We start from the raw sequence: 72,089 nt of genomic DNA, 5'->3' as shown, positions 1-72,089 counted from the left end.
TTTTGAAAAATGTGTAATGGCATGTACTCACCACTTTCATACAAAACTATTTCACTGCCATAAAATTCCTCTGTGCTCTGCCTATTCATCCTTTCCTCACCACCAGCCCTGGCAACAACTGGTCCTAAGAGAGTCTGCACAGTTTTGTTTTCTCAGAATCATATATTTGCAGTCATGCATATGTAGTCTTTTTGGATTGGCTTCTTTCCTTGGTAATATGCTCTTGAGTTTCCTCTGTGTCTTTGCATATGTCTCAGTAGCTCATTCCTCTGAGCACTGAGTAATATTCCCTTGTTTGGAGGTACCACAGTTTATCCATTCACCTACTGAACGTACTGAATGGATAAAGTGTACAACAGTTTATCCATCCTTGGTTGTTTCCAACTTTTGGATTGTGGATAAAGCTTCAGTAAGCATTTATGTGCAGATTTTTGAGTGGACATACATTATCAATTTGGGGGGTAAATATCAGGGAGTGAAATTGCTGGATCATATCATAAGCACGATGCATTTTTAGTATTATCAGGGCCATGTTATTCTTATCTTATGTTTGTATGTTTTCTACTTTATGCGATGAATTTAAATTCTGAAGTAAGTTAAATCCAGTATTTGATAAAATGAGATTAACAAAGTCAGTTTTCCCTTATTCTGAAAATAAATTTCCAGTATCTGTTTTGTATATTTATATTGATACCTTTTGACTCTCTTATCCTAAATAAGTATATCTATAAAGGAAACTCCTTGGAAGGATTTATTACAAGAGCATATATAATAACTGAAGACAGAAAATAATATTTTAAAAAGCACAGTGATTTAATAAATGATGTGATATGTCAATATATGAAACAGTTAAACATTGAAAACTACCACATTGAACTGCTATTTTAGTAACTGTATAAAACAATCTGGAGTTCAGTATTTTGTACAAAAGACTCTTCTGTTTTCATCTTAATGTTCTAGCATTATGTACTTCCATTGTTGTAAACTATTTCTTTATTAATAACATAATTTTCTGAGTGGTTACTTTGTACCAGGTAATGATACAAATGTTCTAATACATTATCTTATCGAATGCTCACAGCTCTATGAGGTGAGTACATTATTTACATTTTATAGAAAAGAAAACTGAGGTATTATGCATTGAATAACTTGTTCAATGCCATACACTTATTAGGCAGTGGACCTGGGAATTGAACACAGACTGTTTGAATCCATTGCCCTCAATGTTACCATTTACATTATGTATAATCTCATTGCTTTGTAAGTACATTTTAGATGCTAAGTCAAAATTTAAAAAAATAAATATGTGTCTTAATTACAAAAGTATGGAAAATACCTAAAACAAAATAGTCGGTGAAAACCAAAATGGTTCTAAATGCTATATATACTGTACCTATATAACAACATATATGAGTGGGAATTAAAAATGATTTTGTGCAAAAAGAAAAACTGCTCCCTTCAAATTGTGACAAAAAGGGCCTCTTTTGCCCTTTTTCTCAAATTGATCTTTAAGCTGTTTTATCATCTGTTCAGTAAAAAATAACATTGGATCTCTCAGACCCAATTAGCAAGAAATTTCGACAAGAAAACCCATTGATACCTTTGAAATTCTAGAGAGATGCTTTCTGGCTTTCACACAAATAAGGAAAGGTATTCTCATATGTCTTAGGAGCGCATTTTTTCATTTGTATAAATTTTCTATTTTCAGTTTTATAAATTCTTAGAGTAAAATCAACTATTATGCTAGGGTCAAGGGCAGGAATGGGTCTGCTTTGCTCTTTGTGCTAGTCCCATTATTATAGAACCTGGCATACTGGAAAAGTTTAATACATAACTCTAAAGTTAAGTTATTAATTACAGAGAAAGTGATATCCTTTCTCCATGTAATATTCTCCTGACATTGAAGTGAAATATCCAAAGTTGCTTGGCACGTTCATTAGTAGAAGAGCTGACTCTAGAACCCAAGTTGCATGATACTAGCTCTTGCTCAGTGTAGCAGGAAGAGCCTGTGCTCTGGAGTCAACCACACCTTGGCAAACCTCTTCAACCCTCCAAGTATCAAGAAAGACAAATACTCTTCTAATGCACTGAGCAGTGGTAAATTACAGGATGCAGGAATAGTCCCTAGGACAGCATGAGGCAGCCCTGCAATAACTCATCTTTCTCTTCCTGTGCTGCATGACCCTAATTTCATACAACTTCTGTAGAGGTAGAGATTTTCCTGAGTTAAGCATGGAAATGAAAGAATATATTTTTAAGGGAAAGCATGACTATATATGAGAGGAGACACAGGGAATGAGCATTGCACTCACAGTGCAAAAAAAAAAAAAAGGAGACTTTCTAAGTGCAGCCCTTGATATCCAGCAAGAAGTGCTCTGTCCCTTGCAACAAGGCACTCTTCACCAGCCACAGGTTGGACAAATTTCTTTCCCTTACACATGTGCCAACTGCTGTATGCAAGTTTCTTCTCTTGTACGCCTGAAACTAATGCAACATTAGAAATCAAATATACTCCAATAGATATGTTTTTTAAAAAAGAATATTCTAAAAATTAAAAGAAAAAAAGCAGGACCTTCCTCTAGAGAATCTGCAGATAATATAATGCTATCGTTCATGGGAGTTTGAGGCTATTCACTATATAAGTCTGAAGAAGTGCTTTTAAATTATTAAGTACAGAATAAATGTTAAGAAATATACATTACAATGACACTGGCTGTAATTGGAGTCAGCTTTCAAATCTGGAAAGAAAAGTTCGTGATTATTAACTATTACCTTCTTGTAAGTTCTTTTAGAACCTCCAATGTCAGAATCTGTCGTCAGGTCTGTAATAAGATTGCAGGATAATAAAAGTTAAAAATGAAAGACTCAGAGGAGTTGAGGAAATAAATCTTCCTGGCTGTGTGGCACAGATGAAAAACCTGTGCATTAACGTGGGGAGGCTCAAGCTCTCTCCACCCATTCATTTACATTGATTTAAGAAACAGCAATTTTGTCTCAGGCACTCTGCTACTTGCTGGGCACATAATAACCGACAAGGTGGACCTAATCACTGTCTTCAAAGAGTTTGTATGGTTAGAGTTGTTAGGTTACACTAACTTTGTTTCATTGGTCTTCGGTTTCTCCATGTGTCTAATAAAGATTTTCTTTTCTCTGCACATTTCAGAGATGGTATTAGATAGAGATAACAAATATAAAATATGTTTGAAAATACTAAAAATAAAAAGAATCACCATCACATCATATTCACTATCAGCAATGTTGCCTCGGAACAAATGTACTGGAATGGACCTTTGGGACTTGGTAGAATCCTTACTTTGCCAAGAGACCTAGTCCAGGGGCAAATAAATGAGTTTTGATATTCTCTCTCTTCTACTCTTTGTTTTGTATTTTGCTTCGAAAAGGTCATAATTTTCTTCTTTTTCCAAAAATAAAACTCAAAGCAGATCCAGGACTCCAAATAAAGGAGGAAGCATAACATAGCTCCAAACAAACAAAAAACAAGCAAACCACTAATGTTGGATCAAATCACATATATATATATAGAGAGAGAGAGAGAGAGAGAGAGTATATGCGTATGTATATGTTCCTTTTGATTTGGGTTTTAAAAAATTATGACCTTCTAGGGAGGCAAATGTGAAAGAAAAATCTTCAGAAATGTGAAATTGTACTTGTTAATAATAGAACTACAATGCATTATTAAGGAAACATTTGGAATATATCAACCAACTAGCTTACTGGGGAAATGTTTTACAATTTGTACTCCACTAAGTGTCTTTTTAAAATTCTGTGACATCAAGTACGTTATTGGCATATAATTTATCGTTCTTATGTCACAAGCAAAATTTTAGGCCTGGAAGTAAACTGTATTTGACATATTTTCCATTCTATCATGAAGACTAACTCTGTGTTGATATGAAGTCTTGCCAGAAATGCTTAAATTGAAAATAGCTACTTATACATGTAATACATACATATAAATAGCTTACATGGCAACAGAGATAATCTCACATCAGTCTCCAATTAGATTTACATTTCAATTTTAGGAACAAATGGCAGACAGTTGGGAATTGCAATCCACACAAATAGGAATGTGAAGGACACCACATAAAACCATAATTACATGACTGAAGAAATATCTGTTCCCTGCATTTAGGGAAATAATGGGATGTTAAAGGTGATTATCAGTTCAGATCTGAGCCTACAGTCTGTCTCTTTTGTGTTCTCTCATGGAATTTAGGCAAAGGGAAGGGTAGCAGTGGAAGAACTTCTGAGTTGTCAAAACAGTGAAATGGTAGATATTCCAAGACTACATAATTTAAAAGTATTAAACATGAATTTGATCACTGTCTCTGTCTAATTTTCCCACGTTAGCAGTGAATACAATCATTATACCTGAAAGTATTTAAGACAATTATAGCAATGTAAGTTACATTTAACTTAAAAAAAAATCAGCAGACACACATACACATACACCCACACACAAAGTTTACCCACTAAAAGGCATAGTTAAACTTGTGTGTCATACTGTATATACATCTTCGTATTATGATTAGGCCACAATTATAAGAAAATAGACAAATGTTTATTCCAGAAATTTGAATTCTAATTTTGCATTTCTATATGTTGAGAGATAACAAAGTAAAAATTAGCAAGAAATTTCACCACTAAAGTTCATACTCTTGGGTATTGGTATTTCACTCTAAGTGCATCTCAACTAAATGCTGCGAGTGAATTTGTGATTTATTAATAGTTGACAACTGGGCCTTTTGGAATGAAGCATATGAGAGCATTTCATCTGTAATGACATTCGGCTATGAAGTGCATATTATCTGTCAGCTCCTATGCTTAGGGTTTTAAATATATATCTCATTCTTTCTCTGAGACTGTGCCAGTTGATTCTGCCATTTCAGGTTGAAATGGAATCAATAATATAACTTATTATTGAAATTAAAGAAAACTCATTAGATTTATTAGGATAGTGTGTAGACCAAGGGGGAAATCAATATAGCATAGTGCTTTATAGGACAGAACAATATAGCAATATAGCAGAGTGATCAAATCATGCACTTTGAAACCAGGTGGACCTCAATTCAAATGCCATCACTGATTTATATGACCTTGGATGAGTTACTTATTCTCTCCAGCCTCAGTATTCTCCTTGGTGAAACAGATATAAGTACCTAACTAATAGAGATGTAGTGATAGTTAAAGAAACAATGTACAAAAAACACTTAACCTAGAATCTAACACATAAGGGCTAGAAAACAATCTTTATTATTACTGTAATGAAAGAAAATCATTGTAGTTGAAATATATGCTCCCAGTGCTCAGTGTGCTTATTGGAGACTCTTGAAATCTGAAAACATTCTTTATCTGCCATAGTGAAGGGTTCGTATCAGCTATCCACTGGAATAAGGAATCAGTACTCTGGCTGCAGCCAACTGAATGATGGGTAGACTATCTTCTTAAACTTAACAATTTCTTCTGAATGATTTTTAATGCCCTAGTCTATAAAACACATTGTCATTACACATTAGTCCCTTCTATAGAGCCATTGATAGATTTGTGTTTGGTCCTCCAATTCCTACGAAATATAATAGTAAATTCTGTTATTGTCTGAACACAAAAAAGCAGGGATAATTTGGAATGGTTACTGCTTGACTTTGATATTGAAAAGTTTCCAAAAGAGAACTGGATAAAAAGGGAAAATTAAGCAGAAACATATCCATCTCAAACCCTCACCAAAATTTTCAGAAATTGCAGAAAATGTGATATGAAAACAGAATGTCATAAATCTATGGAAAATAAAGTGCATCCTATCTGCAGATGGGAAAAAAGATAGTAATGCCAGAAATTACTAAAAATATGGGATAGCCAGAGGAAGGCAGCTATGAAAGTTATGATTTTGTCAACAGGTGCCTCAAGCTTGGAGGTAAAAATACCCTGGTGGAAGGAGCTCTAGGGCAATTACCTTGGCATTTGATGTTGATAGGCATTATTTCTTACATGCTGGGATGTTTCCTACATGATATTTTGTCCTTTACTTGTGCTAGTAATGAACATTAGAGATGTTTACTCTCAGACTGGAATAGTGAATGCAGGCATTTGGGACAGAGTGGCAGGTCAGTGTTCCCGGAAATGAGAGAAAACAATCAGCAGAATAAAAATGCCCAAACCTAGAAGATCCGGTAATGGTGCAGAGCTATTGGCAGCACATGCATTTTTTTCTCATAGAGTCCATAGAGGTAACATTTGATACGTGAGAAATGCATGCAGAGACTAACAGAGAGTCTCTAATAAAAAGATGAAAGTACTTACAAAAATCATCAGAAATTAACAAAAGAGCAATGAAGAAAAACCAATAAAAAGATGAACTCAGTCACCAAAAAATAAACAATGAATGTGTAATTGGTTTTTATTAAGAAACAGAAAACTTCACAATATATGTCATATCACCAGAGATAAAGGTAAGATATTACATCCCAGACATCAAAATATATTGTTTTGGAAAAATTAATTAAAACTCTTGAAAATGAAAATTATTACTACTAAATAAAAAGAAGAATGGGCACAGCTGAAAAGTCATAAGAAAAGAGACTGACTCAAAGACTTTTCCCAAAAGTAGTATAAAAAGAGATAGAGGTAAAATATGAAAAATACGCAACGACATAAAAAGGTGAACCTATCATTTATTCAGCACATAGGACAAAAGAATGGTATATTTTAGGGTGGTTTAGGGTAGGAGAACATACATATCTTGGTATTTCAGTGGTTCAATGAAGCAGGAGATTATTCTTGCTCGAATATTCTAAAGCATGCGGTACTCTGGTTCGCAATGGGTAGAGTGTTTTCTTTGTATTCATTCTGAAGTCCAGGCTGGCAGTGGCTCTGCCATATGCAGTATCTCTGTAGGCACCACCAGCAGCTCTGGGAAGGAGAGAGCATCCTTGAGGAATGCATGCAGGCGCTATGTATGACTGATGTCCTTCCATTTAAAAAATGGATGCACATCTTTGCCGCTTATGCTCCCCTGGGAAGAATTTACACATATAGCTGCACCTCATGAAATGAATGAAGGCTGGAGAATGAATCTGGGCATCTAGAGTTCTCCACCACAGAGTAGAAGAATCAGTAGAATAATATTGCTCATTACTTAAAGAAAATAAAATGGCTTTAAGCTGAAAATGTCCATCAAGTACAAAACATATTGAATAAAATTAGAAGATGCATATATAAGTGAAATGTCAAAACATATTGAGATACTTCGTGCTAAGAATAATAAAACATTGTCTATGAATTTCTGTAAGAAAATGCTTTGAAGTTAGAATTCTATACCGCTGCAACACTGGATTCATATGGGAGAATAAACTAACAGCATTTTGGTAGGGCCAGAACTTAGAAATGTTATTGCTTATGTACATTTGATGATGAATTAATTATTAACAAATGTAGTGTAGAAAAAGTTTTTTAAAATGAAGATTAAAGTTTTTAAAAAACTGTCAAATTTTAAAAAGAAAAAATATGATATGAACAATAATATGAAATTGTAGATTCATGTAGGATTTGATGAAGATATAACTGACTGAGAGGGCAAGCTTCTCATAGAAGAACTGCACATGAAGGGTATACAGTTAATACTGAAAATGAAATTCTCTCTGTATAAAGTGGGATATAAACTTGTTAGAAGTTAACAAAAGAGTTAAGATAAATTAGGTTATCAGAGGAGAAAGGGTGGTCAAGAAGATAAGAGAACTGCAGTGCATCTACCTTAAACAAGAGGCTAAAAACAAAGTCTTAGGACTCACTATCTTTCAGAATGGGGGTCTTTGAGGTGGGAGATGGACTGATGGAACCGAATCAGAAAGCTCAGCTAAGTCTTGGTGTGCTCCATATAAACCTATTTTTGGGAGAAATAAAGCAATGAAACTCTGTAGTGTTGTGGGTGGGAAGTTGAAGAAATTCTAAGGTACTGATGAAATTTTCCTTTATTTAAAATAAACCAAGGATTTTAAAAAAGCCATGAATGTGATCTCACACAATATCTGGTGTATGATTAACATGAACACTCAATAGACATCAGACATCTCTTTTGTTTTTAGAAAGTGATTCTCTTTTAAATTTATTTTTAAATATTGAATTGAGATAAAATTGACATATAGCATTGTATTAGTTTTAGGTGTATATTATAATGGTTTGATATATGTACGTATTGCAAAATGATTACTATAATACGTTTATATCAATGGTTAACTTCCGAAGAGAGCTTCAAGATGGCAGAAGAGTAAGACGCGGAGATCATCTTCCTCCCCACAGATACATCAGAAATACATCTACACGTGGAACAACTCCTACAGAACACCTGCTGAACGCTGGCAGAAGACCTCCGACCTCCCAAAAGGCAAGAAACTCCCCACGTACCTGTGTACGGCAAAAGAAAAAAGAAAAAACAGAGACAAAAAAATAGGGATGGAACCTGCACCAGTGGGAGGGAGCGGTGAAGGAGGAAAAGTTTCCACACACTAGGAAGCCTCTTCACTGGCGGAGATGGGGGTTGGCGGTGGGGAAGCTTAAGAGCCGTGGAGGAGAGCGCAGCCACAGGGGTGCGGAGGGCAAAGCGGAGAGGTTCCCGCACAGAGGATCGGTGCTGACAAGCACTCACCAGCCCGAGAGGTTTGTCTGCTCACCGCAGGGGCGGGCAGTGTTTGGGAGCTGAGACGCGGGCTTTGGAGGTCAGATCCCAAGGAGAGGACTGGGGTTCGTGGCGTGAACACAGCCTGAAGGGGCTAGTGCGCCACGGCTAGCTGGGAGGGAATCTGGGATAAAGTCTGGAGCTGCCGAGAAGACAAGAGACTTTTTCTTGCCTCTTTGTTTCCTGGTGTGTGAGGAGAGGGGATTAAGAGCGCAGCTTAAAAGAGCTCCAGAGACTGGCGTGAGCCACGGCTAACAGCGCAGAGATGCGCATGAGACGCTAAGGCTGCTGCTGCAGCCACCAAGAAGCCTGTGTGCGAGCACAGGTCACTATCCCCACCTCCCCTCCTGGGAGCCTGTGCAGCCCGCCACTGCCAGGGTCCCGGGATCCAGGGACAACTTCCCCGGGAGAACACACAGCGTGCCTCAGGCTGGTGCAACGTCCTGCCGGCCTCTGCTGCTGCAGGCTCGTCCTGCATCGGTACCCCTCACTCCCCATGGCCTGAGTGAGCCAGAGCCCCAAAATCAGCTGCTCCTTTAACCCCGTCCTGTCTGAATGAAGAACACATGCCCTCAGGTGACCTACACGCAGAGGCGGGCCTAAATCCAAAGCTGAACCCCCAGAGCTGTGCGAACAACACAGAAGAAGGGAAATCTCTCCCAGCAGCCTCAGGAGCAGCGGATTAAAGCTCCACAATCAACTTGATGTACCCTGCATTTGTGGAACACCTGAATAGGCAATGAATCATCCCAAATTGAGGAGGTGGACTTTGGGAGCAAAGATATATATTTTTTTCCCTTTCTCTCTTTTTGTGAGTGTGTATGTGTATGCTTCTGTGTGTGATTTTGTCTGTATAGCTTTGCTTTTACCATTTGTCCTAGGGGTCTGCCTGTCGATTTTCTTTTTTTTCCTTTAAAAATATTTTTTCTTAATAATTATTTTTTAATTTAATAACTTGATTTTATTTTATCTTCTTTCTTTCTTTCTTCTTTCTTTCTTCCTTCGTTCCTTCCTTCCTTTCTTTTTTCTTTCTTTCCTTCTTTCTTTCTTTCTTTCTTTCTTTCTTTCTTTCTTTCTTTCTTTCTTTCTTATCTTTCTTTCTTTCTTTTTCTTTCTATTTTTTCTCCCTTTTATTCTGAACCATGTGGATGAAAGGCTCTTGGTGCTCCAGCCAGGCATCAGGGCTGTGCCTCTGAGGTGGGAGAGCCAAGTTCAGGACACTGGTCCACAAGAGATCTCTCAGCTCCACGTAATATCAAATGGTGAAAATCTCCCAGAGATCTCCATCTCAACGCCAAGACCCAGCTGAACTAAACGACCAGCAAGCTACAGTGCTGGACACCCTATGCCAAACAACGAACAAGACAGGAACACAACCCCATCCATTAGCAGAGAGGCTGCCTAAAATCATAATAAGGCCACAGACACCCCAAGACACAACACCAGACATGGACCTGCCCACCAGAAAGACAAGATCCAGGCTTATCCACCAGAACACAGGCACTAGTCCCCTCCACCAGGAAGCCTACACAACCCACTGAACCAACCTTAGCCACTGGGGACAGAGATCAAAACAATGGGAACTACGAAACTGCAGCCTACAAAAAGGAGACCCCAAACACAGTAAGGTAAGCAAAATGAGAAGACAGAAAAACACATGGCAGATGAAGTAGCAAGGCAAAAACCCACCAGACCTAACAAATGAAGGGGAAATAGGCAGTTTACCTGAAAAAGAATTCAGAATAATGAAAGTAAAGATGATACAAAAGCTTGGAAATAGAATGGAGAAAATACAAGAAACGTTTAACAAGGACCTGGAAGAATTAAAGAGCAAACAAACAGTGATGAACAACACAATAAATGAAATTAAAAATTCTCTAGAAAGGATCAATAGCAGAATAAATGGGGGAGAAGAATGGATAAGTGACATGGAAGATAAAATAGTGGAAATAACTACTGCAGAGCAGAATAAAGAATAAAAAGAATTGAGGACAGTCTCAGAGACCTCTGGGACAACATTACACGCACCAACATTCAAATTATAGGGATCCCAGAAGAAGAAGAGAAAAAGAAAGGGACTGAGAAAATATTTGAAGAGATTATAGTTGAAAACTTCCCTAATATGGGAAAGGAAATAGTAAATCAAGTCCAGGAAGCACAGAGAGTCCCATACAGGGTAAATCCAAGGAGAAACATGCCAAGGCACATATTAATCAAACTATCAAAAATTAAATACAAAGAAAGCATATTAAAAGCAGCAAGGGAAAAACAACAAATAACACACAGGGGAATCCCCATAAGGCTAACAGCTGATCTTTCAGCAGAAACTCTGCAAGCCAGAAGGGAGTGGCAGGACATACTGAAAGTGATGAAGGAGAAAAACCTGCAACCAAGACTACTCTACCCAGCAAGGATCTCATTCAGATTTGATGGAGAAATTAAAACCTTTACAGACAAGCAAAAGCTGAGAGAGTTCAGCACCACCAAACCAGCTTTACAACAAATGCTAAAGGAACTTCTCTAGACAAGCAACACAAGAGAAGGAAAAGACCTACAATAACAAACCCAAAACAATTAAGAAAACAGTAATACAGACATACATATGGATAATTACCTTAAATGTAAATGGATTAAATGCTCCCACCAAAAGACATAGACTGGCTGAATGGATACAAAAACAAGACCCGTATATATGTTGTCTACAAGAGACCCACTTCAGACCTAGGGACACATACAGACTGAAAATGAAGGGATGGAAAAAGATATTCTATGGAAATATAAATGAAAAGAAAGCTGGAGTAGCAATTCTCATATCAGACAAAATAGTCTTCAAAATAAAGACTATTAGAAGAGACAAAGAAGGACACTACATAATGATCAAGGGATCAATCCAGGAAGAAGATATAACAATTTTAAATATTTATGCACCCAACATAGGAGCACTTCAATACATAAGGCAAATACTAACAGCCATAAAAGGGGAAATGGACAGTAACACAGCCATAGTAGGGGACTTTAACACCCCACTTTCAACAATGGACCGATCATCCAAAAGGAAAATAAATACGGAAGCACAAGCTTTAAATGATACATTAAACAAGATGGATTTAATTGATATTTATAGGACATTCCATCCAAAAACAACAGAATACACACTCTTCACAAGTGCTCATGGAACATTCTCCAGGATAGATCATATCTTGTGTCACAAATCAAGCCTTGGTAAATTTAAGAAAATTCAAATCATATCAAGTGTTTTTTCCAACCACAATGCTATGAGACTAGATATCAATTACAGGAAAAAATCTGTAAAAAGTAAACACAAACGCATGGAGGCTAAACAATACACAACTTAATAACCAACAGATCTCTGAGGAAATCAAAGAGGAAATAAAAAAAATACCTAGAAAAAAATGACAATGAAACACGATGACCCAAAACCTATGGGATGTATCAAAAGCAGTTCTAAGAGGGAAGTTTATAGCAATACAATCCTACCTTAAGAAACAGGAAACATCTCAAATAAGCAACCTAACCTTACACCTAAAGCAATTAGAGAAAGAACAAAAATATTCCAATGTTAGCAGAAGGAAAGAAATCATATCAGATCAGAAATAAATGAAAAAAAGTGAAGGAAATGATAGCAAAGATCAATAACTCTAAAAGCTGGTTCTTTGAGAAGATAAACAAAATTGATAAACCATTAGCCAGACTCATCAAGGAAAAAAGGTGAAGACTCAAATCAATAGAATTTGAAATGAAAAAGGAGAAGTAACAAATGACACTGTAGAAATAGAAAGGATCATGAGAGATTACTGCAAGAAACTCTATGCCAATAAAATGGACAACCTGGAAGAAATCGACAAGTTCTTAGAAATGCACAACCTTCTGAAATTGAACAAGGAAGAAATAGAAAATATGAACAGACCAATCACAAGCACTGAAATTGAAACTGTGATTAAAAATCTTCCAACAAACAAAAGCCCAGGAGCAGATGGCTTCACAGGCAAATTCTATCAAACATTTAGAGAAGTGCAAATACCATCCTTCTCAAACTCTTCCAAAATGTAGCAGAGGGAGGATCTCTCCCAGACTCATTCTACGAGGCCACCATCACCCTGATACCAAAACCAGACAGAGATGTCACAATGAAAGAAAACTACAGGCCAATATCACTGATGAATATAGATGCAAAAATCCTCAGCAAAATACTAGCAAACAGAATCCAACAGCACATTAAAAGGATCACACACCATGATCAAGTGGGGTTTATCCAAGGAATGCAAGGATTCTTCCATATATGCAAATCAATAAATGTGATACACCATATTAACAAATTGAAGGAGAAAAACCATATGATCATCTCACTAGATGCAGAGAAAGCTTTCAACAAAATTCAACACCCATTTATAATAAAAACCCACCAGAAAGTAGGCATAGAGAGAAGTTTCCTCAACATAACAAAGGCCATATATGACAAACCCACAGCCATCATCGTCCTCAATGGTGAAAAACTGAAAGCATTTCCACTAAGATAAGGAACAAGACAAGGTTGCCCACTCTCACCACTATTATTCAACATAGTTTTGAAGTTTTAGCCACAGCAATCAGAGAAGAAAAAGAAATAAAAGGAATCCAAATCAGAAAAGAATAAGTAAAGCTGTCACTGTTTGCAGATGACATGACATAGAGAATCCTAAAGGTGCTACCAGAAAACTTCTAGAGCTAATCAATGAATTTGGTAAAGTAGCAGGATACAAAATTAATGCAGAGAAATCTCTAGCATTACTATACGCTAATGATGAAAAATCTGAAAGTGAAATTAAGAAAACACTCACATTTACCATTGCAACAAAAAATAAAATATCTAGGAATAAACCTATCTAAGGAGACAAAAGACCGGTATGCAGAAAATTATGACACTGATGAAAGAAATTAAAGATGATACAAATAGATGGAGAGATATACCATATTCTTGGGTTGGAAGAATCAGTATTGTGAAAATGAATCTACTACCCAAAGCAATCTACAGATTCAATGCAATCCCTATCAAACTACCACTGGCATTTTTCACAGAACTAGAACAAAAAATTTCACAATTTTTATGGAAATACACAAGAGCCCGGATAGCCCAAGCTATCTTGAGAAAGAAAAACAGAGTTGCAGTAATCAGGTGCCCTGACTTCAGACTATACTACAAAGCTACAGTAATGAAGAGAGTGTGGTACTGGCACAAAAACAGAAATATAGATCAATGGAAGAGGATAGAAAGCCCACAGATAAACCCACACACATATGGGCACCCTATTTTTGATAAAGGAGGCAAGAATATACAGTAGAGAAAATATAGCCTCTTCAATAAGTGGTGCTGGGAAAACTGGAAAGCTACATGTAAAAGTATGAAGTTAGGACACTCCCTAACACCATACACAAAAATAAACGGAAAATGGATTAAAGACCTAAATGTAAGGCCAGAAAATATCAAACTCTTAGAGGAAAATAGAGGCAGAACACTCTATGACATAAATCCCAGCAACATGCTTTTTGACCCACCTCCTAGAGAAATGGAAATAAAATAAAAAATAATCAAATGGGACCTAATGAAATTTAAAAGCTTTTGCACAGCCAAGGAAACCATAAAAAAGACAAAAAGACAACCTTCAGAATTGGAGAAAATATTTGCAAATGAAGCAACTGACAAAGGATTAATCTCCAAAATTTACAAGCAGCTCATGCAGCTCAATATCAAAAAAACAAACAACCTAATCCAAAAATGAGCAGAAGACCTAAATAGATTTTTCTCCAAAGAAGAAATACAGATTGCCAACAAACACATGAAAGAATTCTCAACATCATTAATCATTAGAGAAATGCAAATCAAAACTACAATGCGATATCATCTCACACCAGTCAGAATTGCCATCATCAAAAAATCTACAAACAATAATTGCTGGAGAGGGTGTGGAGAAAAGCGAACTCTCATACACTGTTGGTCTGAATGTAAACTGATACAGCCGCTATGGAGAACAGTATGGAGGTTCCTTAAAAAACTACAAATAGAGCTACCATATGACCCAGCAATCCCACTACTGAGCATATACCCAGATAAAACCATAATTCAAAAAGAGTCATGTACCAAAATATTCATTGCAGCTCTATTTACAATAGCCAGGACATGGAAGCAACTTAAATGTCCATCAACAGATGAATGGATAAAGAAGATGTGGCACATATATACAATGGAATATTACTCAGCCATAAAAAGAAACAAAATTGAGTTATTTGTAATGAGGTGGATGGACCTAGAGTCTGTCATACAGAGTGAAGTAAGCCAGAAAGAGAAAAACAAATACCATATGCTAACACATATATATTGAATCTATGAAAAAAAAAAGGTCATGGAGAATATAGGGGCAAGACAGGAATAAAGATACACACTTACTAGAGAATGGTCTTGAGGATATGAGGAGGGGAAGGGTAAGCTGGGACAAAGTGTGAGAGTGGCATGGACATATATAGACTACCGAATGTAAAATAGATAGCTAGTGGGAAGCAGCCACATAGCACAAGGAGATCAGCTTGGTGCTTTGTGACCACCTAAAAGGGTGGGTTAGGGAGGGTGGGAGGGAGGGAAACACAAGAGGGAAGAGATTTGGGAACATATGTATATGTATAACTGATTCACTTTGTTATAAAACAGAAACTAACACACCATTGTAAAGCAATTATACTCCAATAAAGGTGTTAAAAAAATGGTTAACTTCCACCACATATTTACAAATTTCTTTTTGTGGTAAAATTTTATCATATCTACTCTCTTAGCCACTTTCAACTACACAATAACATAGTGTTAACTATAGTCACTGTGCTGTATATTTCATCTCTAGGTCTCATTTATCTTACAACTAGAAGTTTGTACTTTTTGACCACTTTCACCCATTTCCACAACCTCTCCAACCCATCTCTGACAAACCACCAATCTGTTCTTGGTATCTGTGAGTTTGTTTGTTTGTTTAGGTTCCACATATATGTGATATCATACAGTATTTGTCCTTCTCTTACTTATTTCACTAAGCATAGTGCCCTCAAGTTCCATCCATTGTGTTGCAAATGGAAAGAGTTCATTTTTCCTTATGGCTAAATAATATTCCATAATATATCTATACCACATCTTCTTTATCTATTTATGCTAACATGGGCGCCTAGGTTGTTTCCATGTCTTGGCCATTGTAATAATGTTTCAGTGAATGCACATATATTTTCAAGATAGTAATTTTCTTCTTTAGGATAAATACCCAGAATTGGGATTGCTATTTCATGTTTCTATGACAATAACCATTCTAACCAGTGTGACATAATATATTATTAGGGTTTTCATTTGCATTTCCTTGAAGATTAGAGATGTTGAGCACTTTATCATCAAAGCTGTTGGCCATTTGTGTATCTTCTTTGGAAAAAGATGTATTCAGATCCTCTGCCCTCTTTTTAATCAGATTTTTTTTCTTACTAAGTTATAGGAGTTCTTCATATATTTTAGACATTAACCCTTATTAAATATATGATTTGAAAATATTTTCTCCCATTCTGTAGGTTGCCTTTTCATTTTGTTGGTGGTTTCCTTTCCTATGCAAGAGCTTTTTAGTTTAATGTAGTCTCACTTGTTTATTTTTTCTTCTTTTGCTTTTGCTTTTTGTGTCAAATTAAAAAAAAATGATTGCTATGACTAACATAAAGGAGCTTATCCTCTGTGTTTCCTCCTAAGTGTTGTATGGTTTCAGGTATGATGTTCAAGTATTTAATCCATTTTGAGTTGATTTTTGTGTATGGTAAAAGACAGTGGTTGAATTTCACTATTGTGCACGTGGCTGTCCAGTTTTCCTGACAACACTTATTAAACAGACTATTCTTTCCCATTGTACATTCTTGGATCCTTTAAATTAATTGACCATATATGTGTGGTTTTATTTCTCTCTTCTGTTCCATTGAACTATGTGTCTGTTTTTATGCAAATATCATGCTGTTTTGATTACTGTACATTTGTAATATGGTTTGAAATGAGGGAGTGTGCTACCTCCATAAAAAGAACAACTGGGCTTCCCTGGTGGCGCAGTGGTTGGGAGTCCACCTGCCGATGCAGGGGATGCGGGTTTGTGCCCCGGTCTGGGAGGATACCACGTGCCGTGGAGTGGCTGGACCCGTGAGCCATGGCCACTGAGCCTGCATGTCTGGAGGCTGTGCTCCACAGCAGGAGAGGCTGCAGTGGTGAGAGGCCCGCGTACCGCAAAAAAAAAAAAAAAAAAGAACAACTGTGTTCTTTCTAAAGGTTGCTTTCAATTTGGGGGAATTTTGTGGTTCCATACAAATTTTAGGATTGCTTGCTCTGCTTCTATGAAAAGTGTTATTGGAATTTTAATTGCAGACTCTGTAAAATGTGTTAGGTAGTGTGCACATATTAACAATATTCATTTTTCTAAGCATGGAACATCTTGACTTTTATTTGAGTCTTTTTCAACGTCTTTCATCAATGTCATATAGTTTTCAGTGTACAGGTCTTTCTAACTTTGGTTAAATTAATTCTTAAGTATTTTATTCTTTCTGATGCAATTGTAAATGGGATTCATTTCTTAATTTTTCTTTCTGATAGTTTATAACTAATTTATAAAAATACAGCTGATTTCTGTATACTAATTTTTTATTCTGCAACCTTACTGAATTTATGTATTAGTTCTAACAGCTTTTTGATAGACTTTATTGTTTTCTATATATAATATTATGTTATCTGTAAATAGAGACAGTTTTGCTTCTTGCTTTCCAATTTGGATACCTCTTAAATCTTTAACTTGCCTAATAGCTTTGGCCAAGACTTCCAGTACTATGTTGAATAAAAGTAGTGAGAGTAGGCATCTTTGTCTTGTTTCTGATCTTAGAGGAAAAGTTTTCAGTTTTTCATCATTGAGTATGATATTACCTGTGAGCTTGTCACATATGACCTTTATTTTGTTGAAGTATGTTATCCCTAGTTAGAGAGTTTTTTTATTATTATTATGAAAAGATGTTGAATTTTGTCAAATGCTTTGTCTGCATCTATTGAGATAAACATAGGATTCTGATCCTTCATTTTATTAATGTGGTGTGTCATATTTATTGATTTGTGCATGTTGAACTATTCTTGCATCCCAGGAATAAATCCCACTTAATCATGGTGTGTAACTCTTTCAATATCTTGTTGAATTTGGTTTGCTAATATTTTGATGAGGATTTTTGCATCTATGATTACCAGGAATATTGGCTTGCTCTTTTCTTATAGTGTCCTTATCTGGCTTTGGCATCAGAGTAATGCTGGCTTTGTAAAGAGTTTGGAAGTGCTCTCCATTCTTCCATTTTTTGGAAGAGTTTGAGAAGGATTGGTATTAATTATTTTTTAAATGTTTGCTAGAATTCACCAGTGAAACAATCTGATCCTGGGCTTTTCTTTGTTGGGAAGTTTTTTAATATTGACTCAATCTCCTTAGTTATAAATGATCTGCTCAGATTTTTCTATTTTTTCATGATTTACTCTTGGTAGATTACATGTTTCTAAAACTTTATTCATTTTTTTTAGGTTATCTAATTTTTGGCATATAACTCTTCATAGTAGTTTCTTATAATCCTTACTATTTCTATGTTATATCAGTTGTAATGTTACCTCTTTCATTTCTGATTTTATTTATTTGAGTCTTCTCTCTTTTACTTAGTCTAGCTGAAAGTTTTCACAATAGAAATAATTAACAAACAAATCAATAATAAATAACCTGACTAAAAAGTGCACAAAGGACCTGAATAGATATTATTACAAAGACATATAAATTGCCAATAGGAGTATGAAAAAGTGCTCAACACCACTAATCATAATAAAAATGCAAATCAAAATTACAGTAGTCTGCAAACAGTGATAGTTTTACTTCTTCTTTGCAATCCCTATCAAATTACCAATGGCATTTTTCACAGAATTAGAATAAAAATGTTTACAATTTGTATGGAACCACAAAAGACCCCAAATAGCCAAAGCAATATCAAGAAAGAAAAGCAGAGCTGGAGGAATCAGGCTCCGTGTCTTCAGACTATACTACAAAGCTACAATAATCAAGACAGTATGATACTGACACAAAAACAGAAATATAAATCAATGGAAAAGGATAGAAAGCCCAGAGATAAACCCACACACCTATGGTCACCTAATATATGACAAAGGAGGCAAGAATATACAATGGAGAAAAGACAGTCTCTTCAATAAGTGGTGCTAGGAAAACTGGACAGCTACATGTAAACGAATGAAATTAGAACACTCCCTAACACCATACACAAAAATAAACTCAAAATGGATTAAAGACCTAAATGTAAGGCTGGACACTATAAAACCCTTAGAGGAAAACATAGGCAGAACACTCTTTGATATAAATTGTAGCAAGATCTTTTATTCCACCTCCTACAGTAATGAAAATAAAAACAAAAGTAAAAAAAATGGGACCTAATTAAATTTAAAAGCTTTTGCACAGCAAAGGAAACCATAAACAAGACGAAAAGACAGCTCTCAGAATGGGAGAAAATATTTGCAAATGAGGCAACTGACAAAGCATTAATCTCCAAAATATACAAGCAGCTCAAGCAGCTCAATATCAAAAAGACAAACAAACCAATCCAAAAATGGGCAGAAGACCTAAATAGACATTTCTCCAAAGAAGACATACAGATAGCCAACAAACACATGAAAAGATGCTCAACTTCACTAATCATTAGAGAAATGCAAATCGAAACCACAATGAGGTATAACTTCACATCAGTCAGAATGGCCATCATCAAAAAATCTACAAACTATAAATGCTGGAGAAAGTGTGGAGAAAAGGGAACCTTCTTGCACTATTGGTGGGAATATAAATTGATACAGCCACTATGGAGAACAGTGTGGAGGTTCCTTAAAAATCTAAAAATAGAACTGCCATATGATCCAGCAATACCACTCCTGGACATATACCCAGAGAAAACCATAATTCAAAAAGACACATGCACCCCAATGTTCATTGCAGCACTATTTACATTAGCCAGGACATGGAAGCAACCCAAATGTCCCTCAACAGAGGAATAGATAAAGAAGATGTGGTACATATATACAATAGAATATTACTCAGCTATAAAAAGGAATGAAATTGGGTCATTCGCAGAGTCGTGGATGGACCTAGAGACTGTCATACAGAGTGGTGTAAGTCAGAAAGAGAAAAACAAATATTGTATGTTATCATATATGTGGAATTGAGAAAAAATGGTATAGATGATCTTATTTGCAAAGCAGAAATAGAGACACAGATGTAGGGAACAAATGTATGGATACCAAGGGGGAAGGGGGAGTGGGATGAATTGGTAGATTGGGATTGATTTATATACACTACTATGTATAGAATAGATAAATAATGAGAACCTACCGTATAGCACAGGGAACTCTACTCAGTGCTCTGTGGTGACCTAAATGGGAAGGAAATCCAAAAAAGAAAAGGTATATCTATACGTATAGCTGATTCACGTTGCCGTACAGCGGAAACTAACACAACATTGTAAAGCAACTATACTCCAAGAAAAATTAATAAAAAATCATAGTAAGATATCACCTCTAATACCTGTTAGCATGGCTCTCATCAAAAAGACAACAAATCAGTGTTGATGAGGATGTGGAAAAGAGGGAAGACTTGTGCACTGGTGGTGGGAATGTAAATTGGTTCAGCCATTGTGGAAAACAGTATGGAGGTTGCTTAAGGAATTAAAAGTAGAACTGCCATATGATTTAGCAATTCCAGTTCTGGGTATATAGCCAAAGGAAATGAAATCACTGTCTCAAAAAGGTATTTGTACTCCCATGTCCCCATGTTCATAGCAGCATTATTTGCAATAACCAAGATATGGAAACAACCTAAGGGTCTGTTGATTGATGAATAGATAAAAAATGTGAGGTTCTTTTGGAATGGAATATTATTCATTCTTAAAAAAGGAAGGAAATTCTGCAACTTCTGACAACATAGATGAACCTGAAGGGCATTTGCTAATAATAATAAGCCAGACAGAGAGAAACAAATACTTCATGGTGTCACTTATACGTGGAATCTAAAGAAAAAGTTGAATTCATAGAAACAGTAGCAAAATGGCAGCTAGCAGCTGAGTGGTGGGGGAAATAGGAGGAGGGTGACAAAATGGTACAAATTCTCAGTTATAAGATGAATAAGTTCTGGGGATCTAAGTTACAGCATGGTGACTATAGTTGATAATAATGTATTGTGTAATTGGAATTTGCTAAGAGAATAGATATTAAGTGTTTTCATACATATACTCATGAAAGGTAAATATGTGAGGTGTTGGATGTGTTAATTAACTTAATGGTGAGAATCCATTTATAATGTATACATATTTGAAATTATCACAATGCATAGTTTAAATATGGTGCAATTTTTTTTCTCAATTATACATCAATAAAGCTGTAAAAAAATAAAAATGGCACAATTGGTAAGAACTTTGAACACATTGGTATCTAACAATCCGTGGGTGGTATTTGTCTTACAGTAACACAAATCCTCCATTCTTCAAAGCTCTCCCTGAAGTCTACTAGGCACAAGAACTATCAGTGACTTCATTTTGTTAGATGGTGAGGAATGCACAGCTTGGCCAACATAGAGTAGAAAAGGAACCACCCATGCAGAATGGTGGAACTATTTAAAAATGTACTAGGAAAATGAAAAGTACATATTCATGACGTTAGCAACCATTAGAAAGCAAACATCCTGGTAACAGATAAAAAATATTAGAGAGAAAATAATTATAGTCTGTGTATAATGGAATGGAAGTTTGAGCCTTTCTCCTCTAGATATTAAGGGCAAGCTGATCAGAACTCTCTCTTGATTTACATTGATTAGACATCTATCCTGAATTCTTATTTTGCACATTGGTAGGCTGAGTTGCAGAGGGAAGACACTTAGCCAACACAGAAGCCTCTTTGAGACTACCAAGTGTCTGCATTTCAAATAATGACATTCTTGAATTTTGCAAATTATGAAGGTTTCACTCACCTCCCTCAAAAATGTCAAGTTTTTGTTATATAGCAAATAAAAAGGCAGAAACTATATGAATGGAACGTGTGTGACTATTAGAAACTAAAATGGGGTGTGTGTGACTATTAGAATTAAGAATTAGAGTTAGAATTAAGAATTAGAATTCTTAATTTATAGCTACCTCTTGAAAATCAAAACTTCAGTTATTAACTTGGAATATTACCAAGTCTCATTTCTCTTTATTTTTGCCCTAGTACTATGCCATTTTCTCCAAGCAGTAAATTAGGTGAAGACAAAAGCTTATTCTGCTAATAAAAGATGGTTAGTGAGAATGTTAAAATGAGTGCCTGAGGGCACTTTTTATAGATGATGGAACATTTAACCAAGAGGTAGTGACTTCAATGGTTGACCTTTATACATATGCCCTTTGGCATTTTGACTCTGTGCCTTAACCTCGTCTTCTATAAAATTAAAATACTAAGACACATCCAGTTTTCCTGGTCACAGTAAAGCTCTCCTAAGATGTTTTGTGACAAAGATTTTTTGCTTTAAGTAAAATGTACATTACAACTGCAAATAACATAAAAAATCAGCTTTAAACTCTAATTTTTCAGTCCTCTGCAGGAATTTAATCCTTTACATTTCCTCCTGTCACTGAAAAGTAGATTGTGGGTAAAAATTTTTCAATGACTTAGCATCCCATCATTACCTCTTTCATGCAGTAACTATTCTCTTTCCAATAAAAGGAGCATGTCTGCTCTGTCTTAAAGAGATGCATCCTAACATTATAGATATCCAGAATTTTATATATTTTTAAAAATTTAAGGTAAAATGGCAAGTGACAACCTTATATAGCTCTCGATATCAAATGCTTGCTAAAAAAATAATAATAATTCCGTCATCAGTCCTATGCTTTTCACAGATCTTTCAGTACCGAAAAAAAAAAAAAAAAAAAGGAAGAAGAAGAAAAATATGTGTACCAAAAAGAAAAAAAAGGAAACGTGATAGGAAGCCAAATGGAATTCTGGGGGCATAAAAGAACTTTTCCTGACCCTCCCAACTCTAAATGGAAATGAAGCTGCCTTTAGTCTACATAAGAAAGTTTCTTCCAAAGTCCAGAGAAGCACAGAGAAGTAATGCTTTCCTCCTTGGCTTATCTTTGCAACCGGCTTCTACTGGGGAAAAGGGGGCCTTGCTTATTCTGCCACTAGTTAGCACTGTATTCCACTCAGAAAAATACGATTTTTATGCCTTGGAAGACACTCTCAAGAAAAGCTCAGTATTTCGGAATTTCCAAATAAGCATATTTTCTGAATCAAAAAAAATGATGTTTTGGAAAGTCCAGGATCGATGGACTAAGCCACCTTTGTTTCTCTATTTTTAAAAAGTATTACATTGAAACTTCTGTAGAATCCCAGTCATGGAAAGTTTGCTCATCTTTCTCAAATCACATTAATCTTGTGATCGATGTGGTATCTCTTCCACTGTCCACTAATTTTGATCTAAGACCACCCATAGCTTTTAATTATCTACTCAAGTTTACTTCTGAATTTCCCCTGTAGTCCATTTCCCTCATATTTTACAGAGCAGGCTGCTTTCTTATTTTCTAATCTTGACATTCCAGTCATTGTGGGTTTGGGATTTTTGTTTTTTTTCAGATTCCTCTCTCATGTTCTGACCATTGCTTTTCAATCTCTTTTACTTTTTAAAATTTTCTTGAATCTTCACACTTTCTAGGACCCATCCTAGGGTTCCTCTTCTGTGTGCGTTCCAAGGTTTCCCATCATTTCAGTGACCACATGTAGGTTGATTCTGAACCTACATCTTCAGTTCAATACCCTCTCCTAAGGCTTATGGATATATTTTCTACTGCTGATGGCAAAGCTGGCTCATGGGCATGTAATCTGTGCAGGAACATGGGCCCCTCGTGTGCAGAGGGCCCTATGTTTGTTTAGCCTTCTATTGTCACTGTCTGGGAACTTATGGTAATTCTTAAACAAGGGCCCTGAAATTTTCATTTTCTCCTGGCCCCCATCAATAATGTAGCCAGTCCTATCTACTGGCAGCTCCTCGGACATTTTTCACAGACACATCTATGTGTCCATAAATACTTATGATTTGGGTACCATCTTCCCTTCTTTTCAATATTCGAGTGATATCTTCAACATCTATCCAGCTAACATCTAGAGGACATTATTGACTTCTTCCTTCACCAAGCAAAGAATTGGCCAAAATTTTGTATAAATTTATCGTCTTAGAAGTTTCTAAATCCAATTTCTTCCCTCTGTTTTCATGACAAATGCCTTAATTCAGGCCCTTGTCTTCTATTTCCTAGAAGATTGTGACATCATTATTATTGCCAAAGTGCTGAACCTAAAAGCCATATAGGATCACATCACTTCTTACCTTAAAAATAAACAATGGCTCCATATCGACATTGTCCACAAACATTAATATGGGCCACTCAGGGACTTCCCTGGTGGTGCAGTAGTTAAGAATCTGCCTGCCAATGCAGACACAGGTTTGATCCCTGAGATCCCTGTGCAGACACAGGGGACACAGGTTTGATCCCTGAGACGGAAAGATCCTACATGCCACGGAGCAATCAAGCCTGTGTGCTACAATGACTGAGCCTGCGCTCTAGATCTTGTTTGTCACAACTACTGAGCCCATGTGCCACAACAAGAGAAGCCACTGCAATGAGAAGCCCGTGCACCACAACGAAGAGTAGCCACCACTCACCACAAATAGAGAAAAGCTCATGCACAGCAACAAAGACCCAACGCAGCCAAAAACAAAAAAAAGTAAGCCTATAGAGACAGAAAGCAGATTAGTAGTTAACAGGGGCTGGGAGAAGGGGGAATGAATGGCCACTGTTTAATAGGTAAAGGATTTCTCTTTAGAGTGATGCAAATGTTTTGGAATTTTCAGTATTGTTAATGCACTAAATGTTATTGAGTTGTAACTTTAAAATGGTTAACTTTGTGTTATACGAATTTCACCTTAAAGATATACTAATTGATTCAATTCTGTCTCTAGATTATTTGAATTTTCTACATAATGGCTAGGCCCTGGCTAGGAATACTCATTAATGTTAACTGGATTGATTATTACATGCTAATTTTAATTGATTTTTGAATGGCAAACCATCTTGCATACCTGAAATAATCCCACTTTACCATGATGTTCTGTCCATTTTATACGTGAATGGATTTCATTTGCTAATATTGGTTTAAAGTTGGTTATTATATTGAGAGGTCTTTTATAGTGTTCAACTATGATGATTGTGGATTTTTCTAGTTCTCCTTTTTGTTTTTTTCAACTTTTGCTTTACACATATATATACTGTTTTGTGTATATATGATAAATAAAGCTATGTTTACATATATTACACAAAGGTTGTAATTTTTGTACTATGAAATGCACATATCTTAAGTATAGAGTTGAATTAGTTTTGAAAAATACATAAACCCTTTATAAATTTGTTACTATGTCTGCAGTGCTGCTATGTTTTTTTGCTCTCAGATATTGCTTTAGCTGGTCCATATTTTGCTATTCAGGTGCAATAAATTTCATTTTTAAGAGGTCAATGCTCTGTCTATAAACACAGTAGTAGAGCTTATTATTTTTAACACTGGACAAAGGATTTCAAAGGAAGTACATATCCTCAGTGTGTTATAAACCTTGGTTCCCTGTGAACCCACTTTTGCTTGCTTTTCTGAATGTCATAAAAAGCCTGAAATAGCCCTGTGACAGGTTCAGCTTCTGGGTTGAGTGGTATAATTTATTATCTAGTTGTGGAAGCATTTCTCCCTTGGGTTAATAAAACATCTACCTAAACAGAGTACAGATGCATAGGGACTGGAAAAATCATTTTGAGAATAGGTCAATAGAAGTAGTAGAGAGATATTTTTCCCCTGGCCCTAAATTCCATTACTTTCTTCATGGAGCTATCTCTGTGCTAAATAAAGGTTGCTAAACCAAAGCTACTGCAGTTTGGAAGACAGCATCTTCCAGAACACTGGGAACTGTTAGTATGTTTTTCAGTTGGCCCTACAGCTAGGTCTTCAACAAATAATTTCAATTTTCCAGAAGACTAACAGATGATGATAATGGGAAAAAATAATCAAGTGCTAACTATATGTCAAGCACAGTTCTAAGAACAACACATGTTAATTTATTTAATCTCCACAATAACCCTATATATAGTGTCATAATCATATTCTTTTGCAGATGAGGAAAGAAGGCAAAGAGAGGTGAGACAAGTTCTCCAGGGTATACACCTAATAAGAGTCAGGTTAGTTTGCAAGAATGAGTTAAAAGTTAAGAGCTTTAAAGGCTGAGGAGTTAGACCCAAGTAATCTATCTCTAGAAAGCACTCTTAACCACTACATTTTTCTCTTTCTCTATTCTCTAATAATATCAATGACTTCCAAGGGCATTAGTTCATAGTCCTCCTTAAATGTGATGTGAAATCCTTTGTTCAAAACAATACTGTATAAGTAACAAATGCTGGAGTGGGTGTGGAGAGAAGGGAACCCTCCTACACTGTTAGTGGGAATGTAAGTGAGTGCAGCCACTATGGAGAAAGGTATGGAGGTTCCTCAAAAAACTAAAAATAGAGTTGCCATATGATCCAGCAATCCCAGTCGTGGGTGTGTATCTGGAGTAAACTATAATTCAAAAAGATACATGCACCCCAATGTTCATAGCAGCACAATTTACAATAGTCAAGACATGGAAACAACCTAAATGACCATCAACAGATGAATGGATAGAGAAGATGTGGTACATATATACAATGGAATATTACTCAGCCATAAAAAAGAATGAAATAATGTCATTTGCAGCAACATGGATGGACCTAGAAATTATCATACTAAGTGAAGTAAGTCAGAACCAGATAGACGAACATCATACGATATCACTTATATGTAGAATCTAAAATATGACACAAATGAACTTATCTACAAAACAGAAATACACCCACAAACATAGAAAACAAACCTATGGTTACCAAAGGGGAAATGGGGGAGGTAATTTAGGAGTTTGGGATTAACATATACACACTAGTATATATAAAACAGATAAGCAACAAGGACCTGCTGTATAGCACAGGGAAATATACTCAATATTTTTAATAACCTATAAGGGAAGAGAATCTGAAAAAATAGATCTATATCTATGAATCACTTTGCTGTAGACCTGAAACTAACACAACACTGTAAATCAACTCTGCTTCACTAAAAAAAGAAAAAAAATGTTAATATCAAAAAAAAAAACCCCACATATTTTTGTGCCAGTACCTTATTGTCTTGATTACTGTAGCTTTGTATTATAGTCTGAAGTCAGGGAAGCTGATTCCTCCAATCCATTTTTCTTCCTCAAGATTGCTTTGGCTATTCTGTGATCTTTTGTGTTTCCATACAAATTGTAAAATTTTTTGTTCTAGTGCTGTGAAAAATGTCATTGATAATTTGATAGGAATTGCATTGAATCTGTAGTTTGCTTTGGGTAGTACAGTCATTTTCACAATATTGAATCTTCCAATCCAAGAACATGGTATATCTTTCCATCTGTTTGTGTTGTTTTTGATTTCTTTCATCAGTGTCTTATTGTTTTCTGTATACGGGTATTTTACCTCCTTAGGTAGATTTATTCCTAGGTATTTTATTCTCTTACACAACACTGTAAAGCAACTATACTTTAATAAAAGAGAGAGAGAGAGAGAGAGAGAGAGAAGTGAGTAAACGTAGAAACAAAGGAAAACAGTACAACAAGACTAAAAAATAATAGTTTAGTCATTAAGCAAAGTCAAGGACCTTTAGTTCCTCTTCATGGGCTATAGATAATGTTCTAAGCCCTATCCTTTGAGCTGTCTTATAGAGACTAAAACCTTCACCAGGTGGAAGAAGTTAACTACATGATGCCTAGACTGTAACCTTGACATAAGCTGCCACAATTCTGAGAACTGGCCTCAAAGAAATATGAACAAAGCGACACTGGAACTGAAGATTAACCATACTTAAGACAATCAAGATGATGGTGGTCAGACCACTTCATGACCAGTTTCAAGATGATGGTCAGAGCTGACTGTGCTGTTTCTGCATGTAGCCCCCTCCCTCAGTCTATAAAAGCTCTTGCTCACTGATTGGTGGGTGGGAGTGGGGAGTCAGCCTTTGGACAGGAGTCCCCCCCCATCTGATTGCCAGCATCTGGAATAAAGCAAGCTTTCATCTTCACCAAAAAAAGAAAAAGAAAAAAAAAATTAAAGGACGTAATATATTAATACATTCTAGAATAATGATACTTGGATATCATGATACTTGGAGCTTAACTCTAATATTTGAAACATTAGATCTACACTTTGTCTACCTAAGATGTTTGTTTAAATGAAGATTCTGTCCCCATCCTGGAACTACTATCAGAAATGTTCTCAAATGGAGTCTGGGAATGGGTGCTTAGAATAAGCACCTTGGGAGAAAAGTATCTACAGAGGGATCCCAACTTACCACGGTTCAACTTAGGATTTTTTGAGTTTACAATGGTGTGAAAGCATTATACATTCAGTAGAAACTGTACTTACAGGTTTGAAGTTTGATTTTTTCCTGGGATAGCCATATGTGGTCTGATGATATCTCCTGATGCTTGGGGGCTGGGCAGCAGCCACAGCTCCCAGTCAGCCCCACGGTGACCAGGGCAAACAATCAATACATTTATAACCATTCTGTACCCATACACCGTTCTGTTTTTCAGTACAGGATTCAATAAACTACATGAAATATTCAACAATTTATTATAAATAAGCTTTGTACTAGATGACTTGTCCCAACTGTAGGCCAACGTAAGTGTTCCCAGCACTTTAACGATAGGTGAAGCTACTCTCCGATGGTTGGTAGGCTATTTGTATTAAATGTGTTTTCAACTTAACGGTATTTTCAACTTAGGATGGATTCATCAGGAAATAACCCAACTGTAAATTGAGGAAGATCTGTACACTAAAAGTCAAGAACTATTGCTCTAATTGCATGCTGTATGGATATTTTTTCATCTTGAGCAAAATTTGTGTTTCCTCTGTGGAATCTGGTCTTTATCATTACAAGCACCCCTGAGCCAAAGTCTACCATGCTTAGTAATAAGGGAATATCTTCAATGTCCCCTGGTCCCGTGGACACTTTCCAGTCCATTTCCCCATATCCGACCTTGGACTACATTTCCAGAACGGTTGATGTACACTTGACTTCAGAAACCAGGTCTCACCTTCTGCTTACAGCTAATCCTTATCCCCCCCCAAATTTACCCGAAAACATTTTGTGTGCTGCTTTTGATTTCTCTTCTTTTCTGGTCATTTTGAACGAATACTCACTAGATTTAGCCCTTTCAACCCTATCATAGGCAGACTCTAAATTTCATGGTCCTGAGGTGTCTGCATGCCTAGCCTTAAACAGGAACTAGATATTAATTTTACGTGTCCTATGTCATTCTGAACTGACTACAACAGTGCAAACACTCAATGAATTCTAACAGAATATTATAGCTCATAATTTTCATAGTGGCTGTAGAATATTAACAGAAAGGAAAATTTTTTTATGTTCCTATATTATGTCAAGCACTATGATAGGAAAACAATATAGATGATGATGATGATAAATTATCGATAATTCTACCCCTAATAAGGATCACTTCACTCTTCACATGTCTCATTATGGAACCCGCAAGTCTAAGACAATATTTTTTACTGGCTATTTTTTTTTTTTTTTTTTGCGGTATGCAGGCCTCTCACTGTTGTGGCCTCTCCCATTGCGGAGCACAGGCTCCGGATGCGCAGGCTCAGAGGCCATGGCTCACGGGCCCAGCCGCTCCGCAGCATGTGGGATCTTCCTGGACCAGGGCACGAACGCGTGTCCCCTGCATCGGCAGGCGGACTCTCAACCACTGCACCACCAGGGAAGCCTTAAAGATGTCATATCTTCCTCTAGTGAATTCTTGGAGTCTAATGACACATGGGAAATACCCATGAACACTAAAAGGTTTCCAGTAAGATCTGTAGTATGCTTAAAATGATGGACCAAGACTTGTATGGGGTCCTCTCCAGCACCCTGTATCCTCCTTACCTCCCATATTCAGAATAAATAAAAAAGACAACACTAAAATCGCACAAATTATTAATCAACTAGGAAAAACAGGAAAATAATTTTTTATAAAGAAGTGTGCAATTTAAAACCTCCTGTATTTTTCATTTGTGAACAATAAATGAGTTAATATATGAGAAACATATTGAACACAAGTAAATTTGTTCAGTTCACAAACTGAGGTAAAGGAGAACCTGGAACAGGGTCCAATGTCCACCCTAAGCCTTGTATTCATCCCGCTACACTAAGCCACTTCTGCATATGTGTGAAAATCATATTTCTAGACTTCTTGAAAATGCGCACACATGTAATTAACCTATTTTGTGGACATGAAGTCCTTCTTGTGTCACAGGTGTTACTATTCATCCTGTCAGGAGCTGCCATGGGCCTGACATTTTACTGTACTTGCAAACTAACAAGTCAGCCGGGGTCCTGGGTCAGAGTCAAAGGAGAGATCATTATTCACAGAAATATCTGTAGCCACAATATTAACACTTTTGCTCAGTGTTTCCATGCCCCAATTCCCATAGGGTGACACAAAGAGGGCCAGGGCATCAAGTATTTTTACAGAAGAATCACCCCAGGTTTTGGAGACCCGAATAGTTTATAGTAGACAGCAAGAACATCTGCAAATAATGTTCCCTGGAGAAAAGCACTACATTTATTAGACTGGAGAGTAAGGAAACCTTTGCTCTGGATAAAGATACAATTTCTACCTTTGGAGACTGTTTGGATTATAAATATCCCTGAAGAGATAGTCTCTTAAAAAGACCTCAGGGCTTCTGTGCCCCAAAGACACGATGGACCCATGGAGAATTTTATCTCAAAAGGGCCTGCCGGAAGGCAAACCAGAAGCCACTTTCAACTACATAGTATTTGGAAAATTTAAAACAAGCTTATTTATAAATTTAAAACAAATGTAAAACACATATAAATATGTATGTATATTATATATATATTGATATATCTTATATGTATATATGGTCATGTATGTATGGTACATATGCATCATATATATACAAGGAATGATCTATATAATCTGTATATGATATAGACATAGCATTCATATATATATGTGTAAAGGGAATGACTGGATTTAAAGATATTCTGTTGAATTTTCTGAGTCTTTCTTTTCTGAGTCTTCTCTGTGCATCTGTATTGTTAAATAACAATTATATCAGTTATATGTAATTAAATTATTTTCAAAAGCCCACAATACTCAAATTAATAAAATTTTTTCTTCTATGTGCTGTGAAAACAAAATTTATTTTAGTAAAATGTCACCAGTAAAGTGCCTACCAGTCCAAAAATACATTAAAATGAAAATGATCATATGAAGTGCCTGTTTTTGTTGACAAGATTGAATTTTGAAATAATGTAGTGCATGTCCAATAGCTCATGAGTATGAGCTAAATGAAGGGAAAACAATGTAATTGTTATCTTTCAGACCATGGAAATGAGTGATGTATGCACAAGTGTCATGTTTACTTACATATAATTGGATTGAATAGGAGATCATCTTATGGACAGGACTGTTGACCCTCAAGAACTGAAGTATTTGTGTGTACTCACTCAAGAAAATGCTAGGAATAAATTTTCTTCTCGTCTCCCACTGCTATTTTTTAAATAGAGCAACAGAAGTGAAAATTTCATGCTGATAATTATCTTGTTTATTTCGGTTCTATTAAGAAAATCAAGCACTGGAATATCTAATATCTAAACAAATACTCAGTGGCAAACAATTTACATGCTTCTGACTTGAATCCTTACAAGTATTCACTGGGGTAGATATGTTTATTCCTATCTTACAGATGAGAGCACTGAGGTTTGGGTGTCATTTTAGGTAACATGGAATTAGCATCTCTGATTATCTAATGTCAGCACATGGCCTTTCTCCTCAATCAAATTGGCCTTATTCTTTTATACTTCTAATATGCATCTAAGTAATATAAAACTGAAAAATTTTAGGAACAAATATTAGTTTAGCTCAGTGTGGGGCTGGTAAAGAAGAATAGCAACAACACAGACAAACACTAACTCTGTCTCATATACACAAACCGAAATGCATGAAACCAAAAACAAGTAAGAATGGTAGGAAAGTGATTTACCACAAAAGGAATCGAAGCTCAGGCCAGGTTGGTATATAAGTACTACCTATACCAGGGAGATTTAGACTGGATTTGATCCTGAAATATGAAATGTGAGCCTATTAGTTTTCTATTGCTACCCTAACAAAGTACCACAAAGTTAGAGAGTTTAACAATATAGATGTATCAACTTATGGTTCTATAGGTCAGAAATCTGAGACAGTCTCACTGGGCTAAAATCAAAGTATTGGAGGGCTGTGTTCCTTACTGTAGACTCTTGGTAACATTCTGTTTCCTTGTCTTTTCCACTTTCTAGAGGCAGCTCACATTCCTTAGCTCATGGACCCCTTCTTCTACCTTTAAAGTTAGCAATGGCAGATTGGGTCCTTCTCACATCACATACTCTGACCTACTCAGCTGCCTTCCTTTTTCACAGTGATTTAGATTGGGTCCATCCAGAAAATCCAGAAAAAACATTCTCCATCTCAAATTTAGTCACTTCTGCAAACTCCTGTTTGCCATGAAATGCATCATAGTCACAGTTTCCAGATACTAAAGCATGAATGTCTTTGGGAGACATTATTTTGCCTGTCACAATGAATAAAGTCTAAACATGTAGAAGGAACACACCAATTAAAGACAGAGATTGCCAGAGTGAATGAACATACAAGACCAAGCTGTATGTTGTCTATAGAAACCCATTAAAAAAAAAAAAGATTCAGGTAGGTAAATGGGGCAAGAGAAAGCTATACTATGCTAACACATCAAAAGAAAACTGGAATAGTGCTATCAATTTCAGAGAAAGCAGACTTCAGAACAAGGAAAACTATCAAGGATGAAGAGTTGTCACTCCTCCAAGAACATATAACAAATTTACAGATTTATGTACTTAATAGAGCATCAAAATACATGAGGCAAAAACTGACAGAACTACAAGAAGAAATAGACAATCCACTACTATAGTCAGAGACTTCAGCACAGTCTATTAGTAGTATTTGGTAGTTCAAGCAGGAAGAAAATCACCAAGGATATAGTTGACTTAAACAGCACTCTCAATCCACTTGATCTAACTGATATTTATAGAATATCCCTTCAACAACGGCAGAATACACATTCTTCTCAAGTTTACATGAAACATTCACCAAGACAGATGACATTCCAGACTATGAAATGCACCTTAACAGATTTGTACAAATAAATAAGGTATGTTATCAGACCACAATGGAATTAAACTAGAAACCAATGACAGGAAGACAGTTGGAAAATCCCCAATATTTGGTAATTAAACATACGCTCCTAAATAACACAGAGGACAAAGAGATCTCTAGAAAAATATTTTTTAAATATTTTGAACTAAAGGAAAAATCTAAATGCAGCTTATCAAAATAAGTTGGGATGCAGAAAAAGCAATGTTCAGATGGAAATTTATAGCAATAAATGTGTATGTTAAGAAAGAGGGAAAGACTTTTATAACAATATAAGCTTCCATCTAAGAAAATAAAGGAAGACCCATTTAAGCCTAAAGCAAGTAGAATACAAAAAATTATAGCAGAAGTGAATGATATTGGAAACAGGAAAATAATAGAGAGAATCAATGAATCCAAAGCTGGTTCTTTGAAAATATCAATGAAACTGATAAACCTCTAGCCAGGCTGAGCAATGACCAAGTGTTTACAATTGTCCACAATTTACCCTCTACCCTGGCTTGGCCAGTTTCTAGGCAGGCTTCTCTCCTCCCCAAGGACCCCTGAACTTTGGCTTGTCTCCCAGTTTGAACAAGCAGTAAAACAGAGCAGCTCTCCTTAAATTCATCCTGAGAACTGGCTGACCACGGTGAAAAACAGAAGCATATCCCATCAGACCACCTTAATTACGATGCTGTCTGTTCATTCTTACTCAGTTTCCCCTCAAAATTCCTGTTCATCCTACTCCCCCATCCCTAGAAAAGGAAACTGTTTTCTGTTTGATTTTGATTGGCTTGTAGATTGTGCTTGGAATGTTCTCCCTATTGGCATAGTCTTTTCAATACAATCTCCCCTTAACTAAGTCTAATTGGTTGTTATTTGACATCAAGAAAACAGAGAGGAGATACCAATTTCCATATCTGATCACAACTGATCCCGTGTATGTTGAAACAATAATAAAAGACTAAAAAATAAAAGAATACTCAGAACTATGAACAACAAAGGCCCACAAATTTGATAATAGATGAAATGGACTGCTTCCTTGGAAGATACAAACTACCAAAACTCACACAAGGAAAACAGACAATCTGAATAGGCCTATATGTATTAAATAAATTGAATCAAGAATTTATAACCTTCTAAATAAGTAGAAAGAAAGAAGGAAGTTCTCAGGTAGGGGACAAACATAAATGAAGACCCTGAGATAGAAATTAGGCTGGGAACAGGAAAGATGGCAAGTGCTGTCTGATTAGAGCCTAGGGGAGACAAAACGAAAGTCCCTATTTGCTAACAGATGCCAGTAAACGGTTTCCTCTCCATTGAACTCTGGAATTATAAACTAGGGGTCTCTTAAGGGGGCACTTGACACTCGCCAGCATGAAGAGTTACCCAGTAGAACCAGCCTTGGTTGATTGCCAGCTTCTTGGCAGTCTGACAAGAGAAAGAGAGAAGGAAGCCGTTTGTTCACAAACTGTGACATCTGAGCTTCAGCTGGATACTGTGAATTGGTAAAGACACAAAGCAGTCAGCATTTACAAAGGAGAGTCCATTGAATGGCTTTGGCACTTTGATAGAGGATTCAAAACAAAGGAGCACTGTGAGGCTGACATGATTTAGAGCTGATTCTGAGACTTCAAACCGGGCGTGTGGTAATGTGTCTAGAGCATATATGCAAGCATGTCTGTCTTTGCTTCACCTTACAAATTCGTTATAATCCCAAATTAGTGCCATGTCATTTCTCAATTTTTAAATTTTGTTTGTGTTGATCTTTCAGGTTAATGGGTGCTGTGACAAATTTTTCCTCACTAGAAAAGCAAAAGTCGATATTCTGAGTTACCTTAGAACTTAAAGCATGTGTGCATGTTGTGTATGTGTGTATATGTATGTGGGGGATGGAAGTGTGATGAAGATGTTTTTTTTTTTTTTTTCCTAAAAAAGAGCTCTGTTTGCCAAGTGGCTTCTTAGATTCATGGATACAAGGACACAGAGAGATGAAAATATTTTCATAGCAGGAATTTAGATCTGTTAGCATACCTCAACATGCTCAATTTTAAGAAATTCTAGGACTTTATGCGGTAGGCAGAATTCCAAGGACTGTCCACTTTTCCCCAAGATTTCCATTCCCTGGTGATTCAAACACACGAATCTAGGTATTACTGCAAAGGGACTTTGCACTTGTAATTTAAGATGCAAATCAGTTGACCTTAAATTTGGGAGATTATCCAGATGAGCCTGATCGAATTACATGCTCCTATTAAAAGGCAGAAGAAGGCAGAAGGGGACGTCACAGCGATTTGAAGCACAAGAAGTCCTCAAGGTGCTATTGCTGGTTTACAGATGGAGGAGAGAGCTATGCGGGGGCCTCTAGGGGTAGAGACGGACCCTCTGCAGCCAGCAAGGAAATGGGAATCTCAGTTCTATAACCATAACGAAATGCATTCCGTCAACCACCTGCTTGAGTTTGGAAACGGATTCTTCCCCCAGTTCTCCAGGTAAACTCTCAGCCTGGTTAACACATTGATTCAAGCTTCATGGTACCTGACCAGAGACCAGCTGAGCTCACCTGGACTTCTGACCTGCAGAAGCAGATTATAGGTATGGATTCAAGCTACTAAATTTATGGTAATTTGATATGCAGTGATAGAAAATGAATATAATTTCTTCCTCATTTTCATGCATAATTCTGGATAATTTGTATATATTCAAGTAACTATCTTATAGAAGACGTTCAATAGATAGAAGCTATAATTACTATTGCTACATTCTGAAGATAATCACACATTCTACTTTCATGTCTCTTTTAATTGATGGAACTCTAATGAGCTCTTCTTTATAGAAGTTTAGTTGATTTACAGTATTGTGTTAGTTTCAGGTGTACAGCAAAGTGATTCAGTTACACATATACCTATTCTTTTCCCATATAGGTTATTACAGAGTATTGAGTATAGTTCCCTGAGTCATACAGTAGGTCCTTGTTGTTCATCTATTTTTTTATATAGTAGTGTGTATGTGTTAATCCCAAACTCCTAATTTATACCCTCCCCTTTCCCCTTTGGTAACCATAAGTTTGTTTTTCTATGTCTGTGGGTCTATTTCTGTTTTGTAAATAAGTTCATTTGTTTCCTTTTTTAAAAAGAAATATATTTCACATATAAGCAATATATGATATTTGTCTTTCTCTGACTGGCTTACTTCACTTAGTAGGGTAATCTATAGGTTTATCCATGTTGTTGCAAATGGCATTATAAGTTCTCCACTCCATAAAAGGCATGACTTTATTATAATTTAACAGAAAATTTTTGGGTCATGAGTCACTCAGGTCTTCTGAAAGATGTCCTCTTCTACCTTCTTACCAATCATAAATCCTCTTGGTCTGACCAATGTCTCTATTTGTAAACCTTTTTTTTTCTTTTTCAAGAGTGCTAGGAATTTACATCTGTTAGAAACTGTCAAACTTTAAACATTTCTCCTGGACCCAGACTGCAAGGAAATGGGTACTGTATTTAGGCTGTTACAATAGGAACAATGCTCCAGAGTGTTCCTCAGACATGATGAGTCAAAAGGACTTTACAGGGGAAAGAAACAAAGGGGCTATGTGCTACCTCCGAATTTGATGGGCTTTGGTGTGGCAGGCATTGTAAGCCTGGGAAACTTACATCCTTATCTAGGAATAGTTGACAAAGAGAAGTCATTTAAAGGAAGAGGGTCAGTGTAAGGTCAGAGAAAACTTTAGAGTTTGCCACAAAAGTAAAGTTACACCATTCCATTTAGGGGTTTTGTGAATTGCCAGAAAAAAAATCTATATTAAAGTTGAAAAGCCACTTCGAGTTTGTACAAAACAAAATTTCACTTCATATCACAGAGCCAAAGAGCCTCTTCCAGGAAATACTGCTATTCCAAATATCCCCTGACTTTGGTCACCTGTCATTTTCCTTCCCTGGGCCAGAACCCACTTAGGCTGGGTTTCTAAAAACTGCAAAGCTAGAGATTATTAGTCAAATGAGCATTCTATATTCCTAAATTCCTATGCACTGTCTTAGTGTGATAAGAATGGCTGGACCAGAAACCAAAGGCAGTCTCCTTAGCATCTGTCTCTGAAAGCCTAGAGCCAGTGTAAATGTCCCTCCTTACCCACTTTCCCCAACCATGTCCTGATTCCTCTTATTTCTCCCAACCCAAAACTGTCCAGAAGTATATGGCATCCTCAGCCTAGCAATATCCAAAGGAAAAGAAAAAAAAGGACCCAATTTTCTTCCCCAACATCAAAATTTCACCCAAGTAGTGCTAACTTCACATGGCCTAAATTTATGGATTTTTCTGGTCTTCAGGACAAGCTCCTATAAGATAGTTGGCATAGAGTAGGAATGCAATACAATTTTGTTGGATGAATAGAAACTCATATTTAGTATTATTTTTTTCATGCCTATCTCGTGGAAACCAGCTTGAGCACAATAGGCACACAGTGATGAGACTCAATCACATCTGGAAATGCTTGCAGGTCAGCCCCTCATGCCTCCCATTAGCTACAAACAGCATAAAGATCTTTGTTCAATGCTGGGTATTTGGTGCCTAGTTAATGTCTGTCTTGAAGTAGTGCTTGGTAAATTCCTTGTTCAGTAAGAAACCTGACAGCTAGGCCTACCCAAAGTTTGTGTTTGTTAGGACTGGGCAGTCCCCATGTACCATGAATGGCAAGGTTGTTCCATGTAATGAACAAGCATGGAAGCTAGTGACCTATTACAAGAAAGGTGTGGTTTTAGGGTCCTGCCCATTGTGGGTCAGTCCTCATGTCTCCTCACTGCAGCCAGGATGACAGAGCAACACATCAATTCTGCTCACAAATCCTCACCCAGAACTGGTCATATGGACACATTCAACTACAAGAAGCCAGGAAGTTTAGTTGTAGCTAAAACTGACTGGACTAGCTAGGTCTCCATCACCTTATGCTTCACTTGCATGTCCTCTTTCCCATATATCTTTTTCTTTCTTTCATTAATGATTCCTTTGCACCCAATTGCTTAAAGTAACTCACTCATTAGTTAAAACTATATCAGGCACCTGGTATTTTTCTTCATTGAAACACTAACACTTTTCTTCTTTGTAAGCATTCTTCATTCCAGAAGAGAAGGTCATGGTACAATAAAACTGGAGAATGCAGAGCCCATCTCTAGACCTCATGACACCGGCCTTGACAGCTTTGAAATGTTCCAGGATAAAGGAAGAATGCAGACCCCACACCTGCCCTGACCCTTATCAGGAATCCTATTTTGAGCTAACCCTATAAGTTTTACTCACTGAACCCTGTCAAGGAGGGCACAATCTTGAGGGCACTAGCCTGCTATGGCCTACTTTGCCTGGCAAAGAAATAAAGCTACTCTTTTCTTCTTACCCAAAACTCTGTCTCCATGATTTGATTAGGTGCCAATGTACAGAGGCCGAAATTTCGGCAGCAGTACCACGTGCTGGACGTATTTGGTGACCATCATTCATGATGATCATACCCTTTATCAGGAGCATGAAATCAGGCACAATTCACTTGATGTAGGAATGAAGTCTGAGTACAGGATGGATGAATCTGACCACAGCATATTTTCTGACTCTAGTATTGATATCTCACCTTTATCCCTGACGGCTCACATCTAGACCTACGCCTATGATGATAACAGCAGGGAAAGGAAATAAAATGTAATGATCCCTTTATGAAAAGCAAAACATATATCTGCCCTTGCTGGTAGCATCCTTCCCCACTGAAGAAGTACGCAGTTATGGTCTGGTGACTTAGTCATTCCCAGTGGCAAAGAATGCCTCTGTCAAATTAATCCTGCTAACAAAATCCAGCAAGTCTGCAGGACCAACCCAGTTCAGGGCCAGTTTCTTTTCCTTTCAGAGCACACATACACAGAGTAATGCCTAGTAAGACATTTCCAGCTGGATATTTTATTCCAAACATGCCATACTGGTGAACACTTGTGAACTGGTCACTGCAGTGTGACTTTGCACCATTAGAAATTTGGAACATATCAACCATCAGTTTTCATTCAAGCCAGTATTTATGCATCTCTGTGAGAGAACCATACCTCATTGGAATTTGTAGCAATTTGATTAAATTTAGTGGGGAAAAAAATGATCCTGTTTGCTATCCACTGATGCTGTGATTATAGGGACTACATATAAAAGCCAGAAAATAATTTTCAAACAAAGAGGTCAGAAATGATGTCCTCTAAAAGCTATTCACATGCTGCTTTGTTCCTCAAAGGAGGGAAAAGTGATATCTGGGGACATCTGGAAAGATTTTCTGCAGAAGTAAATTTAAGAGATTTTTGGAGGGTGGGAAGGAAGGTCAGACCCTCTGCAGGAATCATTGAAATAAGATGTCATTCTGTGAAATAATGCCATTTGCAGCAACATGGATGGACCTAGAGATTATCATACTAAGTGAAGTAAGTTAGGTAAAGACAAATATCATATGATATCACTTATATGTGGAATCTAAAATATTACACAGATGAATTTATCTATGAAACAGAAACAGACTCACAGACATAGATAACAGACTTGTGGTTGCCAAGGAGGAGGGGCCTGGCGGAGGTATGGACTGAGAGTATGGATTAGCAGATACAAACTATTACATATAGAATGGATAAACAACAAGGTCATACTCTATAACACAGGGAACTATATTTAATATCCTGTGATAAACAATAATGGAAAAGAATATGAAAAAGAATATATATATATATGTATGATCGAATCATTTTGCTGTACAGTAGAAATTAACACAACATCGTAAATCAACTATACTTCAATAAAATTTTTTAATTAAAAAAATAAAAAAGATGTCATACTGTTCAGGATATTGGTGGGGTAGGTTTCTCTCTACTAAGTTTGAGGAAATGGGTAATCTACATGGAATCCATGGCAACTCCATCAACCCAATATTACATTAATCAGAAGTCTGGAGCCTTCCCCCAAACTACTTTACCCCACTTGTTTGCTTCTAGTTTAACTTATCTAATTTACACTTACAACCAACTTCACACACAAGTCCTTATTTGGCATCTCCTTTGTATGATACTCTGCTTTGGGTATGATAGAGATACATTAGCTATGGTTCTCATGCTAAGTCATTTATTTTCTTTGATCCTCTTCATATTTATTCACTTACTTGATTTCCATGTCTCCCCTGTGAGTCTCATATTAGTGGAAATATATTTTTTATCATCTGACAAATGAGGATCTAGCAATGTCCCTGAACCATGGCTACAGGTAGACCAGGAATTGGATAGCTAGATTGCTTCTTAACTGGCATTGTAACCTTAGGCAAATTATTTCACTTCTCTCAGGCTCAGTTTGTTTCATCTCTAAAAAACATGTATATCATAAGCTTGTAGGGAACATTTACTGAAATAATGTATGGCAAGCACTTAGCACAGTTCCTGGCACATATAAAACTTTAATAAATGGGAGATCAACAGCACTGCCCTGACCCACGTAAAATATTTCTGAAGAATAGATTTTACTTTGCACTTCATCGCATTTGAGAGTCCTTGCCATCATCTGATCCTTTAATCACATTGGTATAAACAGCTGATGTAAAGGAAGATGAACTATCTTAAACACAAGCTCTTTGTGAACTGATAACTTGTCCTCCAGGTTGGTCTGAGGACGTGGTTGGAGACATCACGGTTCAGCAGAAGCTGGATTCTCCTACAAGGGGTTCAGCACACATACAGATTTTGACAGGCCTTATTATAGGCGTGCTGACTAATAGACTAATAGTCTGTTAGCAGGAGGAATTATGGTCGGTATCAGGGTTAATAGAGAATCAAGGATGTTCTTAGCCTGGGCTCCCTTTTGTCACTTTGTCACGCTAAAGCATAGAACAGTCTACAATAACTTCAAATACAATGAAGATCCAAACACCAAATTATTTGAACTGTCATCCAAACAAAAGCCTGAAGTCCATTTTCTTTCCTTAATCACATTTCCAATCCACAAAAGCATGTGCTGATCAATCCTTTCTGAAGTCACCATCATTATCAAACACCCGTCACATGCCTACTATTGTGTAGCAAATGAAATAGAAAACTAACAAATGCTGAGTCCCTGTGGTGTGTGTAAACCTCAGGGCAAGGTATTTTCACATGCTTTATATCAACTGATCTTCAAGACTCCCTTTCAAGGTGATTTTCATTGGTTCCATTTTAGAGATGAAAAAAATTAAGACTTTGAAAAGGAAGAGATTACTCTTGTAATCATATAAGAGTACAAAGACATGATTCTGGCCCTGGAAGAAATTCTTGCCTGGAGACTTTAATAAATATTACAGGAGTCTTTAAAAAGGATTAGCTCATAGGAAGAATAGGTCAATGTCAAGAAAGCCAGCTCTCAAGGTTTGCTGTCAACCATCACAGAAAAATTGGTACTGTCCTGCCCATCTTCACTACATCAATATACGCCCCAACAAACTATTCTTGGAACAAGCTTGCTTGGACCAGGAGGGAAGGACAGCCAATCTCTATCATTTTTAGGCAGTGATGCTCTGCTCTCTCAGAGCTTCCTTTCCATCTCCCTCTCTCCTTTGTTTTCCTTGTTCACTAAGTAGTATTTACTTGCTAGACTGCAATTCTAACATTCTTTTAAAACCTCCTGCTGAAAAGTGTAAAATCCATCCCTCTCGCCCCATTACTTACAAAATGAAGTGCAAGCTACCTGCCTAGCCTTCAACCTCAACTGCTTCCCATCACTCCTTGACCCCACCGTTCAGTATGGCAACACAAATGCCACTCATCCCATGCCTGTTCTGGAATCTAGACTCTTCATGCTGTCTCTCTGCTTGGGAGATCCTTTGTCATATAGCCATGGCTTCTGCAAGCCCCTTACCAAACACTTGGATCTAACATCACCTGCCCCAGCAAGTTATCTGAAACAAGCTTGCAGTGTTAAATGCTCCTATTTTGTGCCTGTAAAGTACTCTAGGATTATCTTTATCCCAGAAATGCTGACATCAATTTACAGTGGTCTATTGATGCGTCTCTCTCCCTTCCTATATTCTGAATTCCTTGACAAGAGAAATTATACTTATTTATTATGGTACCAAATACTACTAGCTATGTTTTAGCTCATAGTTTGTGAAATGATTTAGAGTTTTACATAGATGGATAGGATTTATTTTAATTGTTATGTTTTCCTTACATTTATTTGGAAAAATATCTTTCACCCATGTCCTATTATATTGTTTATTTTATTATTTAGTAGTGATGGGAAATTTCCCTCTTAATAAATGCATTAAATTAATTTGAAAAAAAAGAAAAAAGGAGGGAAACATGTTAAGTAAAAATTAGTGCCAATGTCAAAAATTGTGATAATGGTACAGTAATGACCAAAATGTGGGAGGCCCTGGCTTACCTTGGCTTTCTAAGGCAGAACGCTTGGTAAAGTCAACGACAGCTGCATTTTAGAGCAAAGAGCACTTTGGAAATCTATAACATCCTGTGTTAAGAGATCGGCTTTGCTCTGAAACAGCCTGCTTCAAGGAAAGAGGTAGGGCAGGTATATGGAGGATTACAACCAAAGAAATTTTAAATTGGATTTGAGCCCTGGTCCTTCTGCTGGAAGAGAAGGGGCGTGGTCACCTGGTTAAGTGAGTAATGAATTTGTGCATCACTGAGCTTGCACCCGTTTTACATGCTCTGTGGCCTAGATTCCACATGAACTGCATGGGCTACAATGCAACTGTTCCCCTCCTCTCAAATCGGACAAGGATATCATATCCAGGGACTTGTAAAATCTCAGAACAAAATTTGGCTAATATTCTTCAGCTTCTCCTGAAGAAAATCTAAGGTATGGCAGTCATTCAAAGACACAAAAGCCTTTGGGAGAAAAACTGAAGTCCAACCTAAGTTATATCCTTTGCCTTATGGGCACTGAGGCCTATATCTATTACGACCATCAAACCAGAGGTCAGGGAACAACCCCAGGCATTCTGGAGCAATGTCATGGGGGCAGGTTCAAATATAACCAACAGCAACCTCCCCCTGCAGAACCCCAGTAGAGGGCACACAACAGACCACTAAAGAGGAAATCGTAAGACAGGAAGTAATAGGCACACAGGACCACGAGTGAGCAGGACAGGACAATTTGTTCTTGCAAAAGGGCCAGATGTGGTTCGCAAACCCCAGAATTCTGCTGTCAGCACTTTGAGAACTTCAGGTTCTGTTGACTTTTATTTACAGCTGTGAAAAGCATTCCAAAAATTACCCCTTGCTTCTAGGGAACTCTTTCCAGCCCCTTCAAGTCCACATTCTGGAGGTTTCCTCACCAGCCCACAAAATCCAGATGGGGTCTATACATGAAGCATTCATCACCAGCTTCTTTGCTCTGGTGTAAGAGCTACATCTACTCTTCAGAATTATTAATGTCACAGAAATTGATATAACTCAATCATCTGTGTCATAATTATCCTATGTTTTCTTTATGGCCAATTCTAAAGAACTCCCAAGCTTTTTAATACATTCCATTCTTCAAGCCTGATATAAAAGTGGCAGTTAAAGGAAGACCCCATCCCATAATCAGTCCTAGGTTCATTGCTTCAAATAGTCCCCAGACAGATTCCTGAGGGGCAGTCCTGCCCTGATGTCAGATGTCACCTTTTTGTCCTCCTCCCACCAACAAACTCCCTGCTGAGTGTTTTCAATGGTTCAGCAGCCAGCTCTCCACTACAGGTCTCTGTGTAATTCAACCAAAAAGCCCCAGATGACCTTGATCCAACCACACCCTGGAGAAAAGGAACATCCTGGTTCATTGGACTCTGCTCTTGCCTTTAGGATAAAATTCCTTAGCAAAGGATTTATGCTAGATTCCTACTACCTTTTCAGTGTCATTTGGTACTGTCGTCGGACTATAGACTTATTTCCCAAATTTTTTAGGTAAAATTCTCTGAAACATCTGACCATTCTTATCTTTCTTCTCTCATGTAGAATTTCCTATTTCCCCTCCACCTCCTTCCACATTCATCTGGATAAAATACACGTGTTCTTGGAGGTTCTGTTCTAAACTTAATCTCTGAGAAGGCCACTGCAATTACCCAGTTTGAGACAAAGTTGGCCATAAAATTGACAATTTATGATAGTACATTGTCATTATCTGTGGATGTCTCTTTCTTTTCCTTTAACGAGTGAACAGTTTGAAGGAAGCAGTGATGTAATCACGACAGGTAGGGATTTGCAGTGCCTGACAGGTGGTAGATTCTCAGTAAATGACGGATCAATGGAAAGACACGTCCTAAACATTCACAACTGGTGATGGTGACCCAGAGATTTCTTCTAGATGTGGTTCAAATGTGCTTAAGCTGCCAGCCTAGATTTGTGAAAATAGTACCTGGGTGTCAAATAAGCTGTAGGGGGTCAGTTATTTATTATAGAATATCTGTCTCAATCACTCATTCTTATTTTCTCCCAGCTAAAATTCATGCTCTGATTTTCTGATTCTAGGATAAATATACTAATATATTCCTAAGCACATTGAAAATAAACCTTAATGAAAGGTAAACATCTAGAAACATCCCTTGATTGATCCCTGGCTGGCAGACCAGCCCAGAGGAGCAAATTGACCAAGCCCAGAAGCCATAGGGTCATTACATTGTTTCCCTTCCATGAAAGTTATGCAAATAAAATTTCAATTTGCCTTTTCCTCCTTAAAATGTGTATAACTGAATCACTTTGCTGTATACCTGAAACTAACGTAACATCGTAAACCAACTAGACTTCAATAAAAAAATGGTTCTTTTTCTCCCTTAGTAATTGGAGGTAGGTTATACAAGTCCTTCCTATTCTTTCCAGAGGGGCTGAAGTCATCTTTCCTTCTTACTTTTGCAAGTGATTCTATTCTAGCCAATACTTGCACATAATCCATGGGGCCCTTCTTTTTTATGATTTTTCAGTCTGACAGAAGAGATTCTAATTATGCCCCTGTGAGGCTTCTGTGTTGGCTGTGCTGTCAGCTGACCAGGTTACCAGCTTTTGTGGAGCCCCCAGCTTTGGTGCCCAGGGCTGCTTGCCAATGGCAAGATTCTTCCCCACGCCATAGGATACAGCCGTCCACAGTGGCCTGACAATTCAAACAGGCCCGTTTCTTGGTATGCTATTTTTATTCTGTCAGTTTTAAACAGCTTTAAAATATCAAATTTGCCAGGCATGCAATGCAGTTCAAATGAATCACTGTTCAGAGGGAGACATTTTAATGAGGTTAACACTAAAATGCCCAAAGTGATCTTTTTGTGTGTGTGTGTGTGTGTGTGTGTGTGTTTGTTTTGCGGTACACGGGCCTCTCATTGTTCCATTGTATAGATAGGCCACACTTGGCTTATCTGTTCCTCAGTTGATGAATGTTTAGGTTGTTTCCACTAGAATACCATTTTTTTTTTTTTTTTTTGTGGTCCGTGGGCCTCTCACTGCTGTGGCCTCTCCCGTTGCGGAGCACAGGCTCCGGACGCGCAGGCTCAGCAGGCATGGCTCACGGGCCCAGCCGCTCCGCTGCATGTGGGATCTTCCCGGACAGGGGCACGAACCCGTGTCCCCTGCATTGGCAGGCGGACTCTCAACCACTGCACCACCAGGGAAGCCCCAAAAGTGATCTTTGAAGTTACAGCCTAGACCAGCCTGATGGTTTAATTCTGTCTTGGCAAATCAATACCTTTGCATGAAGTTTCTAAAAGTCATCAGGACATAATGTGTATATTTACGCTAACTTGTTCACTCTGTCAGTAACTATCATGCTTGGCTATGATTGAGTGCCTATAATAAATAACCAGATGCCTTCAGTTCTGACAATATTGCAAAATGGCACATATCTTCATTTAAAAAAAATTCTATATTTTTAAATTCACTGCTGTAACATTAGCCCTGAGAACAGAATCTGGAATGCATGTTACACCCTAAACAAATATTAGTTGAATTAATTATTCAATTTAACAGATAAGAAAACCAAAGTTTACTCTCTCATTGCTAATCTCATTTCCATCAGGAATGCTGCAGCTTGTTCACCAGATCTCAACAGCTGCCAATACACACATGCAAACAAGCAAGCACATACATGCATGTATGATCACATTACAATCTGACCAGCGAAAAGAGTCAGATTTGTGTTCCCAAAACTTGCTCTAAAATCAAAATTCTTCATCCTCTATTTTTTTCTTAATTTTGTGAAATTTAAAAGCTACAGACAAGCACCTAGAAAAACACCCTTTATGTCTCACTCTCACAAAATGTGGGCAACACACTCTCTGTTTTATACAATTAATTTTTCGGAACTAAAATACACACAATTATGTTGATCCCTGATGAATTTCAAGTGTTTACTTGTTCCCATATTTCTAGCCTGGCATGATATTTTGAATATTCCATCCAAAAGATAAACCATTTATCTGCCTCTGTAATACAGGTGAATTTAATCAGCATGCATGAATTGCCTTCACTCCAGTTGTGTTTTAGATTATAGAACAACACAGAGCCCTGCGGCATACCACCAGATCACTCTTTCCCATTAGAAAGTAAAATCCTCCTTGGGTGTAGCTGGTTTAATATCTAACTCCATGCATTTGCATTATCAACCAGCCAGTGTTTCTCCATTATGTCCCCAAGAATATTTAGACTTATCATTGGAAAACTGGGACAATTGTTAAACTTTAAGCAGAATTTTGTGCAACACCTTCTTATGTATTCCTTCATTTTCATGCTCCCCCTCACCAAATTATAGGCCTGGGTTGGTGTTATGTATTCTGTGTACAGAAGCAGTGTGTCTTCAGAAAATTGTCTTTATATCTGGACACGCCTCAGTTTCATCATCCGTTAAAGGAGTATAGTGATACTTGTCAATATAAAGAAAAATCACCGGTGTTAAGCGCCTAGAAAAGAGCCCAGATCACGTTAGCACTCAATCCATATCAATCTCATTTTCTCGCCCTTTCCTTTGCTCCCATCACTCCGTGTTTCTATAAACTGTAAATACATACCACTTTTGTTGGCAGGACCATCTGTTGATCCAGTCATCGTAATGATAAGTATTCAGAGTTAAACCAAACTAAAAGAGACATTGCTTTTGCCAAACCAACTCATTCTATGTTTCCTAATTGTTTTGTTTTATAAATTTACATAGAATAAAATTAACTCTTCATGGTAGACAGCTCTATAGGTTTTTTTTTTTTTGCGGTACGCGGGCCTCTCACTGTTGTGGCCTCTCCCACTGCGGAGCACAGGCTCCGGACGTGCAGGCTCAGCAGCCATGGCTCATGGGTCCAGCTGCTCCGCTGCATGTGGGATCTTCCCAGACCAGGGCACGAACCCGTGTCCCCTGCATCGGCAGACGGACTCTCAACCACCATGCCACCAGGGAAGCCTTATAGGTTTTTTAAAATATAAATTTATTTATTTTATTTTATTATTTATTTTTGCTGCGTTGGGTCTTCCTTGCTGCCTGCAGGCTTTCTCTAGTTGCTGTGAGCGGGGGCTACTGTTAGTTGTGGTGCGCAGGCTTCTCATTGTGGTGGCTTCTCTTGATGCAGAGCACAGGCTCTAGGAGTGCGGGCTTCAGTAGTTGTGGCACATAGGCTCAGTAGTTGTGGCTTGGGGGCTTTAGAGCGCAGGCTCAGTAGTTGTGGCGCAAAGGGCTTAGTTGCTCCGTGGCATGTGGGATCTTCCCGGACCAGGGCTCGAACCCATGTCCCCTGCATTGGCAGGCGGATTCTTAACCACTGTGCTACCAGGGAAGCCTCAGCTCTACAGGTTTTGATAAATGCATAGAATCACTTATCCACCACCCCATGCAAGATACAGATGTGTTCCTCACCCCAAATACTTTCCTCATGCTGCCTCTTTGGTCAGATGCTCTCCAGCCTTAAATTCTGACAACCACTGGTCTGTCTTCTGTTCCCATAATTTCATCCTTTCCAGAATGTCATATAAAAGTTGTATGGATATCAGTTTTCATTTATCTTTGGTAAATAGTTAGATGGGGGTTGCTGGGTCTTATGGTCACTGTATGTTTGACTTTACACAAAACCACCAAATTGTTTACCAAAATGGTGCCCTCGTTTTGCAGTCTCCCCAGCAATGTAGGAGGACCCCAGTTGCCCTTCATCCTCATCAACACTGTGTAATATCAGGTCGATGTTATGTGTGTTAAGTGTAAAGTCTAGTGCAATCTCATTGTGGTTTTAATTTGCATTTGATGAATAACGTTGAACATCTTTTCATGTGTTCATCAGGCATATATATTCTTTGTCAGAGTGTCTATTGAAATTTTTGCCTGTTTTCTAATTGAATTTGTTTCTATTGCTGAGTTTTTAGAAGTTCTTTATATATTCTGCATATAAGTGCATTGTCAATTATGATTTGCAAATATTTTTTCCAGTCTGTAGCTTGTCTTTTTTATTCTCTGAATACAATTGTTTAGATAGCAAAAGATTTAAAATTTGGAAATGTCCTATTTATTATTTTTAAAAGTTCGATGGATCATCCTTCAGAGTTTTATAGAGGAATTCCCTGCTTAATCCAAATCACAGATATTTTATCATTTCTTTTTCCAGAAGTTTCATAGTTTAACAGTTTATCTATATATGTATGATCCATTTTGAGTTATTTTATATAAGACATGAGGAATAGGCTGAAGTTCTTTTTTTCCCAAATAGATGTCTAATTTCTCCACTACTATTGTTGAAAAGACTCTTCTTTTTTCTTTGAATTGTTTGTGCACCTTTGCCAAAAATATAGACTATATTAATGTGGACATATATTTCTGAACTCTATTCTGTTCCATTGATCTTTGTGTCCATTCTTTCACTAATTCCATGCCATCTTGATTATTACATCTTTATAATAAGATTTTAAACAAGGTAGTATGAGTCCTGCAACTTTGTAACTTTTCAATGTAAATTGTACCTTGCCACATAAATTTTAAAATCAGATTTTTTATAGCTACAAAAAAAGCCTGACAGGATTTTGATTAAAATTGCATTAAATCTACAGATTTCCCCAGCTATACTGACCCATGACATTTTTTATGGAGCTGTACCGTCCCTGATCCTGGTCATTCATGCATGATCAAATCCCTCTTTTCTGTTTCCACAGCCACCAGCAATAAGACCCCTCCCTCCACTCCTTCCCCTCCCCGTCTTCCATTTGCATTTTCCAGTATTAGTTATAATTAGAATAGAGTGAGCAAAGGATTCACCTGGCTCCATACATAGCTCAGGACAGAAAGACAATAAAGAACACAAAAGTAAAATGACATGAAACTTAGTAGCCTCTATGGCTAGCTCATTACTGATCCAGGCAAAATACTCCCTAATATGGCAGCTTAAGTCTGCATAAAACCTAAATGACCCAAGCACATGTTCAATAGTGATTTCCTCAAGTTACAAAATCCAGCAAGTAGCCCTGCTTAAGACTCAGCTTAATGCATTCAGTGATGGATGCTGCTGTCTGAGGTATCAGACCACCACTCCCGACAGCTGCAGCTTTGACAGGTAGATTTGCCAGTGCTTGGAAGTAGCCCTAGCTCTTTTCTGTGGGGCCACAGTTACTTGATGACCATCTATGATGAGATAAAACATATAAATGCAGTAGGAATATGTCCTGGCCCAGCATTAAAGTGGAACAAACCCTTTAGAGGGGAACGATGCAAAAAACTACCTCAAATATGATAAATCATAAGATGCAAACCAAGACAATTATAACAGAAGAAGAATGTCTGTTATTTTAACCCAGGCCCCTTAGGTCCCTTTGGTAACAGAGCCCTGGTGAAGTGCACAGAGGTCTGTTTTCTTCTCACTGCTCCTTACTCACCCTAGAAAGAAGCCTCTTCACACTTTTTTTAACTTTTTATTTTATACTTACTTTTATACTTCAATAAGTATACTTGATTAAAGATGTTGTGTTAGTTTCAGCAAAGTGATTCAGATCTACACATACATGTATCTATTCTTTTTCAAATTATTTTCGCATTTAGGTTGCTGCATAATACCAAGCAGAATTCCCTGTGCTGTACAGGAGGTCCCTGTAGCAGTGATTGTCTTTAATGTTGCACGAAACAAGGAAGAGATGATGGTAAAATGGAGGGATTTACCCCTGAGAGCTGCAGTATGAGCTGTGAGGTGGAGGGAGGCAAAGGGGAAGGCTAGGCCGGCACATGAGGTTGCCAAGAGACCTCAGTGAACCGAATAACCAGGTGACTTTCCAACATCTGTCCTGTGTCTTCAAATCAAACTTGCAGATCCAGAATTAAACACAGAAAAAAACAAAACAAAACATAGATTTTATGAGTAGACCCAGATAAATGAAACTGTTTCTAATAGACTACACATGTTCTATTTATAATGGTGGAGAAGTTGCTTTTCCAACCAAGATATTTTGTGTGTATGCCCTTTCTGCAGGGCATTCTCTTTCTGTAGCAATTTTCTCATCATCATTAATGTCATGAGACATTTGCTCGTTGTGCCTGAAATCTAAGCAGAAAAAGGTAGTCTTGAAAGATATGTGAACAAGGCTGTGATTTTTTTTATAGATCTTTATTGAAGTATAATTGCTTCACAATACCGTGTTAGTTTCTGTCACACAACAAAGCGAATCAGCCATATGCATACACATGTCCCCATATCCCCTCTCTCTTGAGCCTCCCTCCCATCCTCCCTATCCCACCCCTCTAGGTCATCGCAGAGCACCAAGCTGATTTCCCTGTGATATGCTGTTGCTTCCCACCAGTCAACTATCATCCTGATACCAAAACCAGAAAAAGATATCACCAAAAAAGAAAATTATAGACCAATAACACTGATGAAAATAGATGCAAAAATCCTGAACAAAATACTAGCAAACAGAATCCAACAGCACATTAAAAGGATCATACACCATGATCAAATGGGGTTTATCCCAGGGATCCAAGGATTCTTCAATATATGCAAATTAATCAATGTGATACACCACATTAACAAATTAAGGAATAAAGACCATACAATCATCTCAATAGATTCAGAAAAAGGCTGTGATTATTGACTTAGTAAATCATCTTCTTTTCATTGTTTCTCTGTCCTGCCTGGTGCTGGACACACATGATCAAAGATTGCTTATTAAAGTTCTTTATTACATTTACATTACATTTTTACTTTTTATTGAAGTATAGTTGATTTACAATGTTGTGTTAATTTCTGCTGTATGGCACAGTGATTCAGCTGTATATATATATATTATTTTTCATATTCTTTTCCATGATGGTTTATCACAGGAAATTGAATAAAGTTCCCTGTGCTCTACAGTAGGACCTTGACGTTTATCCATTCTCTATATAATAGTTTGCATCTGCTAATCCCAAACTCCTGATCCATCCCTCCTCCACCACCCCTCCCCACTGGCAACCACATGTCCGTTCTCTATACATTTACATTTTATTGATAACCCTTCCTCTTTCTGGTGACTTATATTTGCCTTTAGATTACATTAAAAACATAGGATTATCTAACTTTCAGGGACTTCCTTATAGGCCTTAGGCAGTAGCATCTCCTGGCTATACTGCCCAGAGTTACCAGCCTTATGATTATTTCCCAAATAATCATTCATTTGTGGCTCCTGGATATCTTGGTTGCCCAAGAGAATCCAAACTAATACTTCAGGCAATGGTCGAGAACATGCACATTATGATATATTAAGTCATTTGTTTATTCATTTAATCTATATTTAATGAGTATTACGTATCAGAAACTGGGTGATGCAAGAATGAATAAATAATGGGCCTAACTTAAAGATGATCGCCTATCAGCTCTCAAATCTCAAGGATCTGAATTCCTCTTGGCTATAGCTTCCTCTAAATATGACTAGCTTAATCACTGTTCTTGTATTCATTCACAGCAGGAGTTTAGAAGCTAAGTTCCTAACATCATCTTTGGTACAATTTCCTTCAACTCTTAATATATTCATCATAGATAGGAATCAAATCTCTTTTCTGAGGATTTGGTCTTTAGATTTTAGGCATTCTCTTTGAGGATAGATTACACTTTTTCTATTTATTTCTTCTGTATAGATCACCTTGTAGCTAATCATGCAACCTCAAATGGTATTCTGTAGCTAGGAAGTCTACTAAATTACTTTGGAGAAATATCTTGCCAAGGGAGAGTATTTGGAAACAAGGCTAAAAGGATAAGTTGGGGCCTGGCCTTGGAGAAGACTCACTGACAAGCTATTGACCCCAAATTTATTTAATAGACAATACAGAGATAATCAAAGTTGTTTTTTTTTAGAAAACTGATAATCAAAATGAAGTGTATAGCAAGATTAATCTGATGAAAGTATGTAGTTTTGATTTTTGTATAGGAGAGACTATAATTCAGAGAAATTGAAAGTTAAAAGACTATTCCAAAAGTAAAGGGATGGTAATTATATTAGGATAATCTCCATCATCATGGAAATAAAAACAATAATGTAAAAATATCAAGACAAAAAGTATTTCCTGACTGAACAAATGATCAGTTAATTCAGTCAATGCGTTAACCATCTGTCCTTCATTTCATTCCCTGAAGGTGTTAAAGTTCACTCTTTGTGGAGGTCTAAGAACCTAGGAGTTCAGGCTGATTCTCTTTTTTTAAAATTTGTTTTTAATTTATTTTAATTTTTTTATTGAAGTATAGTTGATTTGTAATGCTGTGTTAGTTTCAGGTACACAGCAAAGTGATTCAGTTATACATGTACATGTATTCATTCTTTTTCAGATTCTTTTCCCTTATGGTTTGTTACAGAATATTGAATATAGTTCCCTGTGCTCTACAGTAGGTCCTTGTTGGTTATCTATTTTATATATAGTAGTGTGTATATCTGATCCTCAATAGTGAGTGACTGAGACAATGAGATCTCAGTGGATGTGATTTTCTCCTCTTTGCCCTCACTAGCAAAATGATGATACTGAGGCACAGGAAACAAATGAGTAATCTTCTGTATACAATGGCACTACAGAACTCAGATAATTAAACTTGAAATGCAAAGTTTATTTCTACCTCAGCAGGCTGCCAGGACAAATATACAAGAACCAAAGAGAGTGAAGGAAATAATCTTTTTGATATTTTTTCACAAATAGACACACTCTAGATTTTTGATTGTGAGAAGAATAAAGGTGAAAATTAAGAATACAGTGCAAAATGTAAATGATTAAAACAGTTAACATCCAGCTCTGGAATTAGCCCATTCTGACTAATCATATAAAGTCCATTTGCAGTGAAGTGTAGGTAATGCCTAACTTCTCACACCACAGTTAATGTGAGTGTTTGAAATCGCAATTAACTGACTAATTTAATTTCTAACACTGCTATTACATTTTCTTTTTGCGTGGCCTGAGTTTAAATTATTAATACACTTGCAATTTGTTTCTTACACTTTTCTTTTTATGAGCAAATGTGCTCTGGTTTTGGCAAGGGCTAATGAACTTAGTGCATTAGATGTTTTATGAGTTTATTTCATAATATTTTGAACTCTTGATAGCCCATGTCCCATTTTGCTAGGCACATGTTATCTTTCTCTTTAGATTTACAAGGACAATCAAAGTACATATCTTAATCGCCAATGTATAAAGGATCATTGGTTGTCCAGGAAGCCTTTTATTTCTTTTCTATCCTTGAAATTACTTTTTATCCCCAAATACTATTTTCTAAAATGCTAATGTAGCCATGTGTGACATGATGGGATCTTAACACCTCAAGAACAGTGACTCAGCTCACTTTTCAGGGGCTCAGGGAAAGCATAGAAGACAGTGTTTGGTGCCTTTTCAGAGGATAGTGAGAGGAAGTTTGTAAGGCTGAAGCTGGGAGGAGAAGGAATTAACAGGCCAGGGGCCAGGATCTATTTGCTCCCCAGTGAGAAATGAAAAGAAAATAGACAAAACTAAAACCAGAACCCAGAAGAACCTCTCCCATTTGATGTCAGAATTTAGTGCAGAAAAGAAAGCCCTACACCTAGAGTCCAGCTGAAAATTCTTTAACATTGACGGAAGCTCTCTCCAGCTGGCACTACACATCTATTTAAAAGTTAAAGCAGTCCTTAAAATTGATATTTCCAAATAACTTTAGAGTTAGCAAAATGCAGACAAAATTGTTTTTTCTATTTTTTCTCAGTTTTGTTAAGACACAGACACACAAGCACGCACACAGCTTTTTGTGTTCTGTATTTTTCTAACTTTTCAATTCCCATAACTGAACACTTCTGTGCTCAATATACCAATCACACATGTTGAAAACTAAATACTTGAAGTATTTAATTAGACATATATGCAAGCACGCACACACATGTATAGACACACACACACAGATGATAAGAAAGAAGTGGTTCTTTCGCTTGATTTTTAGGAATTGTCAAAAAGATCCCTTTCTAGATGGTAATGAAGATTGAAACAGAAGCAGAAGTGGTTTATTTCAACTAATCTGTGAAACATAAATTTTAAACTCCTTTACAGTGGACCTCCAGAGAAGAAAGGTGGTATAACTAATAAGTTGTCAATGGGAATTATAAAAAAAAAACGACCTGTAGCAATCAAAATTATGAGGCAGCCTCTAATCCACCCCTCAGAAACCTTGTAAGTAAATGTCATGTTTGACAAAGTAGTTCATGTTGAGAAACACCGTCTGTGAGGACTATCAGAGACTAGGAGGACATGTCATGCTTGATAAAGCTGGTAATGCTGATGCCCATCAGAAGAGCAGGCTAATACTTCAAAAGCTCAGGGAAAAGAGAGTCGAGAAAAAAGATGAGTTTGAAGAAAACACCTGAGACCATTGCTAATGAAAACAGGCACATGAGAAGCATAGGAGACCAAGCATAGTATAAAAATGTTTCCTATCCAAGTAAGCTATTTGTATCTCTGTTATGAGACCATACCTCCTAATATTTAATATTTCCTCTCTGCTTCCAGCTAACATCTTGATTTGCCCTTTGACACTCATTAAATATTGTTTCCATTGACATACTAATATACAACAGCCTTGGAGATTAGAAAAATAGGAAGCTAACAAGCTTCATTCCTCTGTTCTGGCCACACTGTTACCATTCAGTTCAATACATAGGTTTTGAGGGTGTTTTCTGTTTTCTCTGGCAGGCTCTGTGCTGGACAACTCAGACACTGCCTGTCCTTAGAGAGCTTGCAATCTAGCAGAGTTACACATGGAAAATGATCTCTCATGACAACCCAGTGCTGTCAATTCACACAATAAGCATATGCAATCAGCAGTGCCTGTGCAGGAGAGCATGGAGGTTGGAATGCTACCAAGACTTCATGAAAGCTGTATTGTGAGGGATGAATGGTAGTTCATCAGGTAACAAGAACCTAGACAGGGCTACGAAACATTCATCAACTTACATAAAGTTACTTTCATTTCTACATTTCCCTGAAACCCCAGACAAGTTCCACTAACAACCTTCGTCAATGCATTGTGCCCTTGTAGTCATTTGCAAAGCAAACATGTTAATATTCAGCTGTCTGCACTTAACTACAAATTCCATGTTGGTGGTGGCAACTGTCTTATTCACCATTTTATCTACAGTAATTATGACAAATTCACTTAGTTCAAAATTGGTTCACTGACAAACTGTTCTAGAAGACCCTTGGTTATTTCACCCTGTACAGGTCTCCTGATACTGATTCTATAATCAATGTTCTTTTCTTTACTCAAAAAAAAAAAAAAGGTGAAAAAGACAAACTGTGTTTATTAAGAAAGTGGTACTCAGATGTATCGTTTCACTCTTTGGAAAATGAATTTCTTCATGAATCTTTATGAAATTCTTCAATACATGAAACATGCAATGCTTGCAGAGTTCCTGCAAAAAGGAAAACATAAACTTGCCTCAATATGCGTTTGCTCAGTATTTCCTGAAGCTACAAGGGTGAACAGGAACCCCACCTCTCAATGTATCAATACCACAAATGATTTATTGTAGTTTTGAGTAGAATTTAACAAAGCCAACTATTTCTGCCCAAAGATAGGTTATAAAATGGGTTGAGCTAACCTCTTCCCTTTGAAGCATTTTCTCCAGTTTGAAAGAAAAATCTTCTGCCTTGTTTCTCTCCACAACTGGGAGTTGAGAACTGCTCAGACTTTTGGGAAACACAGCAAAAGCCCTCACAAAGCAAAAGGCTAGAACATATCAGGAGAAGGCTGAATTTAGTGTAAGTATTTTTTGATTGCTCTTGAATATAATTTAGTAAAGGTCAAAGGGCAATAGCTATGCACCTAATCTCCTGCTGAAATCCCTCTGTCATAAAATTGCATTTCATTTCTTATTTTTAAAAGAATCCAAATGAAATTTGGCCAGGATTTTGGCCAAAATTTAAAACTTTGAGTAAGTACATAAGGATTAGTAAATAAAGAAAACATAATTGAAGTAATCAATACTATTTTCTGGATGCTTTCTATGTCCCAGACAATATGCTGGCCTTGAAAGGACAGCATTTATCCTCACCAAGCTCCATTCAGCAATGTGAGAAATTGTAAGTACCATACTGGGTTGAGAAGAGTGTGCTATGTCAAAAAATGGGTAGAGTGTTGATAATCTCTACAAAATGTACTGAAATACATGACAAATACAATTGTAAAAACCCAGTATTGGCACATATAGCTGTTTGAAAATAGTTTTCTGGAATTAGGAAGAAAGAAATAAAATCACAACCTCCCTATGGTGTGATCATGGATGACTTAAATACAACTAAAAGGTGAGCATCTACTGTAGTACAACATAAGACCAATTTTACCTTTTCGAAGGCAAACATGCCAACACCAATGTTAGGCTTCATCTTTTAATAAGTTATTTCTAAGTATCTTGCTGATGTATATGTGTCTATTAGAAATAGGATGAAATTCACAATCGACTGGCCTCCATGAGATAGGATTCTCATGCCCTTGTCTTCATTTTTTATTATGACTCCTCCTTTTTACTGCCTTGCTTTCTTCACTGCTTCTTTCCCACTTCTGAAGGAAAGCAGAGAGTGGTTAGATGGTTTTGATCTTAACCACTAGGGCAGTGTTTGATGTTTGACTCAGGAAGTAACCAGAAGTGGGGAGATCTATTTTTGGTTCAGCATGGAATACACAAGGGACTTGTCCAGCTAAAGGGGTTTAAAGTGCCTCCTGCTCATCACACCTCACAGGGTTTATCCACCCACTGAAAGCCCAGCTCACAAAGAGAGCAAAGACATAGGCAGGTGATGGAGGAGAGAAGGAGGCAGAGAGTTGGTACCGTTGACCAAAGAAGAGGAAGTTGGCCTCACACAGAGCACACGTGAGAAAAACAAGGACGTCACACAAAATCAGTTAAGGCTCATGTTCAGGCACTACACATGAGGAAAACTAAAACCTTTTACTTATAAATAGTAAAGGCTAAGAACAAAGAGATGGACATATAAAATGGCCAGAGCATGTAAGCAATGCATATTTAAAAGGTATGTTAATCTGTATTTATTCAATATGGGATTGTTGCACATTAAATATTTTCTCCGGATCCAGTCTGGTGCTTCAGATACTTCTCTCCCTTCTAGTCATCAATGCCTTAATTTAAGCAGTGTCTGTTCTGTGGCTTATTTTTTCAGAAACCTATTAGATTTTAGGGATTATCTTATTTCTTTTTCTTCCTTACTCCTGAGATTTATACCAGGTTTCTGATCTCCAGTTTTCCTCTCCAGAGCACTGTGAGACTGCCAAAAGCCCCAATAATCTCCTCAGTCACCTTAGTCTTTGCTTTCTCCATAGGTTCTCTGTCTCTTGCCTTGGGCTGCTTCTGAAACAGTTTAAAAGATTGTGCTCATTTCAGTATAGAAATATCTTCTGTTCCATATAAAGATAAAAGCTTGACTCCTCAAGTTCTGGCTCACATGATAGTTCCTCTATGCCTTCAAATAGATTTTTTTTGGTATTTCATCCCGATTTCACAATTTTTTTCAGCAAGTAATTGTTATTCCACAAGTTAACTTGTCTTAGCCAGAACCTGTAGTCTGCATGTGTATTTTTATACCTAGCTGTACACTAATTTTACAAAAATAATTCACTGGAAATCATTTTTTGTTTTTGTTTCTAATTTTTCAATTGCCCACATTCCTACACTTGTTTCTAATAGTATCTTAGAGAGATTTGGAGGTTCAGTTTGTAGATAGATGTGGGTGGTATCAATGTAGGGCTGTTTCTTTACGTGTTGCTTTCGCAGGAAACAAAATGTTCATTCAAAAGATGGTATAGTTTTGGATACCTGAATTCAGAGTCTAAAATGTTCTAAATTTGCTATTTTTACCCCTGCTTAATATTTCAGCATATATGCTTGCATATCTATATTTGTTACTTTTAGAATCACTTCTCCTATGATTGGCATCTCAGTATTTAAAGATGACACTTTTGATTTTAGATTTTTTGTTTTATGGAGGTGGAAAGGTGGAAGGATCCGAAGATTTAGAATACCATACTATTGTAGAAAAGTCTGAGATGTGCAGAGATGCCTGAATCTCAAGCTAATTCTCCAAGGTTCCCCAAACCCTGGAATACCAAAATGAGAGTTAAACACCAGGATTCCCACATACCTCCTTCCTATCTTTTACTTCGTCTTTATGACAGTGAAGGAAGTAGAAGCAAGTACACGTTTTGCATAAGTCTGAAATGGGATGGATAGAACATGTTTCAAATTCCTGCCACATGGTTTACTTCAGTTGGTTAATGGCTTGAGAATATTGCCATGTCAAAACCTGGGTCTCGCTTTTACCAGAGGCCATTAGAAGAGGTGGAATCTGGAAAGATCTGGACAAAAAGACACTGGCCACCCCCCAAGACATAAATGATGATGAGTCTACATCTTGGGGTGGGAATTCCCAGGTCTTAGTAAAGGGGCCTACTGATCAGAACATCCACAGCGAGGTGGTGTTTTCACTAAGCTAGAAAGTTTTTCTTCACCTTTCTTGCGTGAGACCCTTTGTTTGACCACAGATTTCTTCAAAATAAATTGAAGAATCAGATGTAAAATAAGTTTCCCATATGGATTGTGTTTTAAATGAACTCTCTCCCACTCCAAACACTAGCACAATAAATATACCAAACAAAAATAAAACTAGTTTTCTTAGTCTTTTCTTACTATCCCTTAACTGCAGCTTCCAGAATAATACTTAGTAATATTGGAATAATCACACTTCTTGACAGATTCCTAAATGTGATGGGAACTCCTTTGCTTTTATGCCTTCAATTATGAGCTGAACTGTTGGTTCAAGACAGACATTCCTTATTATGTGAAGAGCATATTCTTATGACACCTGTTTTCAGCTTTTACCAGAAATAGTTGTTGAACTTTTTTAAGGGCCTGATTATTCTCTAAATTATGACATACATTTTTTTTTCCTTCTACTTAATGAACTAATTATAGAAACAGATTTCCTAATATGAAACTCTGTTTTGGCAAAGTAAATTAAAAGTTTAACATACTATTGGATTATATGTATGACAATTTGTGTAAGATTATTACATCTATACATATGTGTGCTTATTTTGTGGTTTTTCTCTTTTGGAAAAATAATTAATATTGCAAAATTAAATAAAAAACTTTCCAAAATATTCTCTTTTCTAGAAACACGTTTGTAGCACTAGAATGTGTCAACACTAAAAATCTGAAAGAATTCACCATAGGATAATCAAGAATGGATTTTTTATTTTAACTTTTTAACATTTTAAAAACTTATAGTACATGCATCTTTATGTATTTAGGTTTTCTACTTCTTATGATAATTTTCTTTATTTATTTTGTAACCCAAATATATCTTAGATCCTGGTCTATGTAATAAAGTCTATGTAAGTCTCTGTAAGTTCAAATTCTGTTTCTATCATACATTTAGTTTTGGCATCTGATGTATTAATTAACCCCTTTAAGCCTCAGTTCCTTTATCTTTAAAATGAACAGACATAACACAGTTATATCATACGGATGTTTGGGGATTAAATAATATAAGGAATGTAAAGCATTAAGCAATACCTGGTATCTGGTAAGCATTGATGAGCTATTACCAAATTATTGTTACGTAAATAGTTTATCTTGACCATCTTGATCAACAGCACCACTTCTCAAATAGGTAGGTAACCCTCAAACAAATCATCTATATCAACATCTGTTTCTCTGCCTTTGACATTCATTAAAAAAACATTTACTGAGGGCAGACTATCCACAAGGTACTGCTCTAGGAACTGTGGATATGGAAGTGACAAAATAAACCAAAAAGAACAAAAAACAAAACATACACACATCCATTTTCATGGAGCTTTCATTCTATTAACCATTGCCCTGTTCCACCTACTTTCCTTTTGTCCATTTTCAGCTGTTGCCACACTTCTTTCTAATACATGCATCCTGTACTTTTAAAAATAAGGATTCTATTAATTTTCAGAAGCAAATCACATTTGCCACTGGTTTTTAAGTGCATTCCCTGCTCCCCACCTTGAATGCCAGGCCAAGCTTGTATTCTTGAAAGTTTGAAGAAAAGACTTGAGGGACTTGATTTGAGATGTGATATGACTAAAGCTGTGGTTTAGGATTTTCTATTTGACAGCAGTGAACATACAGAATGGGGCAGTTAAGGGAAATAAAGGCAGCCTGAGTCATGAATCAACATGATGGTATAAAAATGCAGGTGAGGAAAGAGAAAGGGAAGACTTGTACATGCAGGCCAAGCAAGTATTGACAGAATATTTATGTCATGATGGGGGAAAGGAAAAGGTAGAAGGAGAATTCATGGCTCCATGAATGTTGATCTAAATAATTGAAAATATTAGAAGTGTTATTAATAGGAATCAGAGATATAAGAGAAATGACTATTTTCGGATGGTGATATTATTTTTTATATATGACTTTTAAGTGTTAAAATATCTTCCACAGAAAAGAATGAACTGTCAATTTGTTGCTCATAGCTATATCGTCAATGCCTGAAATATGGTATGTGTGAACTGACTGAAAGAAAGTTTTGAAATAACTTAAGAAAGCAAGTATAAATTGAAATGCTGTTTGCCTGCCAAAATTTATATAATTATCATCAAAGAAACTTGACAAACAAAATCTAAATTCAGTTAATAAGTTAATATTCCAAATATTTGTGATTTGATTTTGATTGTGAGTGATTTGAATATGTGAAAATAGGACACTCTATCAGAAAAGAAAATATTGACAAAGTATTTAAAAGAAAGGCTAGGGGGCTTCCCTGGTGGTGCAGTGGTTGAGAGTCCACCTGCCGATGCAGGGGACACGGGTTCATGCTCCAGTCCAGGAAGATCCCACATGCCGCGGAGCGGCTGGGCCCGTGAGCCATGGCTGCTGAGCCTGAGCGTCCGGAGCCTGTGCTCCACAACAGGAGAGGCCACAACAGTGAGAGGCCCGTGTACCGGAAAAAAAAAAAAAAAGAAAGGCTAGGAAAACATTCAATATTTAAACCAAAATTAATATCTGTAATACACGAATGCTTCTATGAGTCACAAATTTAAATATAAAATAGTACAGTAGGAAAAGAGCAAAATAATTTAATACACAATTCATGGAAGAAGAAACACAAATAACCAGTAAGTATATTAAAAAGATGATCAACATTACTAGTGATGCCATTTTTGTTTAATATAATAGAACAAGTAATATATTTATAATAGTGTTAGGGGAAATAGGAATTGTCAAAAATATTATTAGTGGTATTTATAGAATGTTACAATAAATTTTAGGAAAGCAATTTCTCATTATCTGTGTAATTTAAAGTGGCTAAACCATTAAATTCCAAAATTCCACTTCTAAAAATCTGTCCTTTGAAATTTTGCAAGATAAGCGTACAAGACTATTGATTACAATGTTACTGTTCATAATAGGAAATAAATCAGAAGAAACTTAAAATCCATCAATATATAAATAGTTAAAAATTGTAGTACTACAACCATATGATATAATGCAATGAAAATAATAAATAAAAAATAGGTGGCTCTTGACACGTTGATATAAATCATCTCTAAGATCCATTACATCAATAATGCAAGTTGCTAAGTGCTATGGGTAATATGATCTCATTTATGTCAACATATAAATGTGTACATTCATGTGTGCCTCGTCTGAATGTGTGTCTATGCAGGTGTGTCAAAGCATTTGTGTGTGTACACCTGCAGAAAAATATCAAGAAAAATATTCAAGAACTGGAAACAGTGGCTACTTCAAGAAAAAAAGGAGCAAAAGCTTAGAAAGAGGGGGAAAAATACCCACTTTATGCTTATATTTCGGTATTTAAATACTCTTTGTAAAGACTATATATTACTGTTGGGGAAAAATGAGAGCCTTAAAAGAAAACAAATGAAATAGGTAGTCATTTGAAAAGAGATGACTGCAAAACATCTGAGATCAGGAAGCATTGTTTAGTAGAGAGGTAAGATTTTTGTTTCTGCTATTACCCTTACTGGTAAATACATCATAGCCTGTTATAATGAATGTATTTATACACACTAATGAACAGAATTTCATGTTCCAACAATCTCTGAATAATTTCTTATAATATATAATTCATCAAAATTATGGGAACTTTAGTTATCTCTTTTCTATCTTGTTGGGAATAATTTTCTATCTTGTTGGGAATAATTGTGGCTTCTTTAGATATTTGGTTGTTGCTCTTAGAGGCCTCAGTGAATTAAAAGTGAGAGTTAGATGGGCAGGCTAATCAAAACTAAAAATTAGAAGAAAAGTTTAGGCTTAGCCACTAACTTATGTGGAGTGTAGCTTGCTTTACCTATACATTGTGAAGGGAAGACATTATATTGCATCCATTTTTTTAGAATTGCAGATTTAAAGAGTTTTAAAATCTCATCCAATTATAACCTTCTGGAATTTTGTATCTTTATGTGCAATAGTTCCCTCAAAATGTAAGCCCAAACGTAGTTTCTCCAGACTCAACCGATCATTGTCTTAGTGTGAGTTCCTCCAGAAACAGACTCTGAAAAGGGATTTTAATTGTAGTAGTTTATTTGGGAAATAATCTCAGGAAATTCCAGTAAAGAAGTGGAGCTTGAGACACAGAATAGAAGCAAGCCAAGAAGAGTTTGGTGTGTGATCAAGTCAGTCACTACTGTGGGCATTGGACCTGAGTCCACTGGGGGTGACTTGAGGAAGCTCTGGTGGTTATACATCAACACCCTTCTCCTCATTGGTCCAGGCCTGTGACTGTCATAATTAGTGCTTTGGCACACCTGTCCTGTGCAAAGACCAAGCATGCCCTCACAGCCAGAGAAAATGCCCCAAGGAGCAGACTTGACAGCCTTCAGCATGTAGAGATGCTGTGCTCAGGGAAAAAGAGCAATGCACTGAAGCATCACCTATTTTTAACCACTTGCAAGTCCATCCTGTCAGGTCACTTATTTTTGAATGGTAGTCAGTCACAAGTACTTAACAAAAAATGTTCTATGACAGGAGTTTCTGTGGGACCAGCTATAGTTCCCGATTGTGCATTTGCTTTCAAAGCTATACAGATCCCCTTGGCATCCACAGAGCATTGATTCCAGAACTCTCTGTGGATACCAAAATCCACGGATGCTCAAGTCCTTTACAGCTAACCCTCCATAGCTGCCGGTTCTGCATCCGTGAATTCCACCAATCACTGGTTCAACCAACAGTTGATTGAACCAGGGAATACTGAGGCTGGGCTGTAAATGATTTTCAACCTGTCCACCCTCTGTCACTCATTCTATATTCCTATCACCTTGGCAAGGTTGCCGGTGCAGTGGAGTGACTCAGAGTTTTTTTCCTGAATGCTTGATCTAAACTCTGTCTCTATCAAACTCTCTCTCTTCATGGTAAAAAGGGTCACTGCTGTTCCAGCATAATTCTTTCCTTAGCCCACTGGTCCCACAGCATGAAGAGCCCAAGTTGACCAGGCAACAGTCAGAGCATTAGGTATTCGAAGGAGAAGGATGTAACTCATTTAGCACCACCAAAGAGCTTGCTGGTCTTTTGAAGAGTTAGAAGCATCCTGAAGGCTCAGCATCCCTCTCTGCTGCTAATAGGTAGCACTGGACCCATTCATTCTCTCTATTACGACCAACACAGCTTTCTTCATAGTCCGTGATGAATCACTTTTCTTGCTTCTGTCCTCAGGGTGAGCAAAGACAGACGATGATTCACCTGCACTGTACAAGATATCTTATTAACCTTGTTGTTTTGTGACTTTTCTAGAATGATGATCTTTGGTGGGCATTGAAAGGTTTCAAAAATCCACACACTTTATGCCCATAGGCTCAAAGAACTTTATACCTCTGTCTGGAATTCCAGTCTTGCTGCTTCCATGCTCCTCTCCACAAGCGAAAACATTTGCCATTGTCCTAGAATCTGTGTATATTCTTACCTAAGGCCAATTTTCTCTCCATACCAAGTTGATGACTTAATGCCAGTGTCAGCAGACTATGGCCAATGGTCTAACCACCTATTTCTGTAAATGAAATTTCACTGGAAGACAGTTGAACCCATTTGTTTACATCTTGTCTGTAGCCGCTTCCATATTACAAGGCTACAGCTGAGTAGTTATGGAAGAGGCCAAATGGCCCACAGACCAAAATATTTTTTATCCATCTCTTTAAGAAAACGTTTGCTGACCTTGGACCTAGTATATTGCTAAGATCTCTTTATGTGGAGAGAACATTCATGCCCTCACTACCATCTCTCAGGGCCAACCCTGATTGGAACAGTAATCTTCAGCAGTGTTTTTTTGGCTGAAATCATATATGTAGCCAATTCATCCATGAATCAGACATATAAGCCCACCTGTGTGAGGTGAGTGAGTGGTGTCAGTGCATCTGAGGTAGGTGGCATATGGCCTAAGCTACCTGCTTGTACAGGTTGCTTGTGCTTCCTGTGTGAATCATGTTTTTTATCTTCTGTATTTTACGATGTCTTGACATTTGGGGATTGACCTAAAGAGAGACTGCCCCTCGCAGGGCTAGCTAATTCCCAAAGATAATAACAACATGCCCACAAACACTCTTTTCTTATACAAACCAGCGAATCCTGAGTAACTCTACACGTGCCAAGCCAATATCTCTCCTGCCCTAAATCCCTTAAAGTCAGATATGGACGACTAGAGACCACACCTATAACCCCAAGCCTGCTGGAAGTAATCAAACTGGGCAATCCTAACTGATCACTCTGTCCTGCTTTGCCTTTCCCCTGGACCCAAAATAAAGGTTATAGCCTAGGCTTTCCCCATGCTCCTGCCTCTGCCTCCCGATCAAAACCTGGTGCTTTCTCCCTGTGCTCCTGCATGATGTGACGTGACCCCTTCTCTTGAGAAATACACCTAATAAATCCTCTTCCAGTGGCATTGGCCTCTCCAGGTCATCTCTCAGTTACCTCATAGTTTAAAATCCCACAGGTCCACATGCAACACCATCTGGATCTGCTCAACTTTATTCCTGAAAGTTCAGACTCCAATTTATGGTGGATTTACTGCTACTCTGACCTAAACTTCTCAAGCTCTAACTAAATAGACTGAAGTCATATTCCCATGTTTAATGTGTGCTATATTCAGAACTAACAGGGGTCTAGCAAGGGCAGGGCCTTTCTTTCTAAGAGTTAAGGAGTGTGATGTACAAACTCTTATGCATTAACTTGAACATAGTGTCTTGGCATTCAGTCCACTAGATACCTAAACTGTCTACTGATGTGACAACCCTTAAAATTTTGGAGGATTTATCTCCCAGCCTTGGGCACACATACATCTTACTAGGGTCCTTGCCACTTCTATCTCACCATGCCAATAAAAATAGTGGACCAGGGCTTCCCTGGTGGTGCAGTGGTTGAGAGTCCACCTGCCGATGCAGGGAACATGGGTTCGTGCCCTGGTCCGGGAGGATCCCACATGCTACGGACCAGCTGGGCCCATGAGCCATGGCCACTGAGCCTGCACGTCCAGAGCCTGTGCTCCGCAACGGGAGAGGCCACAAGAGTGAGAGGCCCGCTTACCGCAAAAATAAATAAATTAATTAATTAAAAAAAATAGTGGACCAGTGTAATATTCTAAGGATCAAGGTCCCTTTCCCTTCAGACTATATCGTGACAAAGATATATAACCTCGGGGCAAGAATGTGACTTCTATTCTGCTGTCTAACCTGGGTGAAGGTGACCTGTTTCTGAACCTTCTTCTTGACAGATGTTTTAAATAACAAGTTTACCAAACAAAATCAGGTAAATAGCTGCATATCAAGTTGTAGAGAGTGTGTTGACCTTTTTCTAGGAAAGATACCATATCCAGCACAGCTGCTTTAGTAGACCTATCACTTAGTTGAGTTTATCGTCATCTACCATCCTCCCTCATGGCCCTTCTGTGTTTTGTAGCAATTAAGCTAGAAGCTTAAATGTGGACATGACGGGGACAACAACCCTTGAACTATTTAGTCTTTGAGGATAGCCCTTATCTGCCATCCCACCATGTTTTGGATTTACCACCTTGACTGTGGGTATGGGTATTCCCTTTCCCCAGTGTTCAATGATTCTGGCACATAGTTTTATGTTTCTTGAGTAAAATTTGGGGGGATTTCTATTGGAGATGCTTGCAGTGATCTTCAGTTCATGGCCTCTGGATCTGAGAACTAACTGAGATATAGAAGCCCAGCCACATCCATACTTTTCCTTTGTATCAATAGTAGGTGATATACACAGTCTCCCCCTTTGGTCCCGACCTGTTGGTTATATAAGTGAAGCAGTTTTGCCAATGGCTGCTCTTTGAATCTCTATTAATGACCTGGTCCCTGTGAGTCAGTATCTTTTGGGCACATGACATTGCTTAGGTTCACCTGATCGCTAACAGTTTATTGCCATCAAATGGCCTCTGCTCTTGGGACTTCCCTGGTGGTCTAGTGGTTAAGACTCTGCACTTCCACTGCAGGGGGTTTGATCTCTGGTCCAGGAACTAAGATCCCACATGCCGCATGGCCAAAAAATTAAAAAAAAGTAGCTTCTGTCCTCCTAGAATCCTGTCATTCCCAGTGACACAAAGGAGACTATTTCCATAGCAGCATTTGTCGCTTTCCACCTAGGCCTGTGGATGCCTACTCTGAGATCCCCAGCTATGCTAATATACCCTCTGCACCAGCACTTTCTTATTGCTAGTGAAGGGTGAATCCATGGGCTTCCCCAGAATAGGGTCAGCTGGTGGATTCCCTGTTGTTCTATGATAGATCACCTTTAACACAGTTATATGAGCCTCGTTATCCATTTATCAATATTCTTCTAGGCAATTCTGTCACTTCCCCTTCATTTTCAATATACCACCATTTTCTTTAAGCTTTAATGATCAATACCAGCAGTGCACTGGGACTTGCTCAGCTATCCTTGCCAGGACATTAAACCCTGAGTTACAGAAAAGTGCCCCATATCAATCACACCTCCATTCTCGATCCTTAACATGCCTCTATCACCAGGGTTCAGGAAACTCCAGAATAATTCCTGAACTGTTCTCCTAGTTCCTCCCCTCCCTATTAGGCAGTTCCTTCAGTACTTTTGTCAATAACGTGTTTCTTCCTGTAGCAGGGGAAGGAAGGCATACTGAAACAAGACCTTAATTATTGCTCACAAAATAGTACCTGGGGAAAAGTCTTATGAGGGCAAGTACATTGTTGTGAGGAATCCACCCCAGGTAAGGACTTTGCATAATCTTCAGACAAGAGAAGGCTGCTAATCTCTAGCAAGGAGAAGAGGGCATTTCTGCCTTCTAAGTGGATTCAGGGGAACCTAGATGTTTCTTGTTCACAAACCCAACCACGAGACATGCCCATCCCAGACCTCAGGACTCCATTCCGTCCAGTCTGGATCATGACTCCAGCAAGAGAGCTGCTTGAGACTGTGCATTCAGCTCTCTTTGTAACTCTGCACCTATCCCATCCAGTAGCAGGAAATGAGAGCCTTTAAACTTGAGCTTTCATAGAGACGTTGAATTGAGTATTGGTTAACCTAAGCCTATAATTTTCTTCTTCCAGTGTTTCAATGACAGTTAACAGTTGTCAACCAAACCACCTTCTTATAACTACTGTTGACTTCCTATCTCTCAAGTACTAGGGTTACTGCATAGGTCACCATAACCACTTCTACCTCTATCCCTACTCGATCCACCATAGACAGAAGTCTTAAAAATTTTGATGCTATAACATGTCAGGAGTTATCAACATTCATCTTACCACCAGCAGTAAGGTCATCATTGCCATTCGGGTAGCAGGTGGTCCAAAGTCAAGGGATTCTTAGGATTTGCTTCCTAGAAATACTTCTATTACCAAAAGTCTTGGCTTAGATTCTCACTCAAGGAGTCCCTGTGATAAGGATGCTAGTGCAATTAGTTTATTTGGAAGGTGATGTGGAAACACTAGTAAAGTAGTGGGAGCTTGAGACAAGAAAGAGAAGGACATTACTGTGGAGTGGGGGCCTGGAGCAAAGTGAACAAAGAGTTATTAAAAGGTGAGGTCAGGGCTTCCCTGGTGGTGCAGTGGTTGAGAGTCCGCCTGCCAATGCAGGGGACACGGGTTCGTGCCCCAGTCTGGGAGGATCCCACATGCCGCGGAGCGGCTGGGCCCGTGAGCCATGGCCACTGAGCCTGCGTGTCCAGAGTCTGTGTTCCACAATGGGAGAGGCCACAACAGTGAGAGGTCTACGTACCGCAAAAAAAAAAAAAAAAAAAAGGTGAGGTCAGAGAGATAATGAGGCCAGATTATATATGGCCTTGTAGGCCATTATAAAAACATTGAATATTACTTTGTTTATAATTGGGAGACATTTTAGAGTTTTGATCAGAGAAATAACTGATGGAATTTAATTTGCATTTTAGTAAGGAAACTTTGGTTACAGTGGTAAATTGTGCATTGAATGAATGAGGACAAGGACAGAAGCAGGAAGATGAACTGGGAGGTTTGAAAAGGAAGTCAGATGAGACGGGATGATGGCTTGGACATGAGCGGTAGCAGTACCAGTGGTGAGAAGCAGTCATATTCTGGATGTATTTTGAAGCAAAAGCCAACGTGATTTGTTAATGGGTTCAATGTCAGTTTTTTTTTTTTTTTTTTTTGTCATGTTGTGTGGCATATGGGATCTTGGTTCCCTGACCAGGGATCAAACCAAAGTCCCCTGCAGTGGAAGTGCAGAGTCATAACCACTGGATTGCCAGAGAAGTCCCTCACTGTCAGGTTTGAGGGAATAATTGTACAAGAATGGATCCAGGGTTTTGGCCAGAACAAATCAACTTATTAACTGAGATAGCAAAACCTGGAAAAAGTGGGGTTTAATAATGATACAAGTAAAGATGTTGATTTTGCTGTTGGATGTACAAGCACAGATGTAAGAGGAGTGGTCTGGTATAGAGAAAAACTATTTAAGTCAAAGTCAAAGGAGAGAATATGAGGGAGCACGTAGGTCTGAAGTCTGAGCTCTTGGCCATCCTAATTTGACATGTCAAAGAGAAAAGGAAGAAGAAGCAGAAGAGAAAGAGGATGAACAGCCAGAAAAATACATGGAAAGTGAGAGTACAAGGTTTAATATTTTACTGTTAAATGGACAGAAAAGAGTATTTACAATACTAGTTTTAAATTGAGGGTTTTTTTGCTATTAAGTTGTATGAGTTGCTTGTATATTTTGGATATTAATTCTTCATGAGACATGTGGTTTGCAATACAATCCTTTTTATATGTTGCTGGATTCAGTCTTCTAATGTTTTTTTGAGGAGTTTTCCATCCATGTTCATTAGAAATATGGGGCTCTAATTTTCTTTTCTCATAATGTCTTGTTTTGGTTCTTTGATACCTTTGGTTCAAAGGTATCACTGGCTTCACAGAATAATTTAGAAAATGTCCCTTTCTCTCCTATTTTTTGGAAGAATTTGTAAAATATGGGTATTAATTTTTCTTTAAATGTTTCTTTCAATCAATTCTTCTTTAAATTGGCCATTGACACATCTGAGCCTGTCCTATTTCTTTTGGGAGTTTCTTAATTACCAATTCCATCTCTTGACTGGTTATAAATCTATCAGATTTTAATTTTTTCTTACTTTCAATAACTTGTGCCTTTCTAGGAATTTGTCCATTTCATCTAGATTATTTATTGGCATACAATTGTTTACAGTACTATCTTTCTTAAAATTTTTTAAAAATTGCAATGTCAGTAGTAATGTCCCCTTTTTAATTACTGATTTTCATAAATCAAGTCTTCTTTCTTTTTTTTCTGGGCATTTTAGCTAAATGTTTGTCAATTCTGTTGATCTTTTCAAAGAACCAGCTGTGGTTTTGTGACATTTATATTGTTTTTCTAGTCTCTATTTTATTTTCACACGAATGTTTATTTTTTTCCTGTTTTCTTTGGGTTGATTTGTTCTTACTTTGCTAGATTGTTAAGGCAGAGAGGTTCAGTGATTCATTTGAGATCCTTACTTTTTTTTAATGTAGCCATTTACTGTTATAAATAGTCACATGATGACAATTCTTTTTGGAGTATTGCTTTTAGGGAGCTCCAAACCCATTTTGTCTCCACTAGTGCATGCTAGGTTGCTGGCTTTCAGTGTGATTGTGGGAATACTGGTTTTCAAGGCTACCATGGAGGTGAGGGAAAGATGATGAGAAAAAGACAAGTAAAATGCCACAAAGCTTTCTGTTCTTACTGAGATTCAGCTATTTTTCTTAAATAAATGTTCCTTAGATTTTTAAAAAGCCTTTGGCTAATTTACAGACTCTTCTAAAAAGAGTTAGCTCTGACAGTTTTTGATACTGTTCTCATTGCTTTTACAGAGAAATGGATTTTTAGGGGTCCTTGCTCCACCATTCCTATTGATAAAAGAAATGTTCACATACTGAGGTATGGAGAAATCATTCTGGCTTATATGTGAGTTAATATGAAATTTATGTCTGTTTGTGGCCTATCAAAAATACATTGTACATCTGCTTTAATTTTTAAAGAAAAGGGTGCATTGGGCAGAAGTAAAGAATGTCCATGTTAAAATTAATATTAAATGCTGGGACACCAATGCTGGTCCTCCTTTGATGATAAGACACCCATCCCAGGTGCCAAGGCCATACTGACTCGCTGTGTATGTGCTGAGCTTTTTTTTTTTTTTTTTAATCTTTAAGGAATATATCCCTGACTTATTCAATATTATTTGTTGTGACAAGACAAAACTGCCAAAAACCATGCTTCTGCGGGGCAGTTCCTCAGAGTTATCTGAGAAGCTGTCTCCCAGGGTATATTCTATTACTATTCTACATTGTAATTGATTATTTTCATCAAAACCACTAATCTAATTCAGTGCTTTTATTAATAACCAGAATTTGAGTATGGGTATTCTAAGTCCTGAGGTATTCCTACATATTAACATTCAAGAGAGAACACAAGATCCTTCCCAAGATGGCAAAGAAGGACATGTGTTCACTCTCTCTTGCAAGAGCACCAGAATCACAACTAACTGCTGAACAATCATCGACAGGAAGACACTGGAACTCACTAAAAAAGATACCCCACATCCAAAGACAAAGGAGAAACTGCAGTGAGACACTAGGAGGGTGCAATCACAGTAAAATCAAATCCCATAACTGTTGGGTGGGTGACTCACAAACTGGAGAACAAATATACTACAGAAGACCACACACTGCAGTGAAGGTTCTGAGCCCCACATCAGACTTCCCAACCTGGGGATCTGGCAACAGGAGGAAGAATTCCTAGAGAATCAGACTTTGAAGGCTAGCAGGATTGGATTGCAGGACTTTGACAGGACTGGAGGAAATAGAGACTCCACTCTTGGAGCACACACACAAAGTAGTGCACATCAGGATCCAGGGGGAAGGAGGAGTGACCCCATAGGGAACTGAACCACACCTACCTACTAGTGTTGGAGGGTATTCTGCAGAGGTGGGGAGAGGGAGC

Source organism: Monodon monoceros, unplaced genomic scaffold (assembly GCF_005190385.1).
Source record: "Monodon monoceros isolate NGI ecotype Baffin Bay Population unplaced genomic scaffold, NGI_Narwhal_1 Super_Scaffold_16, whole genome shotgun sequence".
Lineage (NCBI taxonomy): Eukaryota > Metazoa > Chordata > Mammalia > Artiodactyla > Monodontidae > Monodon > Monodon monoceros.
The sequence above is the reverse complement of the archived record's forward strand: the minus strand, read 5'-3'. Positions refer to the sequence as shown.